The sequence below is a fragment of the Notothenia rossii genome, assembly GCF_949606895.1.
Source record: "Notothenia rossii genome assembly, chromosome: 1".
In the NCBI taxonomy this organism is placed as follows: Eukaryota; Metazoa; Chordata; class Actinopteri; order Perciformes; family Nototheniidae; genus Notothenia; species Notothenia rossii.
In genome coordinates, this window is record NC_136912.1 from 2,622,132 (window position 1) to 2,686,869 (window position 64,738).

Below are 64,738 nucleotides of genomic sequence, written 5' to 3' on the forward strand. Positions count from 1 at the left end.
TAAACATCTATCAAATGTAGGTCAATTATTCGTGATACTTGAAAAATGCTCTCCAGAGGGTTTCATTTATTTTGTTACAAAAAGTGTTGGCAGCTCATTCCAGAAGCTTCAGGGTGAGGGAATGCTCCGGTTTTGGGACAAAATTAACATGGGATCACTCCGGTCATTGTACGTACTTCGTCTCACTGGAATATTAACGGTCAGATTGAATACAACATCGACCCAATTTCTCCGGTCAATGACGGGAGAGTTTTGAAAGTGACAAAACACTGTTCCACACATTTAAAAACACTGTGAAGCAGCCTGTTCTCTGGGTGCAGTCTGGGTGGAAGAGCCACCTGCTGCATGGAGCTCTCTGGGTGCGCTCTATGAGTCTCACACACCGCTTCTCTCTGGTTGCTCTCTCCCTCTGTTCACACCACTTTTCCCCGCCTTTCAAACACTTATTGCTGGGTAGAAAAGCCAGGTGCATCGCCCTGGATCTCTGCATATGTGCCTGTGAGTCTGAGACCCTGCTAACAGCAGTGACTCTGCTGTTTTTACCTTCTTGTACATTTCATCAGTCGAATGTGGACGAAATGGACAGATTTCTGTCCATATCACCGGCTGTTTAAGCAGTCAAATGCACATTTGAGTTAAAACAGTTTAATGCACTTTTAACACTCATGTACCCATGATTCGAGCTCCTTTCCTGGGTTATAAAGTGAGATGAAGCAGCCTGTCCTCTGGGTGCGCTCTGTGGGTCTCACAGCCTGCTTCTCCGGGGTGCTGGAGAGTAATTTTCAGGCTCCTCTCCACAGTTGTCCCCCTAAAAATGATCTTTAATCATTATTCTTGCATTTAAATGATTTATTTTATCATTAATATGATTCCCTAACACAATGCACATAGTCTGGAGCTCACTGGGGTCCTGCATATGCTTTAATGAGGCGTTTTAACACTTTTTTCCATGAAAATTATTTGTATTCACTATCATGGGGATATATAAATCGAATTCCGGGTAATTCGGAGCACAATTGTGCCTTTTACTATTTAAATGTATTTGTATTATATATTTTGGGCTTATGAAAGTGACATTTCTGGGTGACTTTGTCAGTTTATGGAGCTTAGCACACAAATCCTGGAGGTTCCAGGCCGAATTTGGGAGCTCATAGGTGACCTGCCATGCGTAAAAAGTAAAGAAAACGGTCAATTATATCTTAAAATAATCAAAAAAATTGTTGGAAAAACTTCTAAGTGTCAACAGAGAAGGGGCTCCAAAAGGCTCAACCCTTCGGCACTTCCGGCCGAAGCCCCGGACACTTTGCCACTCCGTGGCAACTTACAACGGAGAGGGGAAACCAAGCCTCCCCTTCTCCGTCAAAAAAAATGAATTCATCCATTTCAGTCTACTGTCCGCACGAAATCGGAAACCCAGTTTTTTTGAGGAATCAGAAAAAAAACGGCTGTCTCACTTCATGGAGGAATGTGTCCGCTCCATGTGCACTCTGGCTCAGATGAATTTGTTGCCTAGAGACCTCCCAGCATGGTTGTTACCAAACTTTAAGTTTTTGAACTGGTCTCTGGAGGAATGTAAGGGGAGTTTGAGGGGACTCTATCCGCATTATGAGGCACTATTTTCGGATATATTTTATCACTTTTAGCCCTTTTTTATGGTTCTCCAAAAAGTTAACTCAGACTTGTTCTGACTCTGGAGGAATGCAAGGGGAGTCGACAGGGGACCCTACCCGCCTTATGAGGCACTATTTTCGGATCCTTTTTTTTATTTTCACCCATTTTCCCTGGTTCTCCAAAAACTTGAATCTGACTATTTTGCCTGTGGAGGAATGACATGGGAGTTGACAGGGGACTCTACCCGGGTTATGAGGCACTATTTTCGGATACTTTTTTTCGTTTTCAGCCCTTTTCCATGGATGAATTGAAACGCATTGCCTGGAGGATAGGACCGAGAGATGACAGACTCTCTGGCCGCCTCACAAGTCACTATTGTCGGACACTTTCTTTGCTTTACCCCGGTTCTATCACTCTTTCCTCGTGTTTCCTGCTGGGGTACTGCCTGGTTCCGGGGCACCCCAAACCCTCTCATGGTCGGGGCACCATGAATTGATGCATCGGACCCAATGTTGCCATCACCAGCCCCACGTTGGTGCGGAGGGGGGACTATTTAACCCGGTGTTAACCCAAGTCCTCCCTTGGTCCGTGTACCATGCATTGAAGCATCGGACCCATGGTTGCAATCACCGGTCAGGCTAACGCATATAAACGGAGAAACAGAAAATAATTTAAATACAATTCATTGTGTGTGTTTTAGTAAGGATGTCGTCCGAATGCCCGGTGTGCAGACTCTTCTATCTGGCGTTGAACAAGCACCTTAAGCACAAACATGCAGTGCAGAACCTGGAGGAAAGATGCATCATTCTTAAAATGGCCAGTGGCAGAATAAATGTTCGGACCAAACCCTGTCCCATCATAGGGTGTTCGTAAGCTGGGAAGAGACTACACCGTCATGTAACTCATGACCACCCTGAGTTCTCCCGAGATGAGGCACATCAGGTCATGGCAAGGCTGAAGCATAGTGTGGCCCTGCAGTTGCTCCATGACCTCCGAGAGACTAATCCCATCATTGGAATGGCTACATTATTGGATATAGACAATGAGGAGGAATACCCGGTGCACCCTCCACCCTTCTCCCCACATACCGAGTGTGACGAAGAGGAGTGCAGGCAGGTGATGCTGGAAAATGTGGCATTGAGGGCTCAGAAGGATGCCCTCATTGATGAGGTGAAGACCCTGCGCTCCAGGCTGAAAAAGGGTCTGAAAACCAGGAAGCAGATTGCCACTGCTGCTCTGCTTGAGGAAGAGGAAGAATGTATACGATTTAAGGGCGTAGCAATCCCAAGTACCCCCGACATGAACTCAGTAGCCTCCGGCAGCAATACCCCTCTCAAGACCCTGGTGAAGACTGTCATGCATTCACCAGCAGCCTCCGGCAGCAATACCTCTCTCAAGACCCCGGTCAAGACTGTCATGTGGTCCCCAGAAGCCTCCGGTAGTGAGACCCCTGTATGCCAGAAGACCCGTGCGTCTGTCTACAATAAGCTGAAAGCTAATCTGGCTAAGGACTGGCCCTCTCCCCCAAATCACTGGTCCACTGGGAAGGGACGGGGGAATACCATGCGTGAAATCACGTTGCCTTAAAGCATGGAGACGTACATTCAGACATACAGAGGTCATTGTGAGGGTCTCGCACTGACAGTAAAACGGAAAGAAAATTGTCTGTCCAAGGTCAGCCGGATAAAGAACTTCCTCATATTCATGGCCCATGGTGTTGACCGGCTGTCAGACTGGCTGTTCCTGAAAGACACAAAGAGGGTCCGTGGCTGGAGCGAGTATATTTCAGAGTCGGGCCGGGCAGTCACAACATCGATGTTGTTCCTGAAGAATGTGAACCATTTCCTGAGGTACTTGTCTGAGTCAAAGCTCCGGGGGTGCAGGCTCACCCAGTCTGATATGACCCACATCATCAGAGAGGTGACAGCCAACATGAACGACTTGAAAAAGTCTGTCACTGTCCACCAGTTTAAGGTGAAGAGGAACAAGCTGGATCGTCTGCCGAGCCAGGCGGAGCTTCTCGTCACCATGGCGGCCGCTGAGAAGTGCATCCCTGATCTCCTTGACCTGATGGCTAGCAATCTGACCTCAATCACCCAATACCTGCTATATGACTATCTAACCCTCCATTGGAGCCTCCTGTATGGCCACCGTCCGGGTGTGTACGCAAACATGACCAACATTGAGGTCTTTGAGGCGGACAGAAGGGGCACTGCTGAGGGCTACATCATCCACGTGCAGGATCACAAGACTGCCAAGACATTTGGCGAAGCACAGCTGGTGCTTACAGTAAAGGAGTTTAGCTGGGTCATGCGGTGGATGGGGATAAAAGAGGGCTTGTCGGGTCCTCAGAATGAATTCTTCCTTTTCACAACGGGGAAGCAGGCTTCCAAGAACCTGATCGCTCACTTGAAGAGGGCTTGGGCTGATGCTGGGCTAGAAACAGCCGTCACCTTCACCATCTTGCGCACTGCCCTGGCTGACAATATCAAGCATCACCAAGATCCAGAAAGCAGGTCGATTCTCGCCAGGTTTATGTGTCACGACGTAAGCACTGCAGACCGGTTCTACGCGAATACGCCCGGAATATAGGAGGGATTGAAGATCCGCTCCATGTTCAGGGCGGCAGCAGCAGCAGCATCATCATCAGAAGGAGGTCTACCGCCTTCAGATACCTCCGTTATCATTTAACATTGAACCTCTCCTGGAAATGCACATATTCTGTGCATTTCCAGGAGAGGTTCAATGTTGAATGATATCGTGCAAAATGACAGGCTAAAACTCTCTTCCAGATGTTTAAAAACACTTTTCCCGACCATTTAAACATTATTTCTGGCTTGTAAAGTGCAGTGATGAGCCCTGGTAGTATCAGACTATTTAAAGGGTTACCAGGAGAAGGAGAATATCCTCCACAGAAGGGGTGGTGGTGCCGTGAATAAGACCGAATATGGATGCCGATGGGCGGACGGTAAAGCACCGCAAAATCCACCCCCCTTTTAGGATTACCAGGGGCATGAAGTTCTGCAGGGTGTGATAATCTGGGTTCAGTCCGTGGGGGACTGCTTAAGTCCCCATTTCAGGAACACATACTGGAGGTCTCTCTCCCGAGAGTGGACGTCCATTGCCTCTAAAGAGGGGTAAAATTAGGTCTGTCACTTTGGGTAAACGCACCACTGTCGGACGTCTCCCGAGAGTGGACTTCCATTGCCTCTAAATAGGGTTAGGGTTATAATTGCTGATAATAAGAGGACATATGAAGGATATATGTCAAGTTCATTGTTTGTTTGTATCAGGGACCAACCAGTAAGACAACAGGAGTGGTTTAAATAAACTAGAGTTTTTATTTACCCAAAAATCCCAAAAACATCATATAATAACAAGGCCTATAAAAGAGGTCAACAGAAAATAGCTCAAAGAAACATAACAGGTGTTAACTCAACAAAACTGACCTGCTACAATGAAAAACCCAGGAACCTATATAGTGGCTTGGCCAAACCACGTTGAACCCAAGGGATAATTAATAGCCACATCATACACAAAGGACACTGACAAAACCCAAATCCCCCCTTTGACATGGAAGCAGGTGGTTTGTCCCAATCTGTCCCAATTGGCTCCTTGCAGTATTTATGAGTCCTCAGCGCTCGGCCACACCCTTTTTTGAACCAGGAAGTAACCTCCCCTAATGGACATGGTAACCCAAGAGACAAAGAAAGTAATTAATACAAACAAATACTTGTGTTAGCTGTGCTAAAATGTTTGAAGTAATGTCAGATTAGGATCAAATAAAGAGTTTACCATTTAGAGCAAATGTGTGGTGTCAATTGGCATGTTTTATTGTAGCTGCACTGAAGCAAAACTACTGAAGATGAGGATGCAGTGTAGTTGGTTTACCCTGTGTGGCTGTGGCCATCACAGTTTGTTATTGGGCTTTTTTCTTATCAACTTAGATTTGTTAGAAAAACATTTCAACTGGAATTGACTGAATTTGTTTGAAAATTATTAACACATGAATACTGTGTAACATATTTGAACATTTATATTTAAGAAGTACAATAAAAGACAAGCAGAATTTTAATTTGTTGGCCATATTTCATCATACTTTTTGAATTTGCTGAGGGCCAATTCAAAATGGCCCCCGGGCCGTTGTTTGGACACCCTGCTTTACCCCCAGTTTCCTTCATTTCTGAAATACAAATTAGTTTTTCTCGGTGAAGGTAGAATCCAAAGAACTGAGAGAATTCTCGACGTATTTCCTGTGGGTGAAATACGGCAGTATGTCGCAACAGTAAAACTATATAAACATTGGTTCACTAACTCTTGCACAATTTAATTTATCGTGTAACTACTTCACAAACACGTGCAATTTCTCCTCACTATTTTAGACTGTTCTGGCATTTTTGCAGGCGTGTTTGCTAAATATATACGAGCACACAACTGGATAAATGAGAGTGGGATTGTTCTGCAAGTTTGTTGGGAGAGGTGTTTTTAAATCACTTTTTGTTGGATTCTTCATTTTTCATGGAGGCATTCCCAGGCTCCACCAACAATCCAAGATCAATAGATATAAGGCATGAAACAATAACAATAAAATAGACTAATGTGGAAATAATACAGGACTAGTTACTAAATACAAGTCAAATAGAATAAAATGAGCTAAATATAGTTGTCAGCTCGTGGAGTCCTGTTGTTAACCCAGAAATGTACCCTAAAGTTTTATGTTAGAAATGTATTTGTATTGGACAGATTGCCTATTTATTTGAGAAATAATTGTCCACAGTAGAGGTAATGATTTCCATCTTGTGCTCTGTACATCCAATGTTGGCAACATTACTCACGGTAGTCAACATCAGCTCAGAGAGAGTACAGATATGGCCACTTTCCGGTTAGAACAGCCATCATTGATCCTGAATTTCCCCCCAAAGCCACTCCCAATCGACCACATAGTTGTTTTACTTTTGTTTACATATGCTATAATGCCATTCATTTTAATGAACTCAACTTATGCTAATTGTGCAAAGTGCCCAACATATGCAAATTAGCAAGCGGCAGTTTCTTTGTACTCGGGACCCCTACTATACATTACTATCATAACACTTTGGGGTACTCAACATTTCAGGGTTCACTAGAATGTAAAATGAAATGCTGCACAGTGAATTTAAATACTGCTTATCTTAATAATAGAGAAACATGTGAGATGCGAACAGATGGTATGAAGTTGTGAAGGCACAGAGCTCAGGAGTTCATCAGTCTTATGGCCTTTGGGATAAAACTGGACTTGGACTTTCCTTTTGAATATGGTTTGTTTTCCTTCTGTTTCTCAATAACCCAGGTGAGCAGAGGGCAGCTGAAGGGACGTGTGTGGCTCTTTGTGGCTCAGTGCTGGTGGGCTGTGAGCCAAAGTGACGGGCAGGTGGAGAGGATTCTGGGAAAATGCACTCGTGGAGTAGGCTTTTTTAAGGTACAGAGTCCTCATACGCATACACTCAGATACAAACATCAAATATTAATATCTTCCCCCCTCGTAGATGCTGAGTCTCAAGCTATCAGACTATTTGGCCGATTACCACATCTGGATATCTTTTTACATTACATTACATTACATTACATTGCATTTAGCTGACGCTTTTATCCAAAGCGACTTACAATAAGTGCATTCGACCAGGAAGATACAACCTTTAAGAAAACAGAATCATATAAGTACATCAGGTTTCATAGAGCCAAACATTTCAAGTGCTACTCAACTGGCATTTAGAAAGCCAGCCCTTTATTAGTATATAAGTGCTTTGTTAGTAATTCTATCGCTCGAAGTGGAGTCTAAAGAGATGAGTTTTCAGTTTGCGTCGGAAGATGTGTAAGCTATCTGCTGTCCTGATTTCAATGGGGAGCTCATTCCACCATTTTGGAGCCAGGATAGCAAACCCACGTGTTTTTGCTGACGGGAACTTGGGTCCCCCTCGCAGTGCGGGTGCAGCGAGCTGTTTGGCTGATGCAGAGTGGAGTGCACGTGCTGGGGTGTACGGTTTAACCATGTCCTGGATGTAGGAAGGGCCAGATCCATTCACAGCATGGTACGCAAGTACCAGTGTCTTGAAGTGGATTCTAGCAGTTACTGGAAGCCAGTGAAGGGAGCGGAGGAGCGGTGTGGTGTGGGAGAATTTGGGAAGGTTGAAGACCAGACGAGCCGCTGCATTCTGGATGAGCTGCAGAGGTCGGATGGCACATGCAGGTAGACCAGCCAGGAGTGAGTTGCAGTAGTCTAGGCGTGAGATGACGAGAGCCTGGACCAGAATCTGCGCTGATGTCTGGGTCAGCTGGGGACGTATCCTCCTGATGTTGTAAAGCGTGTATCTGCAGCAGCGGGTTGTAGCAGCGATGTTTGCAGTGAAGGACAATTTGTTATCTAGGACCACACCCAGATTCCTTGCAGTCTGAGTCGGGGAAACAACAGAGGTGCCGATGTTGATTGTTAGGTCAAGAGTGGGACAATCTTTTCCCGGAAGGAAGAGCAGTTCAGTCTTGTCAAGGTTGAGCTTGAGGTGATGAGCAGACATCCACCGAGAGATGTCTGCTAGGCAAGCAGAGATGCGTGCGACGACCTGGGTCTCTGAGCGGGGAAAGGACAGAATTAGTTGGGTGTCGTCAGCGTAGCAGTGGTATGAAAAACCATGCGGGCTAATGACAGACCCGAGCGAGTTTGTGTACAAGGAGAAGAGGAGGGGACCGAGAACAGAGCCCTGAGGGACCCCTGTAGTTAATTGACAAGGGTCGGACTCGGACCCTCTCCAAGTAACCCTGTAGGTGCGGTCGTTGAGGTATGAGGTGAGGAGGGAAAGTGCAGTGCCTGAAACTCCAAGTTCTTGGAGAGTGCGAAGGAGGATCCGATGGTTCACTGTGTCGAATGCAGCAGACAGGTCCAGAAGGATGATGACAGAGGAGAGGGAGGCTGCTTTAGCAGTGTGCAGTTCATCAGAGACAGCAAGGAGAGCAGTTTCTGTTGAGTGACCTGCCTTGAAACCAGACTGGTGCGGATCCAGAAGGTTGTTCTGATGGAGATAACAGGAGAGTTGTTTAAAGACAGCGCGTTCAAGTGTTTTAGACAGGAACGGGAGGAGAGAGACGGGCCTGTAGTTAATAACATCAGACGGATTGAGAGTGGGTTTCTTAAGGAGAGGGTTTACTCTTGCCTCCTTGAGACTGTTTGGAAAGTGACCAGAAGTTAGAGAAGTGTTGATGAAATGGGTGAGAAATGGTAGAATATCAGGAGCGATAGTCTGAAGGAGGTTTGAGGGGATAGGGTCCAGAGAACAGGTGGTAGGACGGGCAGAGGTAACGAGGGTAAGAACCTCACTTGGAGAGAGAGGGGAGAAGGAGGTCAGTGTGTGGGTGAAGGGAGGGTCTGGTGACCCAGCGGTGAGTAAAGGTGAGTCAGAAAAGGAAGAGCGAATATCATCAACCTTTTTTTCAAAGTGGTTAACAAAGTCGCTTGACAGAAGGGAGGAGGGGGGAGGTGCTTTGGGAGGGTCCAAGAGGGTGGAGAAGATAGAAAATAGTTTTTTGGGATTGGAATAGGAAGATTGGATCTTATCTTGAAAGAAAGTGCTTTTTGCCTGAGAGATGGAAGCAGAGAAAGAGGAGAGGAGAGCCTGATAGGTTAGGAGGTCGTCATGGTGTTTGGATTTCCACCATTTCCGCTCTGCTGCCCGAAGGATGGTTCTATTAGCACGCAGTGCGTCATTTAGCCAGGGAGCAGGAGGGGACTGACGAGCCGGCCGCGATGTGAGAGGACAGAGAGAGTCCAGAGAGGATGAGAGAGTAGAGAGGAGAGTTTTTGCAGCAGCGTTTGGAGGCAGGAGTTGGAACGAGTCAGAGGAAGGGAGGGCTGAGAGCACCGATGAGGCAAAGGTAGAGGGGGAGAGGGAACGGAGGTTACGGCGGACAGGAGCAGAGTTAGAAGAGATGAGGTTGTTATGTTTGGAAAGGGGTAGAGAGAATGAAATGAAGAAGTGATCGGATGTGTGGAGCGGGTTTACAGAGAGGTTAGAAGTAGAGCAGTTCCTTGAGAATATGAGATCAAGGACATTGCCAGCTTTATGAGTTGGTGGGGATGGAGACAGTGAGAAAGCAAAGGTGGTTAACAGAGATGTTAGTTCAGATATCTTCCCTGTCTGGAGGTTGAAATCTCCGAGAAGTACAGCGGGAGGGCCAGTTTCAGGGATGTGTGAGAGGAGATGATCTAACTCCTCCAAGAAGTCCCCCAAGGCGCCTGGTGGACGGTAGAGAACAACAATGGTTAATTGTATAGGATGGGTTACTGTGACGGCATGGAATTCAAAGGTAGAAGGAGTGAAATTAGGTAGCTTGAAGAGGGAAAAGCTCCATTTGGGAGAGAGCAGGAGACCAGTGCCACCTCCTCTGCCAGAGGGTCTGGGTGTATGGGAGAAGGAATATGCTGTGGAGAGAGCTGCTGGGGTGGATGAGCTGCTGGGGTGGATGTGTCTTTGTACAGCTGCCCCTGCCTCAACGCGTTCACACACACTCAGAGACTCTGTGTGAGCCTGCTGCTTCTGCTGGGATATGCACGTGTCAGCACAATGATCATATCACAATTAATAAAACCTATAGAGTTGAATATTTAGCGCCCCAAGAGTGTCCAAAACATGTTAACGCTGATCCGTTGTTTGCAGTTGCCCTTCCAGTTTGGCTGTGTAGAAGCAAAAGCTGTTTCTGTGCGGACAGGACTTCTGAGTGTGTGGTGTTGCCGGCAGCAGCAGTTATATCATTCCTTTTCAGGTCAGATTTGGTAAAGTGTAATTGATATTTCTGCATTACAATGTCTTAAAACGACTTGACAGACTATAATCTTCTCATTCTTTCTTTTTTTAATATATCCTTATTTTTATGTGCATAGCCTCGTTTTAATATGCTTCTGTTTCCGAATGGGATTCAATCAAGTAAATCTTATCTCATCTTAACTTGTCTCCTCATCTCCTTTTCTCTTTCTCCTTATTCAACACGTTCTCACTCCCAACCTGTCACATGTTGACGGTCGGTCAGGGCCCCTCCCCGTCACTCTATTACGGACAGGCTACCCCGAGAGTCAGTTTTCAACGGGCAGGGCGTCCTATAGACCCTCATAGACCTCCCATAGCGTTGATAATAGACGCCATGAGAACGCTCCCCGGCGGTCGGTTGTTATTGTCAATATTAATATAATTATTATTTATTTGTTAATAGTCACTCTCGATTTCGCCAATTTTTTTGTTGCCCCAGCTGGTCGACACCTCTTTTAGCAGAAACAATGGCTACATTAATGTATTAAATCGATGTTAATCCATGTGTGTGGATGTGTAATTAACGGACGTGACGTTGTCCGTTACAAACTCTTCAACTACAACCCTAATTATATTTTAAAACATTTTAGAAGGCCTCACAAAATACTTTAATGTAAATTAAAATTTAAATGTGAAGGGATGTGTGTAATGTGGTGATTGATATTATTCACCCACGGATCTATGGGTTGGGGTTTTGTTCCGCACGGACATTTTAGTTAACCGGACTTCCTGTTGATGTGAAATCCGAAAACATTTTTTTAAACTAAAATAATACTTTATTCCGAGTGTGCTTGCTTTTCTCTTTGGAGGTCATCACATAACGGCATTGTAATACACGGTTCGGCTGCATTAAATATTACATATCTGCCGTAGATCTCTATTTATAGAGCCCTGATCAGAAGACTTCTAGACAAACAGGAATAACTGCCGCCGAAACTGAAAACGTGACGTGGATCATAAATATATCAGCAATTAAACAAAATCTTCCATTTCTCTTTACACAATACGTCTCTTTTCAGTATCAACACTAATTCGGCTGACTTTTATATTTGATCCAATAGATAGGCTGTATTTACACCATAGCGGTGCACAGCTGATATAAAGGGACACCTGGTGGTTAAAGCATGTTATTGAATTTCATTATTTTTATTATTAGATATTAATAGGAGACACAGTCAGACAAACTAATAAAGCTTTATTTAAACATTAAAGAATACTTTAGGTTAAGGTCTTCTTTTGAATAAGAAAAAAGCTTTGGGGGTATAAACATTAAGCCTGACAAAGTACTGATATATTGCTTTCCTGCAATGTGCACTGTATGTTGAAGCACTTATTTTAACTGATATTATACATATGTATTATACTCTTATATAAGATGTATGTAGATAGTATAAGAAATGTGCAGAATGACAGTTTAATGGTGGAGGTATACACACATATTGATAGATGTCTTGTAATGCACTGTTGAGGAACCTGCGACCCAAGTTTTTCATCTCCGGCCTTGTCAGGTATTGAACAATCAATAAATAAAGATCACAGAATTATTAAATATGAAACACAGAATTTGTGTGATTATACTAAATGATTTACAAACAAACACGACTGCATATTTAGAAGTTTTACACATGTAACGCAAATGTTTCCAACTTGGGATCAATAAAATATATCTTATCTCTTTAGACTCCACTTCGAGCGATATAATTATTAACAAAGGGACGGGGTGGACCCGTTCAAATCCAGTTTTGGACAGTCTGCCGTGGTTCCATCCCATTTCAAGTGCTGTTCGACACTCGGCGTAACCCTCGGAGCACACTCTCCAATCACAGAGCTTGAGGACTATCACGGGGTTGGTCAAGCGAAGCGGAGAGAATACTTACTTCCGGGTGTAATATTCTGTAAAGCAAATGAGCTGCTCCGACCCTCGGTCCTGACGGACTCCAACTTGTGTTTATTAATCAAACAAATAAATAAACACAAGGATAATTATGTTTTATTGTTGAGTAAATGGAGAATTGCACAGGGGAAAATAAAGTATCTATGCCAACATTTTAGATGCGGATTTTGTTAAACTAATACGTCTGCGCTGTGGACCAACACTATACATTGACGGGGAAGGGGGTAGCAATAAAGATAACACCATTAAACAGTTACAATGAAAACGTTGTATAAACACAATTTCCTGAAGTAATCTTCGTAATAACTAGCAAACTAAAGATCATCCACTGCACACATAATCTGAAATAACAACTCATATTTCTCGCATCAAATGACATGAAAACGCATTTTAATGGCCAAACTAACTTTAAAATAGGCATTTTCCACCGAGAATAAAACGAAGGTCGGCCATGTTTTTTTTTTCTGCAGGGAGAAATTCGAAGATCACGTGACATAGACGCCAGCCATTGGAATGAATGGAAGCATTTTTGTAGAAATGCTACGTCCCAAGTTGTGGACCAACGTAGTTATTACACGTTGTTTTGTGAGACTGGGTTGGGGGAGCAGTGTAAGGAACGGTGCCTTGCTAAGGGACACCTCGGTAGCACTTGGTCTTGCACTGGTGACCTTCCAGTTGCCAAGCCAAGTCCCTATCGACTTCGCCACCACCGCCCAATGATATAACTGCTGCTGCTGGCAACACCACACACACACACACACACACTCAGAAGTCCTGTCCGCACAGAAACAGCTTTTGCTTCTACACAGCCAAACTGGAAGGGCAACTGCAAATAACGGATCAGCGTTAACATGTTTTGGACACTCTTGGGGCTCTAAATATTCAACTCTATAGGTTTTATTAATTGTGATATGATCATTGTGCTGACACGTGCATATCCCAGCAGAAGCAGCAGGCTCACACACAGTCTCTGAGTGTGTGTGAACGCGTTGGGGCAGGGGCAGCTGTACAAAGATATCCAGATGTGGTAATCGGCCAAATAGTCTGATAGCTTGAGACTCAGCATCTACGAGGGGGGAAGATATTAATATTTGTTTTTTGTATCTGAGTGTATGTGTATGAGGACTCTGTACCTTAAAAAATCCTATTCCACGAGTGCATTTTCCCAGAATCCTCTCCACCTGCCCGTCACTTTGGTTCACAGCCAACCAGCACTGAGCCACAAAGAGCCACACACGTCCGTTCAGCTGCCCTCTGCTCACCTGGGTTATTGAGAAGCAGAAGGAAAACAAACCATATTCAAAAGGAAAGTCCACGCAAATCCCCAACACTTTACCCAGAGAACTACATGTGCATATCAATGACTGATCCTGTGTTACAGTTTTATCCCAAAGGCCATAAGACTGATGAACTCCTGAGCTCTGTGCCTTCACAACTTCATACCATCTGTTCACATCTCACTTGTTTATCTAGTATTACAATAAGCAGTATTTAAATTCACTGTGCAGCATTTCATTTTACATTCTAGTGAACCCTGAAATGTTGAGTACCCCAAAGTGTTATGATAGTAATGTATAGTAGGGGTCCTAAGTACAAAGAAACTGCCGCTTGCTAATTTGCATATGTTGGGCACTTTGCACAAGTAGCATAAGTTGAGTTCATTAAGATGAATGGCATTATAGCATATGTAAACAAAAGTAAAACAACTATGTGGTCGATTGGGAGTGGCTTTGGGGGGAAATTCAGGATCAATGATGGCTGTTCTAACCGGAAAGTGGCCATATGTGTACTCTCTCTGAGCTGATGTTGACTACCATGAGTAATGTTGCCACCATTGGATGTGGAGAGCCCAAGATGGAAATCATTACCTCTACTGTGGACAATTATTTTTCAAATAAATAGGCAATCTGTCCAATACAAATACATTTCTAACACAAACTTTACATTTCCGGGTTAACAACAGGACAACTACACTATGTAGCTCATCTTATTCTATTTGACTTGTATTTAGTAACTAGTCCTGCATTATTTACACATTAGTTTATTTTATTGTTATTGTTTTTTGCCTTATATCTATTTACCTTGCATTGTTGGTGGAGCCTGGGGATGCCTGTATGAAAAATGAAGAATCCAACAAAAAGTCAATTTCTTGAATGATTTAAAAAAAACTCTCAACAAACTTGCAGAACAATCCCACTCTCATTTATCCAGTCGTGTGCTCGTATATATTTAGCAAACACGCCTGCAAAAATGTCAGAACAGTCTAAAATAGTGAGGAGAAATTGCACGTGTTTGTGAAGTAGTTACACGATAAATTAAATTGTGCAAGAGATTGTTAACCGATGTTTTGCTGTTGTGACATACTGCCGTAATTCACCCACAGGAAATATAGAGAATTTTCTCAGTTTTTTGGATTCTACCTTCACCGAGAAAAACTCATTTGTATTTCAGAAATGAAGGACAATGGGGGTAAAGCAGGGTGTCCAAAATACGGCCCGGGGGCCATTTTGAATTGGCTCTCAGCAAATTCAGAATATGGCCAACAAATTAAACTTCTGCTTGTCTTTTATTGTACTTCTTAAATATATATGTTCAAATATATTCCACAGTATTCATGTGTTAATAAGCCCAATTTTCATACAAATTCATTCAATTCAAGTTGAAATGTTTTTCTAACAAATCTAAGTTGATAAGAAAAAAGCCCAATAACAAACAAACAATAACCTTGAAATATATCCTTCATATTTCCACTTATTATCAGCAATTATAACCCTAACCCTAAAACTGAAGCTTCTGTTTTAAGGAATGAGCTGCCAACACTTTTTGAAACAAAATAAATGAAACCCTCTGGATAGCTTTTTCAAGAATCAAGAATAATTGACCTACATTTGATAGATTTTTCCAACTTATAACTGAACTTACGAGGCGATATACCTGACCTCTAGCGAGCGGCCCAGCCATTCGTATATTATTTTGTAAGTGGCCATCGTGAAAAAGGTTTGGACACCCCTGGGGTAAAGGATGTGTGTGGTAATGTCATTCTTTACCTCGGACAAGTCAAGGTGTTTGATGTTCCTGCTCGGGGAGGGTCCAGAGTTGTCGTGCCGGATGTGCACCCCCCACACAGGGCCCATGCTGTCGGCTCCATACTGTCAGAGACAGACCGCCTTGAGCAAAAATAATTCAAAGCTACTCAATAATGATGTGAAAGTGATGTAAAACGCATCTGTGTATTGACTTTATGTGGAGTTTTTGGATTTCACCTGATGATAAAGGTGTCTTGAGAGTTCCTTCTGAACAGAGTGCACTCTGGGACATGTAGTTCTCTTGTCTGTGAGAAACCATCTTCCCCTTTGAGCACCATGTACACCTGTTAACACTAGAACCGTCAATCGGGTCAATTTGACCCAGAGCTGTTTTTTATTGTATGTAACTTTTTTTCAATAAAATATTAAAGTCTCCCAGTACGTGAATTTTCCTGAAAGTGTGTTATGTAGCACCCTCTGTTGTTAAAAATGGTCAATATGAAGTCAGATTGAAGAAATCGCCCAAAAAATTGCCATTTATACCTATTTCCGCCAAGCGGGTCATATTGACCCCACCCCTTTTTGCGCTATTGAATTTGTGTTCAAACAAACATGACGTGTTGCTATAGCAACGCCTTTTGTCTACTGCGGTTCCTTATAGATTGAGAGAGAGAGAGAGATAGATACAGTAGATAGATATATTGATAGCGACATTCTGTAGTGAAGGAGCGTGCTCCCGTTCACGGGTGACTGCTCGCGCTCTGCTCCGCCCAACAACGACAACCGCTTCACGAAACGCTATGTTGTAGCATTAATAAACAAAACAATTTAACAAAATTGCTTGTAAAAATACAAATACCACAGGACCATTTTTTTTTCTAAAGCAATACTTTTACCTTGAAAATCAATGCATTCTAATGCCGGGTCAATTTGACCCCGGTGGCGGTTTTAGGTATAAAACATCTCTGGTGGTTCTAGTGTTAAGGCCCTGACACACCAGGTAGTCACCAGAGAAGTCGCCCTGACTGCCTGTACCCGATCCGAAGCCTTTTTCGGGTCGATTCAACATGAAAAGGGTCGGCTGAAAGACCCGACAGTGCGGGACACACCAATCCGAGTAGGGTGTGCCGACGCTCATCGTCGGCCTGACGTCCATCGACGGCCGATTTCGGGCCTGTCAGGGCCTTTAAACACATAGATGTTTCCTTTAAATATTGGATTATTTTGGGTAGCTTAGTTCAATACTAGTCAAGGAAAACCAGGTCTAATCACAAATAAAAGAGAGATATAGACAAATCAGGAATAATGCACTTTTTTTTAAAAGAACAGAATTCAAGTTGTTGTTTGCCCTTTACTATCAGTAAAATGTCCAAGGACGTTTGGATTATTTTTGTACGTGTTAATAAAGACATCTGCTGGATTCTCACGTGCCTTGCCAGTGACCTGTTTAATGTGGATATAGAGACGGGGACAGAGCGAGACGTGTCTCACTTCTCTGTCTGAACAGCGATATTTCAGAATGAGGAGAGCTGCAGTTTGTCTGGCGTTGCTGCTCTGTCTGCTCTGGACGGGGGCTCAGGGTGAGGATGGAGGGGGGACAGGGAAGAAAGAGGGGGAGTTTGATATCCAAGGAGCCCACGATCAGAGCAGCAGTCAGACCCAGATGAGAACTGACATCTGGGCTGAGCTGAAGAAGCTCAGAGACATGGCCATCGAACACAGGATCAAGATCCAGAGGCTGGAGCAAGACAACACAGGTGACCCAGCTGACGTAACACACACTGAGAGCCACCTCACGCTACACTGATACATGCAGTCATCATCACTGACACTCTTCACTTTAAGGACTCATCTGTTGTTTTTAATAAAGCCACACAGGTCCGACTGACAGCCAGCGAGAGCAAGAATGCAGGTAAATATTTACATGTGCTTACTTATATGTTGATGTACTATAATGTTTGTGACAGAGCTCCAAAGTCACATTACAATAACACTAATAATAACCATTTTTAAATGTGTTCAGTTTTAGAGACCAAGATGAGCTCCAGTGAAAAGGAGGTGGAGGAGGTGAAGAGAGAGAACGCAGGTAAGAAACAGAAACATCCTAAAAAAGGAAATATTGCGAATATTAAGATACAAAGACATGTTTTTGTGTAAAATACAAAAATGAGGAAAGAGGGGTGAACTAAATCAGAGGCTGGAGCAAGACAACACAGGTGACACACCTGACGTAACACACACTGAGAGCCACGTCACGCTGCACTGATACATGCAGCCATCATCAATGACACTCTTCACTTTAAGGACTCATCTGTTGTTTTTAACAAAGCCACACAGGTCAGACTGACAGCCAGCGAGAGCAAGAATGCAGGTAAATATTTACATGTGACAGAGCTCCAAAGTGACCTCTACAATAATACTAATAACCATTTTTAAATGTGTTCAGTTTTAGAGACCAAGATGAGCTCCAGTGAGAAGGAGGTGGAGGAGCTCAAGAGAGAGAACGCAGGTAAGAAACAGAAACATACAAAAAACTGATGCCAACAAAATAAAGAGACGATCTTGTTTATAAGTCACAAGTTCTTTACATGTTTTCTTTGTCTAAACATTGTTCAGCTTTTGAGTCCAGGATGAGCTCCAGTGAAAAGGAGGTGGAGGAGGTGAAGAGAGAGAACGCAGGTAAGATATAGAAATATAATATACAAGGTAAATATTGCCTATAATGATAGAAACTAATGAGTTTGACATAATGAACAGATGACCTGCTCTTTCTCTGTATTGCAGATCTTCTGGCTCGAGTCACAGCAAGTGAGAAGAAGAGCACAGGTAGGAGTGCAAAGTAACCAAATAAGAAAAAGAGGAATTACAAATATAATTGTATTTTTCTAAAAACACGTTGGAATTGTTTGCCGTTTCAAAGGCAATAAAATATTCCTGTGAATTTGAAAAGTGAATATTATAGTATGGTAGAACAATCTTTTAACATAAGATCTGCAATAGTTACATTTAAAATAAGAGACTATAACTTTATCTGACTAAAACAATGTTAAACTTGTTCAGCTTTTGAGTCCAGGATGAGCTCCAGTGAAAAGGAGGTGGAGGAGCTCCAGAGAGAGAACGCAGGTGAGAAACAGAAACTATTATGAAGAGTCCAAATGTTGTTAAAAGAAAGGAACTGGTATACTGAGGAGAATATGAAATATCAAACTCTGCTGGCTATCAGAATCCAAGAAATAGACTTTCTTTGTTTTAATAGACAGTTTGTTAATGAGTCCTCATCTCTCTATGTGCATCCTCCTCTTCCTCACAGACCGTCCTCAGGTGGCGTTCTCAGCCGGTCTCACTAATGCAGGAGCAGTCGGACCCTTCACCACTGCAACCACACTGAAGTTCAGTAAAGTCTTCACCAATATCGGCCAGGCCTACAACCCAACGACAGGTACTGAACACACACACACACACACACACACACACACACACACACACACACACACACACACACACACACACGCGCACGCACGCACGCACGCACGCACGTAGGCCTGTCACGATAATACATTTTGTTGGACGATACATTTTTATGGAAATTATTGCGATAAACGATAATATTGTCGGCGCCGTTTTAAGAGCATTTTAGACATAATGATAATATATAATAATAATTCAAGTACATCCTTTCAAACATAACTTTTTATTGAACATTCAACATTGCAAATGAAATGTGAAATAATATTAAAATATATAAATTATATATAATAAATAAAACAAATTAATTAAATTATAATAAATTAATTAAATCACACACAACCAAAACAATAAATTAAATAGAGTCAGGCTGGAAAACAGAGCTCTCTCTCTCTCTATATATAAATAAATAGATAAATAAATAAATATGAGCACTCATTGTCTCACAAGCAAAAAAAAACTCCTTAAAACAACAGTCAAGTGTACAGTCCACTGTCAAAGACCCAGATGCCTCAACAGGCCATATCCAAATCTGTTTTTCTAAGTTTTCGAGCAAGGAACACCAACATGTTTGCATTGTCGGGCGGGGGCTCTCCATCTCCAGCTGCCGTGTTTGCTCCCAGCTGGGAAAACGGAATGGGGTGGTTGTGTTTTAGGTGTAGTTTAAAATGCGTGGTATTGCCTGCTTTTGTCGCTACCTTTTTTAAACCAATGCGACACACCGCCCGGCTAATTCAAGTCCGTAGGTTCGCCTCGTCAATTTGGCTTGAATCCAAAATACTGCCACACCGGAGAATCGAGATGTGTAGTTAGGTTTTGTTACCAATTCCATTTCACTTTAAATTCCCCGCGAGTAAGTCACAGGTTGTCTCCCGCTTGTCGCTATATTATTAATTTGGCTGCTACGCTGCTGCACGTGCACGCGGAGTGTCCTGACCTGGCTGTGTGTCAGCCCCGCCCCTCACAGCGCGCCTGGCAGCCACAGCTCGTCTGGCAGCCACAGCGCTCCTAGCTAAAATGCTGGTCACATCTTTATGTAAACGGCAATTTATCGAGCTCAGAAAAGTTATCGAGTCCATTTTTATTTATCGTACGATAAGGCAATTTATCGATTATCGCGACAGGCCTACACGCACGCCCACACTAAGCTTTCTTAATGAAACCATTAAAACATCTCTTAGTTTTCCTACAGTTGATCATGGTAGAGAATTAAACCAAGTCAAGAGCTCCTACGTGTTCCTTATTTAAAAACCCATCCTTAAGTCCTGCTGAAGCTCCAGAAACAATCTCCCCTCACTGACCTTCTCCTCTGATGCAGGTATCTTCACAGCCCCCGTCAGAGGAGTCTACTACTTCAGATTCAACGCGTGGGAGACCCGTTTAACTTGGACCAGTATTGAACTCTTTCACAACGACAAGAGAATAATGGTGATTTCAGATCTCCATGATGGCACTGGTCATGTCTCTGCGTCTAGCGCAATGGTTCTTCAGCTGGAGAAGGGAGATGTTGTCTACATCGTTATGCCCTCCAGCTTCGGCGTTTATGATGATGTGTTTAATCGCATCATTTTCAGTGGATTTCTGCTCTTTCCTCAGTAAAGCCACTTTAAAACACCCACTACATTAAGTTTCAACATTACATATTAATAAATAAGTGTGTTGACTCAATGTATATCATAGTTTGTGTTTATTTTTGCTTGGTTACATGAACAAGAGGCATTCATTACCATAACAACTTGTTCTACGGACACTATGAGAGAAACACTTTAGCAGTGCTGTTGTTATCCAAACCCCCTACACCGAGAGTGAGTCAAGACCAAAGAGCCCTCTGCAGTCTGTGCCCTGACCACAGAAGTGAGACCCACACTGCATGACACAGATATGAAACATATATATAACATAAAAAACAGAGACACTCCTCAAAATGATCTGTCATATCCACAATCGTATTTCCCATAATAAGAAGTTGCCAGTATTAAACTGTGAACATCCCTGGAGGTTTAGGGGATAGGAAACACTCACATTTAAAACATATAATTAATAAATGGGTGAAAATTGCTTGTGCCCATAATGAGCAGCATTAATATATACCCACATGCCAGCTAAGGTCAGAAGAGCTTTATTTAACAGCTGCTCTTATGTCTGTGCCCCCTCCTGTTGTTCATTGATAAGCCTGAAACATGCACTTGTCAAGGTTCAGAGGCACATTTTGTAAATATGGCAGTAGCCATCGATCATCTTAAGATAAGATATACTTTATTGATCCCAAGTTGGAAACATCTGCGTTACATCAGCATGTGTAACAGTTGTAAATATGCAGTGGTGTTTATTTGTAAATCATTTAGTATAATCACACACATTCTGTGTTTTACATTTAATAATTCTGTGTTCTTTATTGATTGAATGTTCAATACCTGACAAGGCCGGAGATGAAAAACCTGGGCCGCAGGTTCCTCAACAGTGTATTACAAGACATCTATCAATATGTGTGTATACCTCCACCATTAAACTGTGATATTCTGCACATTTCTTATACTATCTACATACATCTTATATAAGAGTATAATACATATGTATAATATCAGTTAAAATAAGTGCTTCAACATAGTTAACATTGCTGGAGGTATACACAAAGTTTTTCATCCATTGCATAACTACACCGTTTGTGTATATATGTCAATAAACCTTAGAAAATCTTGAAAGGGATGTGCAAAATAGTCATTATATACAGTCTTTAATTAACTATTAGCAGAGAATAACGAGTAATGAATATACTTTATAGGGATCCTATTAATATTTGTTAATGACGATGTGATGTGAGATGTGAGACTGGAATTGCACAGGGGAAAATAATGTATCTATGCCACCATTTTAGATGCAGACTTTGTTAAACTAATACGTTTGCGCTGTGGACCAACACTATACATTGACGGGGAAGGGGGTAGCAATAAAGATAACACCATTAAACAGTTACACAACATAACAGAAATAATATCGATAGCAGCGTCCCTAGCAACCACCTTGGTAACAATGAAAACGTTCTATGGACGCAATTTCCTGAAGTAATCTTCGTAATAACTAGCAAACTAAAGATCATGTTCATCCACTGCACACATAATCTGAAATAACAACTCATATTTCTCGCATCAAATGACATCAAAACGCATTTTAATGGCCAAACTAACGTTAAAATAGGCATTTTCCACCGAGAATAAAACGAAGTTCGGCCATGTTTCTTTTGTCTGCAGGGAGAAATGTGAAGATCACGTGACATAGACGCCAGCCATTGGGAATAAATGGAGAAAAAAAACGTAGGGATCTTACAATTTCGCACCAATTTCGAGGCGTTTTTGTAGAAATACTACGTCCTACAGTACGTTGTGGACCAACGTAGTTATTACACGTTTTTTTGTGAGACTGGGTTGGCTCCCCGGGCATCATTCAAAATGGCAGCACACTGCTCCTAACACTAGGATGGGTCAAATGCAGAGAAACCATTTCCCCACGGGGATTAATAAAGTATATCAAAATCATTCCTGTTCAGACAGAAAGAGGTCGAGAGAGTTCAACACGCCAAGAGCAGAACGACTGGAAAGGACTTCTTTCAAGGTCGGATTTGGTAAAGTGTAATTGACATTTCTGCATTAAAATGTCTTAAAACGACTTGACATAGACTATAATGTTCTCCTTCTTTCTTCTTCTAATATATCCTGCTTGCACACTTCCTTTAAATGAATAATATCCTTCTTTTACGTTTTGTTAGTTGTAATTTGGCTTGTTTTTTATCTTTTACTGTTAACATGTATATTTTTCTCTTTAGTTCTGTTTTATTTTCTCTTTTGTTGAGATGTTGAGATGTTTCTATTCTGTGTTTGTTTATTTTCTACTTGTTATGTGCAAAGCCTCGTTTTAACTTCTGTGAGGATAATATTTCCCAATGGGATTCAATCAAGTACATCTTATCTCATCTTAACTTGTCTCCTGATCTCCTTTTCTCTTTCTCCTTATTTTATTGTGACTGGTCTCCTCTCAGATGATTGCTCAGTGAGCGGCAGTATATCGGAGCCCCATCTCTCCTGGAGCGTTCTGCAGCTGTGGGCGGGTACCAGGTGACCGTCGCTCTGTCCTCTCACTACGCGTCTCATGTATCTGTTCTGTGAGTCCCCGCTCCTCCTCTCTGTGACCGTGAATACAATCCCGCTGTGCCATCTTAAAGGATATCTCAATGTCTTGAATGCACATCAAGGAGAGAGGCTTGTCAGACAATATGAGCAAGAATTCACATATAATATACAAACTCTGAATTAAAAGGTCACACGTGCGTTGTCCTGAACACTATTATGATCATCTGACAGATAAAAGAAATGGAGACTATCGGAGGAAAAATAAAATCTCTTTATATCTTTATTCCCACAACATTGTGAACCCTGTCTGACTCAGTGTCCCCTACGATTCTGGTAAATAAAATCACGGATAAAGAACCTGAAATCACAACCCTTTGCAGTTTGTTGCTCATTAACGAGGGGGACAATGCCAATCAAACACCTCCGGGAAAAGAGTTTGGTACGGGGGATGGAGGACAGGAACCGAAAAGTGTTGATGGGGGTCCGTCTGAAGGGAGGAGGATTCGGATCTCACTGGGGTCTCTACCTGGCCTGAGGTGGGCCGCTCGGATAAGTCACTAGCTCCTCCCCCCCTCCCCCACCCCCGTTGATAATTTACTAGCGGTACCGAAGTGGGCCGGTCGAGAGTCCCGGGCCGATTTTTTTATTTTTAGTCCCAGTCCGCCCCTGCGAGCTACCCAGTCTTACTCATTGTTCCCCCGGCTCAGAACCAAACACGCCGAAGCTGCTTTTAGTTTGTTCATGCCCTCCCGTATGGAACAAGCTTCCAGAAAACCTGAAGTCTTCACCAACGCTGAGTTATTTTAAGCCGCGGCTAAACACACTACTTTTTTCAGCTGCTTACCCAGAAGTCTTTTAACTTGTTTTAGCACCTACCGTATAAACAATGTTGTTTTAAAACTATTCTGTATGTCTTTTAAGCATGGTTTTAATGAATCTATTATTCCATTATGTTTACGTATTGTGTTGATTTCTGTTGTCTTATTATTAAGTGTTAATGATGATGTAAGCCACTTTGAATAGCTGTATAAAAAACGTACCTTACCTTACCTTGTGAAGTGGTGTGGATAATCCCGGCGGATTTCTTATCAATACTGACTTTTTAAAATGTCTCAGAGTCATAATGTTTATTTCTCATGTGTCAGGTTCAGCAGCAGCAAGGTGGATGCACTCGCTGTTCTTCTCCCTGGTGTTCTGCATCTTCATCATCCAGCCAGCCGTGGTAAATAGATAAAGCCTTTTCCAATGAAAGTAAATAGAGAAAATGATTCTATTAATACATTCTATGTGTAGGGCTTTTATTTTTCTCGAGGTATCTATACTTCTACTTGAGTAAAGGATGTGTGTACTTTTGACATCTCCGTATATAATCACATGACAAACTCCGTCGTCTTTTGGGAATTAAATCGCAACATTTGATATTTTACTTTCACTTCTCATATCAACTGCACAATTGTTAAAGAATAAAGGACACAAAAGAAACACATTTTTCCCAAAGCTCTATCCCTTTAAATCCTGATATACTGTACATATTTAATTGTATGACTTACTTTACATTTATATTTCTTGTAACTATTTCCTATTATATTTTTAACTTTCGCAATAATGTCCAAAATACATTTAAAATTCTTCTTTATTGTCTTCTTTTTTGTGTTTTTTTGTGTTTTCACCATCAAAAATAAAAAGTAAATTCATTGTTTTTGTAAACTTACTTGGAAATAAACCTAATGTGCGTCTTCTTCCCTGTCAAAGGAGTTTCCAATCTGAACACAATCTCCATTTAACAGCTTGAGATTGTTATTGCAGCATTATGTTTTCATACTTCACGAGTGGGTGATCCTAATTATAGTAATTAGGATCTTTCTCCTTCTCTTTCTTTCTTGTGTCTATAATGTGTGTGTGAGGGCGTCTTCGTGTGTTTTCTTGGTATTTTCCCAGGAACATGAGGGTGCTTTATGCATCAAAATGTAGAAAACACATCCTTTACTTTCATTTGTACCAATTAATGTGGAGATTATGGGTAAAATGTGTGGAATAAAGTTAAACCCTGACATGACACAGCATTTCATCACTTCCTGTCCCCTAGCCTGGAGGTCAATGGTTTTCTTAATTTGTTTTTGTTTTGGTGGTTAACACAAGCTGAAGAGATTTTAAAGTTTTGTTCTGCGATATTAAATATGTCAGTAAATACCACGCTGGTGAATTTAAAAACAGAGTTTGTTAACAAGTGTCTAAATGAGACAAATAAACGTCATCACGCCCAACATTAGCCGCCTTTAGCTTAGCGGTGGTGACCTGAAGTCATGTGACCGTGCTGTAGTTCCTTTATAGCTCAACATTAGCCTCCTTTAGCTTAGCGGTGGTGACGTGAAGTCATGTGACCGTGCTGTAGTTCCTTTATAGCCCAACATTAGCCTCCTTTAGCTTAGCGGTGGTGACGTGAAGTCATGTGACCGTGCTGTAGTTCCTTTATAGCCCAACATTAGCCGCCTTTAGCTTAGCGGTGGTGACCTGAAGTCATGTGACCGTGCTGTAGTTCCTTTATAGCTCAACATTAGCCTCCTTTAGCTTAGCGGTGGTGACGTGAAGTCATGTGACCGTGCTGTAGTTCCTTTATAGCCCAACATTAGCGTCCTTTAGCTTAGCGGTGGTGACGTGAAGTCATGTGACCGTGCTGTAGTTCCTTTATAGCTCAACATTAGCCTCCTTTAGCTTAGCGGTGGTGATGTGAAGTCATGTGACCGTGCTGTAGTTCCTTTATAGCCCAACATTAGCCATCTTTAGCTTAGCGGTGGTGACGTGAAGTCATGTGACCGTGCTGTAGTTCCTTAATAGCCCAACATTAGCTTTTTCCGTGGTGTTAATATGTGGAGATTTGTAAATAAACGTCCGTTTGCTGCCGAGATTATTTGGAAATATGCATTGCTGCACCTAAAATCTTTCCTGGAGCTTTAATGAAGATGGGAGCCATTATTGTACAATCATAAAGATCGCTGTAAGTTCTTCAGCAGTCTCTTCTATTCATTTTAATGGAGCCTCACGTCTTGGGAGTTTCACTCAATAACTTCTCAGGACGGCGAGTGGGCGGCTGCTTATTGCTCTGGGAGAGACTTCTTCATTTCCACAGATATTGAATCGGTCAGTGGTCACAGAGACTCTCTTTTTATCTCTGGGATCACTGGTGCAGAACAAATTAGTTTTTACTTTTTGTATGAGAGTGTTTATTAGATAATAACCATGTAGAACAACACACTGTCTTTGTTCTGCATCTACAAGTCAACTAAATGCTAATTTGATCGACTGAAAAGTAAGCAAACAATGTTATTTATATCTAAATTGTGGTCATTTGTTTGCTAAAAGATCAGGAAATGCTGTTTTATTAGACACTCAATGTGGTATCTTCCAGTGTTCCTTTTCCAATTGATGTCAGACGTGCCCCAAAGCGATACAACCAAATTAAACCAATATCGTAAGTTATGCAAACTCATATTAACACAGTGATTTGATTGAATTGACCTCAACCACGGTTTCTTTCTCTCTCTCTCTCTCTCTTTCTCTCTGTGTGTGTGTGTGTGTGTGTGTGTGTGTGTGTGTGTGTGTGTGTGTGTGTGTGTGTGTGTGTGTGTGTGTGTGTGTGTGTGTGTGTGTGTGTGTGTGTGTGTGTGTGTGTGTGTGTACATGTGTGTGTGTGTGTGTGTGTGTGTGTGTGTGTGTGTAGCCTCTAACTGTTTGTGACCTAAAAAGCTAATTGCAGGTGAGCGAGGAGGCAGCAGCTGTTCCTCGCGTTTGCAGAAAGACACAAATCGTCTTCCAAATCCACCTGCAAAATAAGACGAATGTTTTCATTTCTAGTTATTTGAGAAACACGACAGCTTTTTTCGAACTGTCTATGTCGACTAAACGATTAGAAACATCGTCCAAAAAATCACAGGCAACTATTTTCGATGCATTTTTCATGTCTGCTCTTTTCCAGCTTTTTTCCTATAGATACAACCTTTTTTTTTTTTTTTGGTTGGACTTTGAGAAGCTGGGATGGACATTTTGACATTTTGAATATTCTTTGCACCGTCCCTCCCAACAATACCTCAACTTTGAAATAACTTTGATATCTATCTATTGCCTCTTCCCCTCTCCTCAGGGCTGAACGGCAGCGTGTGACCCTTTGACGTGTTTTGTAAAGTGTTTGTGCTCCATTGTTTCTTTCAACAAGGTTTATTGTTATCACTTTCTTTTGTAAGAAGGTTGTTTTAATTTACCTTCAGTTAGTTGTGTTGCTTGTTCGTCAGCCCTCTGTATTTTTGATGAATTAAAGCATTTTCCTTTGGCTTCACAAATCAGTTTCCTCGTTCTTTCTTGCTTCCGGTTATGTTATATTTAGTTACTTCCCTTTCACCCCTAGACTATTAGGGAACGTGACAGCACTTCATCTCATCCACCACCGTACATTACTACCATTTAAAGTACTGATATTAATCTTCACACACACACACACACACACACACACACACACACACACACACACACACACACACACACACACACACACACACACACACACACACACACACACACACACACACACACACACACACACACACACACACACACACACACACACATTTATACAGATGTAAATCTTCAAGGGAAAGCTGTTTGAATTTACCGTCCACTTTACACACGCTGCTCACTGCTGTGGAACATTTATGTTTCGTGCACTTTGTGGAGGTCACTGAGTTTAATGTGAGGAAATCCTTTACGTACCTCCACGCCAGAAGGGGGCGCTGCTTCTCCTCTTCCTCCCTCCTTCTCCTCTTCCTCCCTCCTCCTCCTCTTCCTCCCTCTCTTCAGTGATCTCAGCAGTGCTGCAGAGAGACATGCAGCCACTTTGATCATCACACCGGGGGAGGAGAGAGAGAGGATGGAGGGAAGGAGAGAGAGAGGGATCATGCAGCAGGACATATAGACTGCTGTTCAATCTGATATTGAACGCAGAAGGAGAGAATGACAGTTGAATATGAAGAGGGAAAGTTATACATGTGGAGGAGGGAGGAGTGTTCATGTTACAGGATATTTACCCCAGGGTTAAAAACAGGGGTAAGACCCTACCTACAGGGGCAGGTAGGGTCACACTGTTTCACCCTGAGGAACTCTTATCTGTACTGCATTGAACGTCTGCATGTTCCACAACTGGAAACCCAACAAGAGCAAACTATTTCAATGGTGTTAATGGGAAAATGATGAGCAGTATGGTGAAGTTAAACTGCATCATAGCTGCCGAAGCACCAAACGAGCGATACTGTGTCTCTGATCTTGTTTATAAGATATATCAATTATCACGAGAACATGACACCCGTATGCAAGATGTCTCCTGACGTATACAAGATGTCTCCTGACGTAAACAACAACATGACGTCGGAGCTCCGTAAAAACAAAGCTGTCTCGTCCGTCTGGCGCTCTGTTTGGTGCTCAGATTTCTGCAGTCATTATACAGTTTTTGAGGAAGAGAAATATTGTTTTCTGGCATCACTTTAACGTTTCACGGGGTATTTAGCGACCCTGTTATCCGGCTTAGACAAAGTAGTGTATGATGAAGTTGTGAAATGTCACTTAATCCTGATGTTTTACAGTAAAGTCCGACTGAAACCCCAAATGTTTCCAATCTAAGGGTACAACATCTGCTTCAGAAAAGCATCTGGGCCAGGCACACCACGAGACACAACGGCGCTAATATAGTAATACTTACACTGAACAAAAATATAAATGCAACACTTTTGTTTTTCTCCCATTTTTCATGAGATGAACTCAAAGATCTAAAACATTTTCTAAATACACAAAATAACCATTTCTCTCAAATATTGTTCACAAATCTGAAAAAATCTGTGATAGTGAGCACTTCTCCTTTGCCGAGATAATCCATCCCACCTCACAGGTGTGGCATATCAAGATGCTGACTAGACAGCATGATTATTGCACAGGTGTGCCTTAGGCTGGCCACAATAAAAGGCCACCCTGAAACGTGCAGTTTTGCTTTATTGGGGGGGTCTGGGGGGGTCCGAAAACCAGTCAGTATCTGGTGTGAGGGTTAGGGTTAGGGTTAGGGTAATGTTGTGAATCGAGTGGCCCATGGTGGTGGTGGGGTTATGGTATGGGCAGGCGTATGTTATGGACGATGAACACAGGCCACTCGATTCACAACATTACCCTAACCCTAACCCTAACCCTCACACCAGATACTGACTGGTTTTCGGACCCCCCCAGACCCCCCCAATAAAGCAAAACTGCACGTTTCAGGGTGGCCTTTTATTGTGGCCAGCCTAAGGCACACCTGTGCAATAATCATGCTGTCTAGTCAGCATCTTGATATGCCACACCTGTGAGGTGGGATGGATTATCTCGGCAAAGGAGAAGTGCTCACTATCACAGATCTTTTCAGATTTATGAACAATATTTGAGAGAAATTGTTATTTTGTGTATATAGAAAATGTTTTAGATCTTTGAGTTCATCTCATGAAAAATGGGAGCAAAAACAAAAGTGTTGCATTTATAGTTTTGTTCAGTGTATTAGTAATATGTCGATAATTATATTTTATATGGATCAAGTAAACACCATATTCTGTTTGGATTCCATATAAGGTTGAACTTATTCCTAAAGATGTGTGTGATATGTCGATAGTGTTCAGGTTTGAGGAGCATTCTTGGGACATGTAAACAACACATACAGAAAATACACTACGTTTGTAACACACAACACCTTGCCGGTTTACAGCCAACTAATCAACAAACCAACCAGAGATGCATGCCCAAAAACAAAACCACAACTCGGATTGGAAGGAGAAACACCAATTAAAAAATATTATAAACCAGACATGGCTATAAACAGGTTGTTGGAAAAGCGCAATTATATCAAACTCAACCTTTTCAAGAAAGGTGTTAAAGGAATAAAAGAAGTCTGCAGTACAGACGATTAAAACATATATTTAGGCATTGCATCTAAACTGGATTTTTTGATGAGTATTCATTTTGTTTAGCTTTAGAAATATTGTCTTTTTCAGGAGATGGTCAGAATACTTTTTGAATGTAAACAAAGTCGGAGTAAACACACTTGTTGGTGATTTACCATCCAATAATAGAAAGGTTTTGTTCGCAGCGGTATCGAAGAATCAGAAACAAACCATTTTAAAAAACACACCATCCGTGGCTTTTTAAGATATCTAAAAGCTGTTCAAATATTCTACAACTGACAAGCTAACAAGCTATCCAGGCAGCAAAATAACTGTTAGCCGTGCACTTTGCCCACGTTAGAAAGAAAGAAAATGGATGTTGAATTGATGGTAAAGCAAACAGATCATTCAACATCATCCACGCCAATTCTCGCCCCTCTTCGAGAACTAGCAATGTAAGGGTTAGCTTCCTTGCAGGGACGTGCACAGGTACGGGCTAATGTTGCCCGGGCAACGGCCCGTTTGGCATTTTTGGCGGACCTGCCCCTCTGGAGAGAGCGAGAGTTTGTTTTTCTTTTTTCTGTTGTGGCCGAATCAACATGATAAGCCCACAATTAGTATTGTAGCGTCTCGCTGCGGGAAACACACTTTGTCAGCGCTGTCATCTGCCGGTGCGATAAGACCACCTCAGTGTCGGATTTTGGAAACTTGATTTTGAGTTGTCTCATGGCAGTTAGGGTATAAGGGACAAACAAGGGGACTTTACTTCCTCTTGATACCCTCGGTTATTTACAAAAAGACACCTAAATATAGCCTACTTGTTGTTATTGTGCTTCTGTCTTTCTGTGTCTTTTCATCTGTAAACTTCCTCAACGGGCCGCTCGCTCTCTTTTCTTGATCGCCCTCTCACGGGTGAACAGTTCACTGTCCCACTTCATTGTAGGATTTCTGCCATGTCTCTACTTTAGTTTGACCATCTCTGTTATTAAGTTATGGAATACTAAATAAATAAGTAATTAGATACCTTACCGTCACTGCACTCATAAAGAATGATAAGAATAGAATAATGCGTATTGAACTGGTTTCATTAATTAGTGAGTTTATTTAAGGTAATTATAGAAGCCCTATGTTATCAGTAGCCTATGTCTGCACAGCAGTTACAATGGTCAAACTATATTAGAAAATTATTGTCCCCATTTTATTTTTAATAGTTACTAACATCAGATATTTTAATGAGTTATGGACCGCAAAACATTTTAAAAATCAAGTCACCGAATGCAAGTAGTCGCCTTAGCTTATTTTGTTATGAGATGTGAATTACTGTTCAACTTAGTTGATGTAAAAATCGTTTGGTTTCTTTGACATTAAAAACAAGTTACAATTTTCAAAAGGGCTTATGTTTTTTTTCGGGGGAGGCCCTTTTTCCAGTTTAGAGCAATAGCCCCTCCAAATGTCTGTGCACGTCCCTGCTTCCTTGGTATTGTGCAAATAGGCAACGTAAGAGACTACAATGAAGATCTTCTCATCTCCACAGAGATTTTTCTATACCTGGAAGAGACCTTTGTTTGTCGTAAAACCACAACTTCCTGAAATAAACACAACAATTGAATTGAAGGACTCATTTGGCTTTGCTGGTCCTCCTCGTTCTTAAGCATTATACAGCAAACACTCTTTCTGTTCCCTACGGGGGGTTCAATTTTTATTCGTCATCAGGACTTGATGCATCCAAGTTCAGAATCATTCAGTTTTGGCACCTTGAAAGACATTACGCTTTTTTAAAATTCTCATTTACAACAACACAAAACCAAAGAACAAGAAAAAATGAGACAAAGAAAAAAGAGACTAAGGCTGTGTGAGAGTTCAAAGGAACCGAGGAAATCAAATTAAATGAAAAAAGGCAAGATAAGATGTTTCTTGTTTAAAAAAAGCCTTGATACGTTCTCCAAAGTCCTTGTTTCAAGCGTAATGAAGCCCCATCCCCAAAAAGTACCCAAAAAATAAGAAAGAAAAGTTAAATAGACACAGTACTGTAAGATTAACTTCTACGTCGTCATCCCCACTGCCCTTACATGGTATCATTGTTCAAAACATAGGTTTCTTAAAAGCAGATTGGATGGTTTTGATTAGCATGCATGTAAATTCTTAATTTTTTGGAGTCACTTAGCTTCACCTCGCTGGTAGCCATGTTTTTCTCACGCACTACTTTGTGTCTTTGGCAGTAGTGACGTCTCATTGTCCACAGTCTTCTTTAAGTTTGCTGAGAGATCCTCCATTACCCAGAGTTCTCTCTTGTCTCCGCCCCTTTTCGGAGCAAAAAAAAAAGAAACGATGTCAACCTTTTCACCTCGAGTTGACCCTGAACAAAGATGGCGACCAGGGTTTCGGCGGAAGGCCAAACAATATTTTTTTCCGTTGTAAAATAAAGTAATAACGCGTCTAATACTAACCAATATCAGTTCATCGGGTCGAAAACCGTTGCCCGTCAAATGACCCGCGAAGAATCCTGGGTGTTCCTCGACGTCTTGATTAAATTACTTTTTTCTCGTTGATATTTTTGCGCCAGGGAAGTCTAGTCATGATTTTATTAACATATATATTCATATATTCATATATAATCAATACATATATTAACTTATGTGTTTTTTTCTTGTTTTTTCTCAGTTTTTTTGCGGCCTGAATTGCTCCCTGCTTAAATCCCACACCGCAACGGTTCACAGTATTAATGCGAATAAAGAATTAAATCAAAGAAGATACAGCAACTAAAGAAAGGAGGGAGGCTAGGGTGTGTGTGTTGGGGGGCTTTTGGGTGGGGCCGAGGGGGCAACTACGCCCCCTTTTTATAACACTGAGGAAGAGTAAAAAATATAAAGTTGGCCCACCACTCCACAGATAACCACCGTAAACACCCCCCCTCCCAACTCCTCTAATATCTTTACAAACATGTTCAAAACTCAATGGTAGATGGGAAAATCATGCATGTTTCTTTTTTATGCTGTTTCCTTTTTTAGTTCTAAAACAGAAACTGATCTGAGGTGCTGTGGAGGTGAAGTCCCACCACTCAAAAACTGATACTCTTATAGTCTGATATTCAGTTTCATACAGGCGTGGTGCGTCGGTTGGCGGCCGAGTCTTTCAGGTCCTTCTGGATGCAGTTGTGGACCTGCAGGAAGTTGTGGTCCCTCTCCTCGGAGTTATAGTCGCCCGTCGGGGTGCCTGTTTGACCTTTAGGCAGCGTGTACATGGACAACTCGGTGGAAGGAAGCGCCCCGAAGGCTTTCAGGCCCACAGGGGACGTCTCCCGGGAGTGAGAGGGGTCCGTGGAGCGGGACGAGGAGCGTGAGCGGCGCCGATAGCGGTAGCGGTAGCTCGGGATGCGCGTTATCGCCGCACCTTGGAGGTAATCGGCCGCTCGCACACCGACACGTAACTCCCGATGGCGGTCGATGAACATGTGAACGGCCAGGACGCCCACCATCTCCGCCATGATGAAGGAAAGAGCACCGAAGTAGAAGGACCAGCCGTACGAATAGCTGTTCTTCTTCGAGTCGCTCTTGGAAGGGTCGCCGGAGTTGGCTGATATGTAGACGATGATCCCTATGATGTTGCTCAGGCCTGGGACAAAGGAGACAAAGGAGACAGAGGAGACAGAGGAAAGGAGGTTACATTCAAATGAAGTACAAGCCACAATGTTACCAACACACTAAACGACCAAAAGGATTCGGTTTATCTTTGTCGGCCGAACAACCACAGAAACTAGAGACAAAGAATCTACTTTTCCAGCTTTCTGAAGTCAGTGACAGTTTATTCTAAAATCGAGTTTTTTTACGTGAAGAAAAGGCAATATTCTTCTTCTCCTTCTTTTCCAGAAGAAGTGTTGCAGCCAGAATGATTGTTACGTAACGTTTCTTTTCTCTTTATTACTTGACATGTTTGTATGCAAATGTTCCTGACTTGCATTACATAAGGGGTTCATTTGGACTTGGACTTGTTTTTCGAATTAGCATTTCCCCCCGAACTGTAGCTCCCACTTTCACCACCAGACATTTCTTATGTCTCTGTAGTTCACCCACCTCAGCTTTTCTACCTCCAACAGATTCCCTGCCATCTTTCTCATCTACTTTCCCTATCCTTCCCTCTATTTTGATCAGCTGTCATTTTTGTCGTACATCACCACTCTGACTGCGTGCAGCCAGAAATAAACACAGGGACAGAGAGACAGAAGAACAACTAGGCAGTGAAATCAATCCTGTGTAAAGAGCAGCAGACGGAGGTGACTGTGATTGAGATGGATCAGAATCAGAAGACTATCAGGGACGCCTTATTTTTAGAGTGCAATCCCAGTGGTGTCCTCTTAGCCTAGCAACAGGGCGAGAGAGAGAGACAGTGAGAGAGAGAGAGAGAGAGAGAGAGAGAGAGAGACAGACGGTGAGAAAGAGAGAGACAGACGGTGAGAAAGAGAGAGAGAGAGAGACAGACAGTGAGAGAGAGAGAGACAGAGACAGACAGACAGTGAGAGAGAGAGAGAGAGAGAGACAGACAGTGAGAGAGAGAGAGAGAGAGAGAGACAGACAGAGAGACAGACAGACAGTGAGAGAGAGAGAGACAGACAGTGAGAGAGAGAGAGACAGACAGTGAGAGAGAGAGAGAGAAAGGCAGTGAGAGAGAGAGAGAGAGAGAGAGACAGACAGACAGTGACAGAGAGAGAGACAGACAGTGAGCAAGAGAGAGAGAGAGAGACAGACAGACAGTGAGAGAGAGAGAGAGAGAGAGACATACAGTGAGAGAGAGAGACAGATAGACAGTGAGAGAGAGAGAGAGAGACAGACAGTGAGAAAGAGAGAGAGAGACAGACAGACAGTGAGAGAGAGAGAGAGAAAGAGAGAGACAGACAGTGAGAGAGAGAGAGAAAGATAGACAGTGAGAGAGAGAGAGAGAGAGAGAGAGAGAGAGACAGACAGTGAGAAAGAGAGAGAGAGGGAGACAGACAGACAGTGAGAGAGAGAGAGAGACAGTGAGAGAGAGAGAGAGAGAGACAGACAGTGAGAAAGAGAGAGAGAGAGAGAAAGACAGTGAGAGAGAGAGAAAGAGAGAGAGAGAGAGAGAGAGAGAGAGAGAGAGAGAGAGAGAGAGAGAGAGAGAGAGAGAGAGAGAGAGGTGCAGCTCTCACTTCTGACTTGGAGGGGAACTAGTTATCTAGCTCAGCACAGTAGGCCATGGCCCAGAACCAGAGCACAGACACAGACTCATGCATGCACAAAAACAACAAAATTGCTCTGGCAAAAAATGGCTGCCTGGTCCATCTTTGTTCTTCTACCTGAGGCGACTTTTGAACGCTGAACATGTCAAAAGCTGCGTAAGATATCACCTGGTGGTCAACGAGCGTCATGCTGTGGTCCAATAGCATGACAGTTTCATTTTCTGTTTTCTGCTCCACAACAAAGATATCTGTTTTTGATTTGCAATCAAACAGGAAGCTGCAAGGATGAGGCCCTAAACCTGGATATGAGGCAACTTTTCTGGAGATCTTTTACGTGTTTTTGGTAACGTTAGCTTTTTACATCAGGCTATTGGATTCATGCCGTTATAGACGTGGTATTTTCTGCAATAATCCAATATCCAATCAAATAATCCCTTTGCTTTTTGTCAAGGTAACTATATGCCAACCAGTGGACTTAACTTCGAATGGTTTGGGCCCAAAATACATTTCTGAGCTCCTGCTGAATGACGAACCATCCAGATCTCTCAGCTCAAAAGCTAAAAGGTACCATGGGGTCATCCATCCATCATCCATCCATCCATCCATCATCCATCCATCCATCCATCCATCCATCCATCCATCCATCCATCCATCCATCCATCCATCCATCCATCCATCCATCCATCTATCTATCTATCTATCTATCTATCTATCTATATATCCATCCATCTATCTATCTATCTATCTATCTATCTATCTATCTATCTATCTATCCATCTATCTATATATCCATCCATCCATCCATCTATCCATCTATCCATCTATCCATCCATCATCCATCCATCCATCATCCATCCATCCATCCATCATCCATCCATCTATCCATCCATCATCTATCCATCCATCTATCTCTCTATCTATCTCTCTATCTATTTATCTATCCATCCACCCATCATCCATCTATCCATCAATCCATCCATCATCCATCCATCCATCCATCTATCTCTCTATCTATCTCTCTATCAATCTCTCTATCTATCTATCTATCCATCCACCCATCATCCATCTATCCATCCATCCATCCATCCATCCATCTATCTATCTATCTATCTATCTATCTATCTATCTATCTATCTATCTATCTATCTATCTATCTATCTATCTATCTATCTATCCATCTATCTATCTATCTATCCATCCACCCATCATCCATCTATCCATCCATCCATACATCCATCATCCATCCGTCTCTCTATCTATCCATCTATCTATCTCTATCTTCTTCCTTTTTTCCTTTTCCGTTCAAGATATTTCTCTCCCTGTCATTCCTCTACTTTTTACCTTATATCTGTTTCCCTTTTTACTCAATCCAATATATTTTGCCCCTGCACTTATACCTTTCCCATTCTTCCATCCCCTCCCACCTTCCTCTTCCTCTTCATCTGCATATTGAGGTATGAATGCTGTTGTTTGTTTTTTGGTTTATTTGATGGCCCCTCATTAATCTCATTGCACCTGTAAAGCCTTCTATTCTATCCTCTCCCTCCTTCCCTTCCTACCTGCAGAGACGAAGAGGATGCCGGCGCTGAGGATGATGTTGTGTCGGGCTTTGTAGAACTCGCTGGCGGCGATGCAGAGCCCCCCCATGAAGAGCAGGATCACACTCAGGATGGGGAAGATACTGGAGGCTCGGACAGCGCCTGGACACAAGACGTCATCACTCATTAGTCACTGATGCAGAGGATAAGATGAGTATTAACGATGTAATCGATTAATCACAGAGAAATGCCTCAAACCCAACAGCCCATCTATAAATGATTGGTATCATTTATGAAATCTTTGCAATGGAAAGAATAACCTTCGCTAGGAGGTTCCAGGAACTTACGTTTGAGGACATTTGGGAGAAATGGAAACGCCCTTCTTTTGATTAACAGTTCTTTTATTTAATGATCTCTACCAGGGGTGTGAAACTCAATTTCATCACGGGCCACGTAGGAATTATGAATGCACTCAAAGGGCCGGTTGTAACTTTAAGAATATTTAAAAATAAATATATAAATATTTAATATATATAAAATGATGTATTATATTACATTATTGCCTCTGCATTGGATTATTATCTGAATAATAACTTCATAATTAACTACGTCTGAAAGCAGAAGTCTGGGGCAAGTAATTGCAAGTCTCTTCAGTGAGAATGTCACAAAATGATTTAGATAGAAAAGCCAAATTCTGGAAAAAAGTGAAATTTTGAAGAAAAAAAAGTGACATTTTGAGATGCATTGTGGGACATGTAGTTTGTGGGCAACGTGCTTCTGTAAATCGCCATGTAACCGTGTAATAAACATATTATATTCTTTCAGAGCTCTTGTGGGCCACATAAACTGAAGTCACGGGCCGGATTTTGCCCCGGGCCTTGAGTTTGACACCCTCAAAAGAAAACATTCCATGTTCTTGTGTGTTGCTGTTGATGTTTGGTTAAGAAACAGAAAAAATACGGACCACTCTGTTCAACTATTTAACTACATATGTACACTGAAGTTGAAATGTGATCCAAAACAAAAAGAAGAAAATGTAAAAAAACAACAGAATGGATTACCAAAGCATAGATGATGTGCACCATAGACTTTTGAATGCACGGGTCAATGTGCATGCACACTCTACATTTCGAAGATTTTTACAAAGAGGTTTGTTCAAATATCGTTTTTAGGCTTTATAATCTTTACAATATGGGGATTATATCGTGTTTTTTAAGGCTATTGACAGTATCTTCAGATGTATGGATTCAAAGCGATCCACTTCACAATTGGTGTGTGTTTGCGAGGGGCTGTTGGCGTCCGGTGCCCCGTGTGAGGCTGTTCTGATCAGCAGCAATTTAGGAAACAATGAGAAGAACGACCAAAATGTGTCTATTTGCATTTTAAAGTGAAAGCGCAAGCCCTATACCTAACTTCAACATCCACAATGCACCAATCCCATTTCTGCTAAGGGACGTCTTTGTATTTGTTCTGTCAACAGAAGACCTACTCAAAAGCTGCAGTCCATTTACCATTTAGCAACAACTTAAAATCCATAATGCACTGCGACCAAGTCCAATGTCTGCTACTCAACACTATACTTTAGTGCTTTTACCATTTAGCAATAACAACACAGAACAGCTGATAAACTGTATAATCCACTAGGGGTGTAACGGTTCACAAACATTTCCGTTCGGTACGTACCTCGGTTTTTAGGTCACGGTTCGGTACGGTACGTACCTCGGTTTTTAGGTCACGGTTCGGATCGGTACGTACCTCAGTTTTTAGGTCACGGTTCGGTTCGGTACGTACCTCGGTTTTTAGGTCACGGTTCGGTTCGGTACGTTTTCGGTACAGCAGAAAAAATTATCACAAAACATAAAATATTTTTTTTTTTTTTTTTATTATTAAACTGTGAATAATGTATTCACTCAAATCAATACAAAATATAATAAAATAACATTAAGGTGCAGCATTTCGATGAACTGAAATAATCTGTATTTGAATTGTACTGTACTCGTACCTAAGCAGCCAGTTTGACATTAGGACTTGCTTGTCGTTGTATTTTCATGTTTGTTTAAAGAAAGATGAACTTGTCCACATTGCTTGCTGAAAGGTCAGATCTGCTGGCACTAACAATGTCTCCTGCTGTGGAGAACACCCTCTCTAGGGACAGAGGTAGCAGATACAGCCAGGTAGCGCTTTGCTAACATGGCAACATAAGGATATTTGGCGTTTGTAATAGCTTTGGCTCGGTCTGAACTTTCTGCGAGTGGTGGAGGCTTAAATGCTAGCGGGAGCTGGGTTTGCACTTCCTTCTTTTTTCTTTTGGTACCGGTGATATTCACGTTCGGGTGATGCCTTTTCAAATGAGTGTGCAAGTTTGATGTGTTGCCAGCCGCGTAACCAACTTTAGTTTAAAAATGCCGACAAACAGCTTCGGTCCACCCGTCTTTGTCCGTCATCCTTGTAACGAAAAACTTTGGTCCGTGTACGTGTACCGTTACACCCCTACAATCCACCCCAAAAGACAATGCAACAACTGCAAGAAGTTTGGTTAACTTGCTGATTTGGACGACTTACAAATCAGTTTGAACTTTTGTCTACAACCTGTTCCATCGTCTGACTGCTTCGGTTGTTTGTCGTATGAATTTGAGTACAGTATTGTCAAAACGTATAAAGGTAAAAGCCAAAAACAGGTTAAATTACAAAAAGAAGAGAAAGTGTTTACTGGTTTGCCCACGGGAAAGAGGCAGTGAAGGAAGAACGATTGTGTCGCTAATGCTGTGGTTCACTAAAGCAGATAAAATATTAAGGTGACCTCAGAGTTGGCACTGCCCCAAACTCCTCCTCCTCTTCCTCCATTGTATTTGTTTTAACCCCATCTTCTCTTCTTTATTGACATGTGCTGTCGGAGCAAATTGTCTTCAAGGTGGAAAGCCTCTAATACTAACCACACACACTGACACACATGGGCCCTTTCTCAATCTCGAGGAAACTGGCTTCCAAGCCAATATTTCAAGGATGCTACGTCATCGAGTGCCGCCGAAGGACTATTCCAATCTCCAGCATACTTGGAATTCCACCGAGGCCGCGTCCTTGGTTTGGTGGTAATTTCGAGGCTTCACATGGGTAGACTTTGCGTCCTTAAAATCCCCACAATGCTTTGCGCACGGACCAATTTCAAAAACCCTTGCGGAGAATGGCTGAACCAACGCAGCACACATTTAAATGTAAGTATGTAGTGGCGTAGAACATGTGTTGGTAAATATGTTACTTTGTTATCACCAAAAATGTGTTCCATGAAAGTAAAGCAAGTTCATAATTAGATAGACATCGTGAGGTATTTATTTTCGGTACAGTTTATGTTGAAACCGTTAGAGAGAGTGGCACACTTGTTAGCCTGTTCCATTCTTCTTTGGTTTCCGAAGCCGTGGCTTGGAAGTATATTACATTACATTGCATTTAGCTGACGCTTTTATCCAAAGCGACTTACAATAAGTGCATTCGACCAGGAAGATACAACCTTTAAGAAAACAGAATCATATAAGTACATCAGGTTTCATAGAGCCAAACATTTCAAGTGCTACTCAACTGGCATTTAGAAAGCCAGCCCTTTATTAGTATATAAGTGCTTTGTTAGTATACTTGCTTCGTTTCTGAAGGAAGTGACTTGGAAGTATGCGACTACCAAGCTAGTATCCTCGCGATTGAGAAACGGCCATGGTCTTTCTATGGCGTAAGCGAAAATACCTTGTCACACACACACACACACACACACACACACACACACACACACACACACACACACACACACACACACACACACACACACACACACACACACACACACACACACACACACACACACACACACACACACACACACACACACACACCTGCACTCTTGATTTATCACACACTAGAGGTGAACACACAGCGGCTTACTTTATGCTGGAGATGATGTATGATAGCAAAGGTTGTAATTTGTTATCCATTTTTGTATTGTCCATTTCCCTTAACACCACTATTAAGTTATTAACATATCGTTATTGAGAGGTGCAGGAATGAGTCCTTAACCATGATATACTGTACAGTGAGTCAGCATTTCATAACTTCCTGTCCCCTGGTTTGGAAGTCAACGGTTTTCTGAATGTGTTTTTGGTTGTTATCATGAAATAAGGTCACAGGAAGCTGAAGAGATGTTAACGTTGTGTTCTAGGACATAACATATCTGCTACTGGTATTTGTTACGGTTTTGTAGTTTAATTTTGAATGCTTAGGACTTCTACACAAGTACACTTTGGTTCTCCTACTTTTACTACAAGATCTGAGTACTAATTGCTAAACTGATTACATGATAGAAGTTATAGTGAAACTGCGACTGTCAGGACTGAGTACAGCACTTCAAAAAAAAGTGGGAAGTGGGAAGCTAAAATAGACAAAATACAGGCGGAAAGTGAAACGAAACAATAGGAAAGCGTAATGAATGCAGGAGAATAAAAAGCAGACTGCCGGATTCACTTCTCGCCTCCAGCCATCTCTCTCTTTCTCTCTCACTCTCCTGCTTTAAAAAGAAGGAAAGGAGTTTAAAAAGAGGTTTTTTTAACCAAATACTCCGGCCTCCAGGCGCTGAGACAAGAAGAGAGGTGAGAGAAAGAGAGGGAGACTCACACAGAGAGGAGATGGATAGGAAAATGTTGACGACCCCAACGTTTTATGATAGAAATATATACTACGGGACCCCAGTACATAGAAACTGCCGGATGCTAACGGGCATTTTGCACAATTAGCACAAGTTAGCATTAATTAGCATTATAGCCCATGCAGACACATCGTTTAACAATGGCTTGGCTGATTTGGAAAATGTTGTGTGAGTGTTGTGTGAGATGTTGAGTGGTTTTGGAGGTTATTGAGGATGCTGAGTCCAATTGTGTTATTTTCAGGATCAATTATGGCAGTTTTAAACAAAAAGTGGCCATAAGTGTACTCCTGTTGGGCTGATTTGGACTGCCTTTATTAGTGTTGTAAAAATGTTACCTATAATGTGGACAATTTGTTTTCAAGTATTGGCAATCTGTCCAATCCAATTGATCCAGGGTCCCTTAATACACACACACACACACACACACACACACACACACACACACACACACACACACACACACACACACACATACACACACACACACACACACACACACACACACACACACACACACACACACACACACACACACACACACACACACACACACACACACACACACACACACACACACACACACACACGTACTAACCAAACCGTCACTTACCACTTTTACAACAAATGTTCTTTTTCTTTTCTTTCTCCCTCTTACACTTTTCACCAACTCTTCAATTCTAACACTGCTTGGTTGGTTCTGCTGCAGTGGTGTGTGTGTGTGTGTGTGTGTGTGTGTGTGTGTGTGTGTGTGTGTGTGTGTGTGTGTGTGTGTGTGTGTGTGTGTGTGTGTGTGTGTGTGTGTGTGTGTGTGTGTGTGTCTCCGGCTGACTTATGGTTTCATTAGCTGCGGCAGAGGAGAGCCTTGTAATTGTGGCTGAATTATAGAGGCGGGGGTGGACACCACCATGGGAGCTCCCCGGTTTCGCACACACACACACACACACACACACACACACACACACACACACACACACACACACACACACACACACACACACACACACACACACACACACACACGCACGCACACACACACACACTACAGTTTGGTGCAGAAACCCCCCCCCACACACACACACATCAGCTCAACAAGCTACAAAGTGAACACACTCATCGATCAGCCTCCCACCCACTCACTTGCTCACAAAGTGGGGTGTTTCCTATACACACTGTATTAGCCCACGCAGAAACAATCTGCTCGCTCTCACACACACACTCTCATCTAACTTCTAACACACACACACGCACACACACACATTTCGCCCACATGGGAGAGCCCAGCAGCAAAAAACATGTGGTGTTGGGAACTTGGCAAAACAGCTACAGGGGAATAACTATCAGTGTGTGTGTGTGTGTGTGTGTGTGTGTGTGTGTGTGTGTGTGTGTGTGTGTGTGTCTCAGAAAAGCTGACAGACGTGTTCAGGAGGAAAGAAGCAAAATACGAGTATGAACACACACACACACACCACCGTGGAGATGTGTGTTTGCAAATGCCTATTTCAGTCCGTGTGTTTGAATGAACCATCATCATATATTTTTTTAAACGTATAAGCAAAATCGAAACATGAAAACACAAACTAACCGCCACGCAGATGTGTATCAACGTTCCCGTTTCATTGTGAGTTTGCTTGTGTGTGTGAGTGTAAATCAGGCGGACATGATCACCTGTAGAATATTTTTTTTAGAAACACATTTATTTAGAGAGAAGAAATGCATAAACATGAACACACACACACACACACACACACACACACACACACACACACACACACACACACACACACACACACACACACACACACACACACACACACACACACACACACACACACACACACACACACTACACTGTTCAGATGTACCTGTTTCAGTGTGTGTGCGTGTGTGTGTGTGTGTGTGTGTGTGTGTGTGTGCTTGCACAGCCTGCCAGTGGTTATCATGCTGTATTACTCATGTAAATCGTGATATGCCTCCATGTCACAACTCGGATGCTAAAAATAGCCGCGGTGACGTCAGCCGGTGGGAAGACGTCACCGTGATGTCACCAACATCTCGATCCGGAGAATTAGCATAATCTACGAGGTTCCAGCGGTCTAATTTTAGCAAAGGCTTTAAATCAAAGCAAAAGACTGCTAACCGCTTTAGTGATCAGAGCAAACCAGGACTCCGTGTGTGTATATTCTTCTTGTGTTACACTCTTTGTGAGGACAACGTATTAGACTTTCTCTCATTTTGGAAGGTCCGCATGTATTCTTCGAATAACTTTTAGTTGTTTATTGAAGGAATTGGTTTAGGATTTACGGAGGCAAAGTAACTACTTTAGTACCAGTGAGGGTCCTTACAAAAATAGCAGGAAATATTGTGTGTGTGTGTGTGTGTGTGTGTGTGTGTGTGTGTGTGTGTGTGTGTGTGTGTGTCTTGTTCAAGCCAGTTAGGGCCAGAGCTGAGCTGTTAGCCATATCTAATCCTATTCAACAGCTCCATGCATGATACACACACACACACTTACAAACACTAACACACACATATACACACTCACAAACACACTTACACACTGGCACCTTAAAAACACATTCGCTCTGTAAGTGTTATATACCTCACACCCTCTCCATTTAACCCTGCATACATTCACTCTGTTCTATCCTAACATCTAAATGTAATGTGCTACATCTGAAAATGTTTCCGATGGAGCCACTGCAGATACGTTTGTTTAATGAACAGTGAACAGCTCATGTTGTTCAAAATGGTCGACTTTCAGGTAGGCGGGGTTAATGAAGGACAATTGTATATATATTTACAATGATAGGAGCAATGTGTGTACTAAGTTTTGTGAATGTTGGACCCATTATATGCGAATAGTTTTGAATAGTTTGGAGCATCAAAATCTTGAAAATAGGATGTTCTCCTTTGGTCTAGCCTTATTGTTCGAGCTATCGATTTTTCCCCCGCAAATTAATGTCACTTATTAAACGGCTTAGTTGAATACTCAATTCTGATTGGTACATTTGGACATTCCAGAGGTTGTTGTTGCAAAGAAGGCTCTGTTTAAGGAACTATGTGCAGTCATATTAATCTGATAAAAGAAGTCCAGTCAGTTTAAAGGTAGGCCTAATCTATGGACGATAAACATTAGTTTTCATTCATTGTCATTTTAAGTTACGTTGCTGTGGCTGCACTTCCAGCTGTTTGTAGGAACGGACAATTTTTTTCTTGGGGTTGTAATTGGTTTATTTAGTAAGTAGCCGTGTGATAACCGTCTTCATTATCTATATCTATTTGGCATAGGGTTATTCCTTCTCAAATGTGAGTGTCTCCACTGTACTCTCTAGTAGAAGTTTCCAGATTTACACAAAAGGATTCGTGTCACGTTTGTCCTCGAGCCCCAATATAAGTTGATATATGGAATATAATTAATCCTGTTGACACCCGGCAAGAAAATCTATAACCTAACTTCAAGATAAAAACAAATACCAGTCGAGGTTTCAAGGACTACAGAAGTTCATGTTCATTAATAGCCGACAGTGCAAGAGATATGTTGGACATAAGACCATACATAATAAAGTAGGACATCACTGAGTTGAATGTCAAGTCCTCAGATTGTCTTTGTTTCTGAAGTTTGTGGATTTAGTTGCATTCCAGTTTCCTCAAAATTAAAGAGGACATGCCGTATTAATGTTGGTTCTAACACATTTCATAGCAACAGTCAATATTGGTTTATATTAAAAACATTGAACAAAAAGCTTTATCTTTCCCTGGCATTTAAAATGATTTAGGACTTTGTGAACTTGTTCAATATCAACATTTTCTCTTACCAAGTAAAGGATAATATTAGACTGTTGCTGATAGATGCTTTTTTTCATTAGGTGTTAAATAAGTGTTGATAAATTCACATTCTGCCAGTTTCTACATTTCATCATGCATCATTTTTACATTTCACTTTCTGTTCCCAAATGTTCTCTGGCCAGCTATAGTAGACAGGTATTGTTCTCAAATATATATATATATGTTGTTCTACCTGATTTACAATAACAATAACATTCTCATACAACATGTTATTTTATCGAAAAGCTCGTTTTTTTTCATTCATTCTTTAATAAATGTTAACAGATGCTTCAATTAACGCTAGTTACATGCATAAAGTCTAAATACATTTCCTCTTCAAAGGAAACAACTTGGTTGAGTTTAGGAAAATAATTTGGGGTGGGTTATATAACTACATTTTAAATGCTTGGTGAACCTCAGGAAACAAAACTACTTGGTTATGATTATTAAAAAAGGGTTTGGGTTGAAATAACTGCTCAGAAAAGCATGGAAAGTGCATTCATTTGTGTAGATAAAGCTGTAGAGTTTATAAGAAAGGCTTACTAGAAGTGGTTGCCTGTTATAAATACCTTGGTATCTGGCTTGAGGATTGTCTTACTTTTAAACTGATCTGCTTAAAAAGCTGAGGGTGAAGCTAGGTTTCTATTTCAGAAACAAGTCCTGTTTCTCACTTGAAGCCAGGAAAAGGCTCTGTGACCTTTTGACCTGTGCTGGACTATGGGGATCTGATCTATATGAATGCACCTGCCCATTGCCTGGAAAAGTTAGATGCCGCCTATCACAGTGCTCTGAGATTTGTTGCAACTCTAAAGCACTTACTCATCACTGTACCCTGTATGCCAGGGCAGGTCTGCCTTCACTCACTGTACGGAGGCACAGTCATTGGTACATGTTCATATACAAAGCCATGCTGGGTAAACTACCACCGTACATCTGCTCTTTGATCTCACAGAGAGTGGCAAGTAGCTATTGCCTGAGATCCCAGGATGTGTTTTTATTACATGTACCAAGTGCTAGGACTGTTTTAGGCTCTAAAGCTTTTATCTGTGCTGCTCCTCTAGCTTGGAACACTCTGCAAAACAAATTGAAACTGAGCATTTTGGTTCCCTTGCATCATTTTAAAGCTCGGAGAGATGAAATGTTATTAGATATCTGTCATTGTGAATAGGTTGCTAATGTATACCCCTGTAATTATGTTGTATGATGTCCTTTTTGTTTTCTGTTGTTTTTATGTGTAACCGATGTGCGGCAGGTCTCCCTTGAAAAAGAGATGGTTGATCTCAATGGGATTTTCACCTGGTTAAATAAAGGCTACAAACAAACAAAAGGCTAACCCTAACACTAAACCTAATTTTGACAAATTGGAACCGTATTACACCAAATCAACGAAATCCCACCAACATACATACATTTTCTAAAAAAATCTACAGAATTTAAAATGTCTTTGACACACAAATAGCTGAATAGAGAGTAAGCACAAAAACACATTCTGCAGCCAGCTGTTGGCAATAAACAGAAATTAATACTTTTTTTATCCAATCTCTGATTCAAACTAAAAAAAGCGTTTTTAATAACATTCATTACCATGGTTTTCTGTCTCTGAGTTTGACATATCATGCGATCCTATTCCCTGGGAAATTACAAATACTCACACTTACTGTATAGTAGAGGTGGGAAGTAGTGGAGTTCAAATACTTTGTTACTTTACTTAAGTACATTTTTCTGGTATCAGTACTTTACTCCACTACTTTTTACTTTGACTTCTTACATTTTGAACACAAATACCTGTACTTTCTACTTCTTACATGTTGAACACAAATACCTGTACTTTCTACTTCTTACATGTTGAACACAAATACCTGTACTTTCTACTTCTTACATGTTGAACACAAATACCTGTACTTTCTACTTCTTACATGTTGAACACAAATACCTGTACTTTCTACTTCTTACATGTTGAACTCAAATACCTGTACTTTCTACTTCTTACATGTTGAACCCAAATACCTGTACTTTCTACTTCTTACATGTTGAACTCAAATACCTGTATTTTCTACTTCTTACATGTTGAACACAAATACCTGTACTTTCTACTTCTTACATGTTGAACACAAATACCTGTACTTTCTACTTCTTACATGTTGAACTCAAATACCTGTACTTTCTACTTCTCACATGTTGAACACAAATACCTGTACTTTCTACTTCTTACATGTTGAACTCAAATACCTGTACTTTCTACTTCTTACATGTTGAACTCAAATACCTGTACTTTCTACTTCTTACATGTTGAACACAAATACCTGTACTTTCTACTTCTTACATGTTGAACTCAAATACCTGTACTTTCTACTTCTTACATGTTGAACTCAAATACCTGTACTTTCTACTTCTTACATGTTGAACACAAATACCTGTACTTTCTACTTCTTACATGTTGAACACAAATACCTGTACTTTCTACTTCTTACATGTTGAACTCAAATACCTGTACTTTCTACTTCTTACATGTTGAACACAAATACCTGTACTTTCTACTTCTTACATGTTGAACACAAATACCTGTACTTTCTACTTCTTACATGTTGAACTCAAATACCTGTACTTTCTACTTCTTACATGTTGAACACAAATACCTGTACTTTCTACTTCTTACATGTTGAACTCAAATACCTGTACTTTCTACTTCTTACATGTTGAACACAAATACCTGTACTTTCTACTTCTTACATGTTGAACTCAAATACCTGTACTTTCTACTTCTTACATTTTGAACACTAATACCTGTACTTTCTACTTCTTACATGTTGAACACAAATACCTGTACTTTCTACTTCTTACATGTTGAACACAAATACCTGTACTTTCTACTTCTTACATGTTGAACTCAAATACCTGTACTTTCTACTTCTTACATTTTGAACACTAATACCTGTACTTTCTACTTCTTACATGTTGAACTCAAATACCTGTACTTTCTACTTCTTACATGTTGAACCCAAATACCTGTACTTTCTACTTCTTACATGTTGAACTCAAATACCTGTACGTTCTACTTCTTACATGTTGAACACAAATACCTGTACTTTCTACTTCTTACATGTTGAACACAAATACCTGTACTTTCTACTTCTTACATGTTGAACACAAATACCTGTACTTTCTACTTCTTACATGTTGAACACAAATACCTGTACTTTCTACTTCTTACATGTTGAACTCAAATACCTGTACTTTCTACTTCTCACATGTTGAACTCAAATACCTGTACTTTCTACTTCTCACATGTTGAACACAAATACCTGTACTTTCTACTTCTTACATGTTGAACACAAATACCTGTACTTTCTACTTCTCACATGTTGAACACAAATACCTGTACTTTCTACTTCTTACATGTTGAACCCAAATACCTGTACTTTCTACTTCTTACATGTTGAACACAAATACCTGTACTTTCTACTTCTTACATGTTGAACACAAATACCTGTACTTTCTACTTCTTACATTTTGAACACAAATACCTGTACTTTCTACTTCTCACATTTTGAACACAAATACCTGTACTTTCTACTTCTCACATTTTGAACACAAATACCTGTACTTTCTACTTCTTACATTTTGAACACAAATACCTGTACTTTCTACTTCTTACATTTTGAACACAAATACCTGTACTTTCTACTTCTTACATTTTGAACACAAATACCTGTACTTTCTACTTCTTACATGTTGAACACAAATACCTGTACTTTCTACTTCTTACATTTTGAACACAAATACCTGTACTTTCTACTTCTTACATGTTGAACTCAAATACCTGTACTTTCTACTTCTTACATGTTGAACTCAAATACCTGTACTTTCTACTTCTTACATGTTGAACTCAAATACCTGTACTTTCTACTTTTTACATGTTGAACTCAAATACCTGTACTTTCTACTTCTTACATGTTGAACACAAATACCTGTACTTTCTACTTTTTACATGTTGAACACAAATACCTGTACTTTCTACTTCTTACATGTTGAACTCAAATACCTGTACTTTCTACTTCTTACATGTTGAACTCAAATACCTGTACTTTCTACTTCTTACATGTTGAACACAAATACCTGTACTTTCTACTTCTTACATGTTGAACACAAATACCTGTACTTTCTACTTCTCACATGTTGAACTCAAATACCTGTACTTTCTACTTCTTACATGTTGAACACAAATACCTGTACTTTCTACTTCTTACATGTTGAACACAAATACCTGTACTTTCTACTTCTTACATGTTGAACTCAAATACCTGTACTTTCTACTTCTTACATGTTGAACTCAAATACCTGTACTTTCTACTTCTTACATGTTGAACACAAATACCTGTACTTTCTACTTCTTACATGTTGAACTCAAATACCTGTACTTTCTACTTCTCACATGTTGAACACAAATACCTGTACTTTCTACTTCTTACATGTTGAACTCAAATACCTGTACTTTCTACTTCTCACATGTTGAACACAAATACCTGTACTTTCTACTTCTCACATGTTGAACACAAATACCTGTACTTTCTACTTCTTACATGTTGAACTCAAATACCTGTACTTTCTACTTCTAACATGTTGAACACAAATACCTGTACTTTCTACTTCTTACATGTTGAACTCAAATACCTGTACTTTCTACTTCTTACATGTTGAACTCAAATACCTGTACTTTCTACTTCTTACATGTTGAACACAAATACCTGTACTTTCTACTTCTTACATGTTGAACTCAAATACCTGTACTTTCTACTTCTTACATGTTGAACACAAATACCTGTACTTTCTACTTCTTACATGTTGAACACAAATACCTGTACTTTCTACTTCTTACATGTTGAACTCAAATACCTGTACTTTCTACTTCTTACATGTTGAACACAAATACTTGTACTTTCTACTTCTTACATGTTGAACACAAATACCTGTACTTTCTACTTCTTACATGTTGAACTCAAATACCTGTACTTTCTACTTCTTACATGTTGAACACAAATACCTGTACTTTCTACTTCTTACATGTTGAACACAAATACCTGTACTTTCTACTTCTTACATGTTGAACTCAAATACCTGTACTTTCTACTTCTTACATGTTGAACTCAAATACCTGTACTTTCTACTTCTTACATGTTGAACTCAAATACCTGTACTTTCTACTTCTTACATGTTGAACTCAAATACCTGTACTTTCTACTTCTTACATGTTGAACTCAAATACCTGTACTTTCTACTTCTTACATGTTGAACACAAATACCTGTACTTTCTACTTCTTACATGTTGAACACAAATACCTGTACTTTCTACTTCTTACATGTTGAACACAAATACCTGTACTTTCTACTTCTTACATGTTGAACACAAATACCTGTACTTTCTACTTCTTACATGTTGAACACAAATACCTGTACTTTCTACTTCTCACATGTTGAACACAAATACCTGTACTTTCTACTTCTCACATGTTGAACACAAATACCTGTACTTTCTACTTCTTACATGTTGAACTCAAATACCTGTACTTTCTACTTCTCACATGTTGAACTCAAATACCTGTACTTTCTACTTCTCACATGTTGAACTCAAATACCTGTACTTTCTACTTCTCACATGTTGAACTCAAATACCTGTACTTTCTACTTCTCTCATTTTCCAAACAGGCTGGTTCCTTTAGTCTGAATGTGTGTTTGGTGGCGTGATCATTATTATTTAGAGTCATTGCGTGCCTATTGATTTGAACACGATCCGTGTATCCATCATTTCCTGGTCTTCTCTAAAGAAGAAGGACCAATGGAAACGTTGTCATGTTGCCGTTGTTCAGCATGGAAACATTCATTAGCTAACAATGACATTATTGTTCTATTAATATAAAGGGAGGTCAGGTACTCTTTAAAACAGCTGCTAGTTATGGGTACTTTTTACTGAAGTACATTTCAAAGCCTCTTTACTTTGACTTGAGTAAAGAAGTTCAGTCAGTACTTCTAGTCATTATTTGTAATCGATTCACTCAGAATTCAGATTTGTCTGCTTTCTGGTTCAGCTGGGAACATCAGCTGGTAAACGGTTATCCCCGTCCTCTATCCTCTGCTGGAGGGAGGGATTTGGGTGGTGGCTGTTTCTTCTTGCTCTGATAGACCTGCTGCAGGAGGAAGGCTGACAGTTACATAACCACATGTACAAACTCACCCAGAGACACGAGGGGTGCCTTATATTGCCCAGTTTGAAACCTGACAAACACTAAGAAACACGTCTAAGTACATGTAAGTACAATCACAGCACTAATGGAACTGAACTGAACTTATGCTCAACTAAGTACATGTTTACATCCAACTGCACATTATATTCTACCTCATACCGTTTTTATAGAATACATATTTTATTTAGGTTTGTAATTATCAACTGCACTGAGGAAATACATGTGCAATACTTACTTACTGACTTGTTTACATTGTTTACTGCCTTGACCGTATTGTTCTTGTATTTGTATTGTAATGTTTTATTGTTTTGTAAGCGTACTGTTCAATGTATCATAGGTCCAATTTATAGTCACTTTGTAGAATATATATTACATTTGTTTAGCTTGTATTGTCAAAACTATACTTATACGGTCTGTTATGTCTGATTGCACCATCGAAAATGCTTGGAATTTCGCTGTACTCTGTGTGGTGACAGTAAAGGAATCGAATCTAATCTAATGTCTAGGGCTGTACCCGAATATTCGACTATTCAAATATTCGTTCGTTGGTCAACTATTCGGGTTTCAATTTCATTATTCGGTTTTTTTTTTTTCCTTCTAAATGTATGCTATTAATAAAGCCAAATTACCATATTCTTATACTATATTTATACTTTTAAATTGCACTGTTAAAATGCGGAAATATATACAATCTCAGCCTGTGCTCCTGACATCGCTTTCACTCACAGTCATGAACGCGAACGGCACGCTTCACCTCGCTTCACCTCGTTTCTCCCACAAAATGCCGAAGACTTCAGCTGTGTGGGACCATTTTAAATTGGACGACGGTAAGAAGAAGGCAGTGTGCCAAATATGCAACAAGAAACTGGCCTACCACGGTGGCACAACAACTCTGAAAAGTCACCTGGATGCTGTAAGTAGTAGCTTAGCTTAGCTGTTGTCAAGTTGCCATGGTGAAGCTGCTTTATCCGCCGTTTAAACAGTAACGTTACACATGATAAAAACGTGCACTTACTTTGCTTGGAAAATAGTTGCAAGCAAGCAACCACATTTTTTTTTATATTAGTTTTTTAATTTAACAAGTAGGTAACAAGGTAACAAGTATGACACTGTTAGGCCTACTGTTACGGCTATGTTATTAAAAGTATTGTTTTTATAACAGAAATATGTGTCTCGTATTTTCAGGTTGTAAAACGTAATTACGAGTAACGAGATGGAATTTGGAACCAGATTTGATCCCCGGGCGCTGCACTGCGGCTGGGTTAAATGCAGAGGACACATTTAGTTTGAATGTTTGCGAGTACTGAGACAATAAATAAATATAAATCGTAATAGTATGCTCTTTCCGCGCTTCTGCTTAACAGCGTGCTGTCAGGTGTCTCGGATTCGGAGCGTGTTATGAAACCTTTTGGAAAAAAAAATTCTTTTGAAAAAAAAAAAAAAAAAAAATCTCTCCGCACCGAATTTTTGAATATTCGCTGCTGATTACTACCGAATATCCGGTGCCCGAAAAATGGTATTCGGGACAGCCGTACTAATGTCAGTGCAATATTTATATATTGGCAGCATTCAGAACATTTCCTTCTACTGCAGCCTCATTATAAAAACATTTAAATTGTGAAACATGAGTTGAATTACAAGTCTAAATACCACCACGAAATGCAATGGTGTTTGTCCGTGAGCTTGACACTGACCAACATGCATCCACTAGATAAAGCAATGTTATATTTTGTTGATTTGTTGACAGAAGATCAGTCTTTCTTTCCTGTATGACTCAACGTGGATGTCCCTGTAATAACTGTATTTGAGGACACCTATCATTGCACTGAGGATATCAGAAGCCCACCAGTCAACAAACGCTGATAGACACTGTTCCCCGAGCTTCCTTGGCAATCTCTTTCATATCATTATCACCACGCTTCAGACAGTAAAAACAATATGATTGAAATTCAAGGTAGTAGGAGCCCGGGAATAGACGATTCCACATTAGAGGCGTGTAGGGGGTTAGGGAGGAGAAGCTACTGTACAACAAGGCACCAAACCAGTCTATTAAAGTTTATCAGTGGCCAATTGTAATAGACTTTGAATTGTGTTGGGAGGCTTCCAAGTGGGATTGTGTACGAGCGAGAGAAAACCCTGCCTTGATAAACAAATGTTGCATCATTTCCATCTGTCGGAGTGTGTCATCGTGTTTACATTGTAGTCATTGCCGTACTTCAGCTGACACTTTTGTATTCAGAGTGACTTACAGTAAGTGAGCTTTGAAAGGAGTAACATTGAAGATTGCAGGGAACTAAAAGCAAAGAGTGCAGGAGTCATTGTGTCAGTGCATTCACAGTAATTATGTAATCATGCAACCCATAGAAGTGGTGCTCAGGAAACAAACAGAATAATGCATCCAAGACAAAAATAAATCAGACCTGCACCTTTTCAGGTCAGTAGTATAATAACTAAAGGGGGATGTGTGCAAATATGAAGTCACATACAATTAGAGACCTGACAGCAATATTGAAAAAGGACAAAATACATCCTGACCCCTCTTTCCATCTAGGGCCTGACCCTAACCCTAACGTCCTTCTTTCTGCACACTGTATATTTGTTAGGTTTATGGTTTCTGAAGTGTCCAAAGATACAGCTGTTTTCACAAAACCTGAAATGAGTTCCACATTATCACATGTCTGAATTATTTGGAAAGCTTGCTGGATACATGCTCTGCAGAGGCACCATCATTTCCCAACCAAAGCGAGTATTTCCAGTTAGTGACATGCTTCAATTGACCCTGATTACAGTCATCATTGTAAACAAATTGCTTAGGTTTAGGCAAACAAAAGTACTTTAGGAACATAGGTTTACAACTAGGTTTAAAACACTTGGATAAGCTGATACAACAAAACAGGTAAAGATCAGTAAGAAACTGAATTTGGGATAAATAAACTACCCCTTAAAATAAAGAAAGGATAACAATGCTTTCCTGTCCTTAGGGTGTGTTCACACCTGCCTTGTATAGTCCGGTTGAATCGAACCCTGGTGCGTTTAGCCGCTTCTAGTGCGGTTCACTTGGGTCGGTGTGAACGCAGTCCGAGACCTCTGAAGTGAACTAAACAACCGGACTCTGGTCCGCTAAAATAGGTGGTCTCGGAGCGCTTGCTTGTGAACTCTGGAGCGGTTCATTGCTGGTGTGAACGCAGTCCGCACCAAAACATAGGAAGCGCAGTATTTACGTGTCACAAGAACGCGGATGTCTTCAAAAATCTTTAGCGAAAGAGTCTTTCAAGACATGCGCGGTTGTTTAGTTAAAGAGTGAAGCAGAATGAAGTGTTGAACAGTGTCGTGTAAAGTAAAAATGCTCCGTCAGCTACATAAAAGTAAGAACACCTGTCGTCGGTGAAACGCCCCTCCTTACTGCTGAACGTCTCATTATATGTGTTATAATGTTTTTTAACGGACGTTGTCTGATTATATAATCATATGCGCGGGCCGCTAGAGTCTGTTGATCTCCAGATTAACAGCAGCATGAGAATAACCTGCCGATGCTCCATGGCGGAGGCTCCGGTAGAAATTGCCGGGATTTGCGTTTTTACCCCCTTAATGTCTGACCAATGGTTGAACAGCATTTCCGTGCACATGACTTGTGTTTAAAGTTTATAGTCCGTTTGAGTTTTGCCCGTGTGAACGCAAACCGAACCTTCTGAACAATGAAACAATGCAACAACCTGTGGTCTGGTGCACCAGAGAGCGGACTATTACGTGTGAATGCACTTAGATAAAGCTATAAAAGTGAGTTGGAGCAAACCAAACAAACAAAGATCATTTTTCTCTAAAAAGTCAGAATTTTTGACCAAAATATGACACAAAAACAGTTGAAAAGAGAAAACACTTGAACAAGCAGAAAATAACAAATGATGTCTGAATCAAACCCATAACTTATTTTTTAAAAATCATTAATTAACATGATTTTCTAACACTGGGGTTTTGATGTCACATGTAATCAGATATGATGGTTTGCTTTGATAAACTATATGGATGCTGTTCACTAAACTAAAACGAGTGTTTCTAGAAAGTGAGATTGCTATTGACTTGCTCTTGTTGTGTATTTCTCGTTGTAGTTATATAATGACAATACATGCGGATCTAATGTTTAAAAAATAAATTCCAAACAATGTTAAAACCAGCTTGCCACTGGTTTGATCAGGAATGAGATAAAGACCTTACACACATTTGTGATAGTTGATGTCCAGCCTTTGTATTTTTCAGCTTGTCTCCAGGTTTGTCCCGAGCGTTAAGCTGGCCTCACACAGCTCTACATTTACAAACAACCAAGGGAACAGATATATTTTTAAAAGGTTGCCATGACAACTCACAGCAGGGAAAAGGAAAAGTGCAGTATCAGTGGTTCAGCCGGACAAAATACAGTAATTCAAACAAATGAAAAAGCAGCTTTTATCATCCACTCCAAAACGGGTGACTGCTGTGTTCGTGGCGACAAGAGTGTAAAAGATACCAGAGCACAGCCGGATCGATATACCGTTCCTTTCTCTGAATGGGTACATTTGGGTAGAGCTTCCACCTTCAAATCGTATAAATACTGTTCTGTGCACTCAAAAAGTCCTTCAGGACCAGCAGGAATCCTTTCACCTGGCCTCGAAACCCAATACGGTCGAACTTATTGCACTATTTCACCATTTTTATTTTATTTACTTGCACTATTTTTCTGTTTTTCCTGTTTTATTTTGTTGCACTGTTGGAGGAGCCTGTGACCTAAGATTGTCATCTACATAACTACACTGTAGCTATGTACACTATGTACGTATGACTAATAAAAGCCTTGAACCCTTGAACCTTGAACTTTCATAAGACCTGAAATAACAAGACTACTGCTGGTCAGTATAAGAATTTGAAATTGTTGAAAAAAACGGAAGAGCATAAAAAATATAAGCTCTGATGTATTCTTTTTTCAAACTCAACTTGCGTAAAGACACAATCTGTAATTTTCTGCCACTAAAGTCTCAAAATCAAAACATAAACAGAGCATGGGAGTTGTAGTCTTCTTCACTATAGCCGTCAATGGAGTCACATGTCCTGGTTAAGATCCGCTAAGTGTTCGTCTTTCTGGAGCTTTTGGCCGGGTGAGAGTTCTCCACAGAGATCTTCTCTCCAAAACAATCAGACCCACAGATTACCAGTAAAAACACTTAATATAGCTGTTTCACGTTAAAGAACGATGTATTTCCCTATGCTCTTTGGTAGATAAAACAAGATTTAGACGTCCGATTAGTAATATCCATCATCCAGTTAAATAAATAGCACCAAGGTCTAAGAAGTGTCATTAAAGCTTGATTAAAGATCAATTTATGATATTTTCTGCCAGACAAATTAATGCAAACAGGATACGACAATGGCGACCAGATCAGAATGTTCTGTGGGATTATGTCGAACATGTTGCCACAATGCTCCGTGGTACTTTACATTTCAAAATGATCTCAACATTGAAACCATTAGCTTATGAATAAAGCCTTGCTTGTAGTATTTCAATCAAACCATATTCACCTCCATGCACTATTGAAAAAAAAATCGAACTCTCCGGCCCTCAACCAGCTTCACACACGAGTAAATACTCGCCCAGACTTTTTGTAGTTGCAACTCTTTGTCATAGCTTCCATCATATTTAACCAAAAAGTTATCTTGGTAGCTTATGCTGTTTTGTCCCAGTAGGGCTGAACATAGGCAATTAACACTAGAACCGCCAGAGGTCGCTGTATACCTAAAACCGCCAACGGGTCAAATGTACCCGCTATTGATTTGCAAGGTACAATGTTCTTTTATTGATCATACAGAACAGTGAGTTTTGATCGCACAGAGATGAAACTTATACCAATAGAATCTGTGGACTCTCAGCTTTTCATATGATATAGTTTGTGCAGATAGCATGAAGTATAAAATATCGCTACAAGTGCTGATTTAAACGCTTGGTGTTAGACTTGTGTTTTGTTTAGGTACAAATCTCTCAATCTCTCTCTATCTATCTATAACTATCTATCGATCCATCTGTAATGTTCTGTTCTATGGACACATAATTGTCTACATAAACAGACGACGCGGACTACTTCTCTCATTCCGAGTGTCCATCTTTATTCAACTGGCACGTAACCTGCACACATGCATTACGTCCTCAACGTGAGCTCAGTCATCCAAGATCTTGTATTCTCCAAGATGTTACAGTATCTATAACTATATATATATATATCTCTCTCTCTATCTATCAATATATCTATCTATCTATCTCTCTCTCTCTCTCTCTCTCTCTATCTATCAATATATATATCTCTCTCTCTCTCTATCTCTCTATCTATAAGGAACCACAGTAGACAAAAGGCGTTGCTATAGCAACACGTCATGTTTACGCTGCATTTTCTATGAGGTAAATATTACCCGGTAGCGGATATGGGTATAAATGGCAATTTATTTGGCGATTTTTTCAATCTGACTTCCTATTGACAATTTTTAACAACAGAGGGTGCTACATAACACACTTTCAGGAAAAGTCACGGACTGGGAGACTTTAATATGTTATGGAAAAAAAGTTACATACAATCAAAAAAACAGCTGCGGGTAAAATGTACCCGTTGGCGGTTCTAGTGTTAACAGGTTGGCGAGGCCTTGACCCCGCCCACACATTTTGTTGATTTATGTTGACATTTGACATAGCTAATGGTGATCGCTCTCTCTTGTTTTTCTACAAAGCATTGGGATAAAAGGCAAGTTTTTTAGAAAAGGCTACTATCAATCAAATGCGGTACATCGGCTCTATTTGCAGGACAAGTTATAAAAATGCTGAGCAGTCACGAACAAAACGGGACACCTGGTCACCCTGACTCAACAAAGTATATAACGATGGTCTAGTCCAGCGGTTCCCAACCTTTCTCAACTCAGGGTCCACTTAAGAGTCTAAACATTTTTCATGGCCCAGATTCAACCATAAACAATACGGAGGCTAAATAAAGTTCTGATTGGTCGATTCAGAACATGTGACACGTTGTTAATCCAGTAGAACAGACCGTTGTCAAGGACTGTATTGACCGTTACTAAGGAGGATCGAGAAAGAGAAAGGAAAGGAGGTTCAAATAAAAAAAATCTTTATAATGAAAATGTTTCCACACAAATCATAATATTTAGCAAATTATTTGGCGGCCCACTTGCAACGCCTTCCCACAGGTTGGGAACCGCTGGCCTAGTAATTTCTTATAATTTCAAGAAACGTTACCTTTTACATTTTCTGTACGTTTCTAAACACTTTTGAATCAACTTGGGTTCCCTTTCGGTCCTGTTCCCCTCGCTCCACCCCACGGCCTCCATCCACCAGCTGTCAGACGGACAGACAGATGGGTGGAAAGCAAGAGGGAGGAGGAGGTAAGGGAAGGATGGAAGGGAAGCAGGAGAGGGAGAGGTGTGACCCATATAGCGGAGCCGTGATTATTTTTAGCAGAAAGTGTCCTAATTGGCAAGCCGCTGGGAGAGCAACAGCACTGCTCTGGTTCCCTACTCCTTGTCCTTCACCTCCTCAACCTTCACTTCTCCTTGGCTGTCTCCTGCCGCCACATCCTCGTGTCCTCTTTCACCTCCTGGAATTGGTCTTTTCTAAGACTTCATGCCTCTTTTTATACTGCCCTTCCCTGCTCCTTTTCTACATCAGTGCCTCAACCTTTGTCTTTACCAACTCTTTGTTTGAGTCTTTCCACTTTCGTGCTCTCTCAAGGTTTCACATCTTCAACTTTTTAGCTACTCTGCCGTCTTTCTTCAAACTCTAACTTCTACTCCTAGCCCTCCTTTCTCTTCTTGTCCCTATTAGTATATTAATTACTATTAGTATATATATATAGTATTAGTATATAGAATATATATATATATAGTATTAGTATTAGTATTAGTATATATTACTATATGTATTTGTTTGCCTGTCCTTGTTTGTCTACCCTCCCTCATACTGTAAAGCGTCTTTGAGTTGTGAAAAGTGCTATATAAATAAAATGTATTATTATTCTTATTAGTGACCCATCTTCCCCCTTTGTTCTCCTAACATAACGCTAAACAGTTTGCTTACTGATGGCAGATACATATTCTTGTATCTAACTGATACTTGCAAAATACCAATCATTTCAACCCCAGTGATGCCCAACATTCAGTTCCTTCTGTTTAAAACCATTGTTTTAGTTTTATATTATGTATTATTTGTAGAGCAACCATGATGATATGGCACTGCTATTCAGGTATGACTTTGGACTTCTTTACAAAACTATAGCATAAACACACTGCCAAAGTTAGATAATCATTGAGCAACTTTAAGAACAAGTTAGTAATGAAGTAAAACACAAGTTAATGAGCATTAGGATTTTGCCAAAACCCAATCATACACACATATATGGAGAAAACATCTAACTATAAAAGCAAGGAATCTCCGTCTTTTTTATTCTCTGGATGTCCTTTGTATATCTCAAGAACTAGTCATGTGAACAAGCACTTGGTAATGGGAGTGCAATTTTGAATTGGGATCAATTTTGGCCAGATGACGGTGCTCTAACAACAAACTTTACATTTTGGGCGTTAATTTTTTTTTTAAAGTCTTGGAAAAAAAAAAGTTTTGCATCTATAGATTTTCCACAATTTTGAACTGTGTCCACATAGTTTTTTTTCAGACTTCTTCAAAACATATTTTCCAATCGTCACCAACTTGGATTGTGGATGTTCTACACAGTTTTGATAAAGCTGGTCCTCAAAGTTTGCTCAAATGTTGTAGGCAGTGCTTGAATTGAGAAATTCAAATATTGGTATTTTTTCCTGAATGCTATTAAAACCACATTTCATAGTCATACAACGTTGATGCTAACGGACCAATTGATGGCACTGTAGCAGGACTTGTCTTTGTGGTTTGTGCGACTGCAAGCAGCACTTCTGGGGTTGAAGCAATTAGCCTGCTTACAAAGTACAGTCTTTCCAAACTTCCATGCAGACTGAATGGTGCTAATCCCCAACAACCGTTTAAGCAGGACAACCCTGGAGCAAAGTAATCATCCCATGTAAACTGGGATTGTAGCAGTTCTATAACTCTGGGAATATGAGTGGAGCAAAGACTTACGTAGGAAGTATTCGGAAGCATCTGCCGTATAGTCAGCATCCTCCGGGAAGTGATCTATCTGCTTACACATGCCTTTAAAAGAACCTGTGTGAGGAAAGAGAAAAAAACACATTAAGATACAGAGTTATTGATATAAGTCAGAGAGCTTTAATTATTGATTTGACAGGAGAAAAAGAACACATAATGATAAGTGTGTTTGTGTGCTTCAATTAATCATTAGCCCATCATGGTCATTGACTGATCACATTCATTGCAGTAAAAATAAATAATAAAAGCAGCAAGAATGACCTCCTGAAACCTGACATGAGTCAGCATTTGACCACTTCCTGTTCCCTCGTCTGAAAGTCAATGTTTATTTTAATGGGTTTTTGGTTGTTATCCTGAAATAACATATGTGATTAAAACAACCTGAAGAGATTTTAACTTTTTGTTCAACAACATAAAATATGTCAGTAAATGCCACACTGGTACATTTAAAAACGGGGGTTGCAAGTGTCTAACTGAGACGACAAAAATGTCATCACGCCCAACATTAGCCACCTTTAGCTTAGCGGTGGTGACGTGAAGTCATGTGACCGTGCTGTAGTTCCTTTATAGCCCAACATTAGCCACCTTTAGCTTAGCGGTGGTTACGTGAAGTCATGTGACCGTGCTGTAGTTCCTTTAAAGCCCAACATTAGCCACCTTTAGCTTAGCGGTGGTGACGTGAAGTCATGTGACCGTGCTGTAGTTCCTTTATAGCCCAACATTAGCCGCCTTTAGCTTAGCGGTGGTGACGTGAAGTCATGTGACCGTGCTGTAGTTCCTTTATAGCCCAACATTAGCCGCCTTTAGCTTAGCGGTGGTGACGTGAAGTCATGTGACCGTGCTGTAGTTCCTTTATAGCCCAACATTAGCCACCTTTAGCTTAGCGGTGGTGACGTGAAGTCATGTGACATGCTGTAGTTCCTTTATAACCCAACATTAGCCACATTTAGCTTAGCGGTGGTGACGTGAAGTCATGTGAGCGTGCTGTAGTTCCTTTATAGCCTAGTGTCAGCTTTTTTACTTCTGGAGATTGTATTTACGCTTAAAAATGCAGAGAACTAATGTTAATATGTGATGATTATAGTTTGAGTTTCAGTATCCTTTATTTGACACAGCCCTAATAGGTTAGCTGCAGCATTCAAGAAAAAGGAAAGAGGGAGAGGAGGAAGAGAGATTTTTTCATGATCTTTGAAGGAAACACATCACAGGAGAGAAGGAAGAAGACAGGAGGAGTTTAATCTAAACGCCTCGACAGAGCAGGTGGAGTGAGAGGAGGAGAGAGGGAGCAAAATGCAAATGAAAGAGAGGAAGAAAGGACGGCTGATAGTGCCGCTGATTAAGAAGAATTGCCTGTGTGTGTGTGTGTGTGTGTGTGTGTGTGTGTGTGTGTGTGTGTGTGTGTGTGTGTGTGTGTTTCGCTTGGTTCAGCTCCAGTGGTAATTGTATGCCCTCCCAAACCACTGCAATTAAATGGGCCCTTGTTAATTGGCTATTGCAGGACGAAGGACTTGCGACGGCGTTAAAATGGGCATTGGTCACACACACACACACACACACACACACACACACACACACACACACACACACACACACACACACACACACACACACACACACACACACACACACACACACACACACACACACACACACACACACACACACTCATATACACAGTAGCATCAGCCATATTCAAGAGCCGCCTCACAGTGAGAGTCTTGGAAAGATATGTTCGCGTTTTTTTCATGACGAAAGATTTTGAAGAACAATTTCATACCAAAACTCGACTCACAGGAGTAAAAAGAAAGAATATGACAGGACTCTAGAAGAAGCTTGTTTCATATTTAAATAACTTTAATCCACGGCAGCAAACACTCAGACGAACAAAGTGTTTCTCCTCAGGTAGACGTTTGATAAGATACATTAAAGGCATTTCACCAGGAAGCGGAAAACCTTTCAGCGTTCCTCAGAAACACTTTCATCCTTTTATCGTTCCCGTCTTTGAGCTGTGTTTCGAAATGATGTGAAATACCTGTGAGGATCAACAGCTGTGTGTTTCAGGAGGAAAGCCTCACATGTACATGGACCCTAGCCTCTATAACAATTCCTTATGCAAATCTGAGGGATGCTCCAGAGTGGAGGAGTCCGAAAACTCGGAAATTGCTTGCTTCTTACCTTCCTGTACCCTTGTCCGTAAGTCAATGGTTTTCTGAATGGGTTTTTGGTTGAACGTATGGTCTGTGGTTAACACAAGCTGAAGAGATTTTAAGGTTTTGTTCTACGACATAAAATACTTCAGTAAATACCCGACTGGTGAATTAAAAAAGTATCCAAATGAGACGACTAGACGTGATCCCGCAAAATAAAGAGCTTTTTGAACATTGAAGAATGGAAACATGTCACAGTGGAAACCTACGGCTTTAGTGTTATAAAACGTTCAAAATGGTATCTTCCGAAGTTGTTGCTAGGAGATGTGCAACGGAGAAGAAACCGTAAAAACATCATCACTATCTCCACTGTAAAAACACTACTTCCTGGTATTTGATTCACAAGTTTCTCATTTCTTATAAAAGACCTGTAGTATTTTGGATGCTGTTGTATTTTTGACTTTTTATTTTAATTGTCCAGAATATTTTAAATTGTTTTGTGTATATTGTTTATATTTGATATATTTTTGATTGTATTTGTTAATTCAACATCATTTAATTCCATTGTTTAAGTATTTTAAGAATTGTATTATAAAGCCTGAACACACTTCTGCCTCTGTGACGAAAATAGTTTCCCAAACTATCTATCTATCTATCTATCTATCTATCTATCTATCTATCTATCTATCTATCCATCCATCCATCCATCCATCCATCCATCCATCCATCCATCCATCCATCTATCTATCTATCTATCTATCTATCTATCTATCTATCTATCTATCCATCCATCCATCCATCCATCCATCCATCCATCCATCCATCCATCCATCCATCCATCCATCCATCCATCCATCCATCCATCCATCCATCCATCCATCCATCCATCTATCTATCTATCTATCATGCAACATTATTGTATGTTAAACAACTCAATTTGCATTCAATGCCCTGTAGTCAGCTTCAATCTCTTTACGATATCACACCTCGCTCTCTCTCTGCAACACAGACCCACCCACGCTGCTGCACATGTACTCTGGAATTACATTTTCCTTTCCTTCGCTCTCCTATCGCTCACTCACAATGCTCCCAGAGGACCAGATTCCCATCTGAACTGAGCTCAGCTCCTCCTCCTCTCACTCTCTTTATTCCTTCCACAATTCAAATGAAGAGCACGTTTTATTGTCTCGACAGAAAATGAAACATCGACCATTACGTCATTATCTGAGATCACATTGACTTTAACAGATTGATAGGAAGCAAAAGACATTAATGGATCTTAGATTTCAGCAGAATGTATTAGCTTGAAGCTTCATTGAAGAGGCCCTATTCTGTGTGTCTCTACTTTAAAGAGTCCTCTCCTGCTGATGTTCAGGTGTATATCAGTATGTAGTGTCTCTACTTTAAAGAGTCCTCTCCTGCTGATGTTCAGGTGTATATCAGTATGTAGTGTCTCTACTTTAAAGAGTCCTCTCCTGCTGATGTTCAGGTGTATATCAGTATGTAGTGTCTCTACTTTAAAGAGTCCTCTCCTGCTGATGTTCAGGTGTATATCAGTATGTAGTGTCTCTACTTTAAAGAGTCCTCTCCTGCTGATGTTCAGGTGTATATCAGTATGTAGTGTCTCTACTTTAAAGAGTCCTCTCCTGCTGATGTTCAGGTGTATATCAGTATGTAGTGTCTCTACTTTAAAGAGTCCTCTCCTGCTGATGTTCAGGTGTATATCAGTATGTAGTGTCTCTACTTTAAAGAGTCCTCTCCTGCTGATGTTCAGGTGTATATCAGTATGTAGTGTCTCTACTTTAAAGAGTCCTCTCCTGCTGATGTTCAGGTGTATATCAGTATGTAGTGTATCTACTTTAAAGAGTCCTCTCCTGCTGATGTTCAGGTGTATATCAGTATGTAGTGTCTCTACTTTAAAGAGTCCTCTCCTGCTGATGTTCAGGTGTATATCAGTATGTAGTGTCTCTACTTTAAAGAGTCCTCTCCTGCTGATGTTCAGGTGTATATCAGTATGTAGTGTCTCTACTTTAAAGAGTCCTCTCCTGCTGATGTTCAGGTG

General features: G+C 40.8%; 2 protein-coding genes across 4 annotated transcripts; one reads left to right on the forward strand and one right to left on the reverse strand.

Annotated features, from left to right (window-relative positions):
* The first annotated feature begins 16,847 nt into the window (after positions 1-16,847).
* LOC307022131 (uncharacterized protein) lies at positions 16,848-20,962 on the forward strand. Of its 3 annotated transcripts, XM_079654727.1 has the most exons (8): positions 16,852-17,119; positions 17,233-17,274; positions 17,386-17,448; positions 17,979-18,041; positions 18,147-18,188; positions 18,423-18,485; positions 18,673-18,801; positions 20,146-20,947. In XM_079654727.1, exons 1-8 carry the CDS (start codon positions 16,882-16,884, stop codon positions 20,424-20,426), a joined length of 921 nt encoding a protein of 306 aa, XP_079510853.1. In that variant the 5' UTR covers positions 16,852-16,881; the 3' UTR covers positions 20,427-20,947. The 3 variants fall into 3 exon arrangements, with proteins under 3 accessions (XP_079510855.1, XP_079510853.1, XP_079510854.1); XM_079654729.1 differs by lacking the exon at positions 18,147-18,188 and having other exon boundaries at positions 16,848-17,119; positions 20,146-20,962; XM_079654728.1 differs by lacking the exon at positions 17,233-17,274 and having other exon boundaries at positions 16,853-17,119.
* A 10,607-nt stretch (positions 20,963-31,569) lies between these two features.
* On the reverse strand, positions 31,570-60,582 carry LOC307044590 (voltage-dependent calcium channel gamma-2 subunit-like). The gene is made up of 3 exons (XM_079689901.1): positions 60,503-60,582; positions 36,649-36,789; positions 31,570-33,504 (listed from the first exon to the last, which is right to left on the reverse strand). The coding sequence occupies exons 1-3, from the start codon at positions 60,570-60,572 to the stop codon at positions 32,987-32,989; spliced, it is 729 nt and encodes a 242-aa protein (XP_079546027.1). The 5' UTR covers positions 60,573-60,582; the 3' UTR covers positions 31,570-32,986.
* Positions 60,583-64,738: the final 4,156 nt, after the last annotated feature.

Excerpts from the sequence above, each read along its gene's own strand:
- LOC307022131 (XM_079654727.1), top strand. The coding sequence starts at position 16,882 with ATGAGGAGAGCTGCAGTTTGTCTGGCGTTGCTGCTCTGTCTGCTCTGG. Across the intron at positions 18,486-18,672 it reads GCTCCAGAGAGAGAACGCAG|ACCGTCCTCAGGTGGCGTTC; the intron begins GTGAGAAACAGA and ends TCTTCCTCACAG. Across the intron at positions 18,802-20,145 it reads GGCCTACAACCCAACGACAG|GTATCTTCACAGCCCCCGTC; the intron begins GTACTGAACACA and ends CCTCTGATGCAG.
- LOC307044590 (XM_079689901.1), bottom strand. The coding sequence starts at position 60,572 with ATGTGTAAGCAGATAGATCACTTCCCGGAGGATGCTGACTATACGGCA. Across the intron at positions 36,790-60,502 it reads TGCTTCCGAATACTTCCTAC|GCGCTGTCCGAGCCTCCAGT; the intron begins GTAAGTCTTTGC and ends TCTTGTGTCCAG. Across the intron at positions 33,505-36,648 it reads CATCCTCTTCGTCTCTGCAG|GCCTGAGCAACATCATAGGG; the intron begins GTAGGAAGGGAA and ends CCTTTGTCCCAG.